Source organism: Phaethon aethereus (assembly GCF_964289735.1).
Source record: "Phaethon aethereus genome assembly, chromosome: 16".
In the NCBI taxonomy this organism is placed as follows: domain Eukaryota; kingdom Metazoa; phylum Chordata; class Aves; order Phaethontiformes; family Phaethontidae; genus Phaethon; species Phaethon aethereus.
In genome coordinates this window covers 11352110-11413057 of record NC_138592.1, presented here as the reverse complement: position 1 = coordinate 11413057, position 60948 = coordinate 11352110, and the positions used below count along the sequence as shown (strand labels likewise).

The window sequence follows — 60948 nt, the reverse complement described above, 5'->3', positions numbered from 1 at the left end:
TGGTTGTGCCATCAGCATCTATTTAGAAGGAGGCTGTAATCAATTTACTAAGTTGCCTAAAGGTGCCTTTTGGTGGCCTCATGTTTATTAATCAGGCCCTCAAACAGAATGATGACTTGGCAGAAATTTTGCTATGCTTTGTGATTTGAAAGCCTTAATTGTTAGACAGTATGTCCCCAGGATTACAAGTGTACTGGTCGTTTTAGTCTTTGTATGTAAAGCAGCCTGAGGTTAAACGACGGAGGGGTTTTTTTTTCTGATTCAATACATAGACCAGTATTTACACAGGGGAGTTAAATTCTGAAGTAAATTAAGTAGTGCATCAGAACTACATTCTTTTGAACAGATCTGAGGAGTGTATGCATCAGTTTCCAGCCGGTCACATCCGGGAATGTCTTCATTGCTGTGAAGGGCTTACTGTACAGTTAGATCCATGAGCTCTGAATTATTCTAGAGAGAAGCAGGACAAGAAAAGAATTATGAGAAAACCTTGTGAGCACACACAGATTTTTTTCATTCTTTGGAGGATTTTCCTGGCTGACCTTATTTGTGGAAAGGTAACCAAGTCAAGCATGGCAAGAGAGATGCTGAAATACCATGCTCTCCCAGCTGAATCCATAGGCATGATTTATGTGAAGTTCTGATCTCCCCCTGCCCCTTCCCAGGCTCTCTTTGTTTAGTATGCATGCAGGTCTCTCTATTATGCTATAGTGAGGGTTGGACAGGCTTAATTTCTATGAGACAGAGGGAGTAAAATGAGGTTGCTTCAAACAGGCCAGCTGGCTTTTGAACAAGTGAAGGTATTCCCAAGGATGGGCTGTTGCTGTCTGCTGGCTCTCAGTCCACCAGGGCTGGCAAGATATAGAGCATAATTCAAGATCCAGGTGACCACTTTCAGGAGCGAGGAGTACAGAAAACAGTAAGACTTCCTCTCTTATTCAGTACCACAGGGAAATCCTGAAATGTCCCAGGGATCTAGAGGCAGGTTCTGCTCCCGGGGGAGGACTTTTGTCTGCCTTTAGCCTAGCCTAGACACTCACATACACAGTCTCAGATAGGCTTGCAGCAACCAAAAGCAGTCTTATAAAGCTGTTCTCGAGACATCCACATGCAGCTTCACAACACTCATGGTCTCTTTGTTCAGACTAACAGGACTTTAGGTACTTGAGAAAATTGATGGGGAGTTTTTTCCCCTTAAATTGCAAGGACCCTTTTTCATGGACAGCAGTGGGAGTTGGCTTTGCTGAAGGAGAGCCTTCAAACCACTTGAGCAGTGCAGAAGCATTGTGTTATATATGGACTTGAGTGGGGAATAGTACTCACCAGAGCATGGCGAGGTGACAAAGGGAGAAATATTTACATGAGCTTAGCCAGGGTGCTGGGAAAGTCTTCTAACCGACTGCTGTTGATGTTCTGAGGCCTATGAAAGAAGAGAATAGGACAGTGATGGTATAATTGGGATTGAGAGAGAAATTCTTTTTTCCACTGCTATTTTACTGAATTATGAGGGTGAGAAGACAGCACAATGATGTGCTAGTGTGTGTGGTGCAGGCTGGCTCAGGACAGGCTGTTCCTTATCGGCACCCTACTTGCCCACGTAAGGGAAGGGCTGGGTTAAGGGGACAGGTGAGAGCTTTTTTCTTTCTCTGAGTGTGTATGAAAGATGAGACTTAATCCAGTAGCTTCACATCTGGAAGGCAGACAGCAATAAGGCCCTTGTCTTATTCCTGCGGTGAGCAGATAATGAACTGATTCCCACCTACCTTTGATTCTGCAGAATGGCTCCCAGGAAGTCCCGTAGTACCATCTGTTGGTGGTAGCGGCTGTCCATCAGGATACTGTCAGACTGGCGCCTTGTCAGAAATTCGTGCACCCCTTCTCCTGGGCTGCTCTCGCTGATTCTATTATGGCAAGATGAGAAACATCTTTGTCTCAAAGATGCTTTTTAGTCCCTCACTCAAAGTTTGGCTCAGGCTGAGCAGCACAGCAAGGGAACTTGCTGGGTCTGAGCCTGGGGCTGTTCTGCATCATTTCGGTAAGAAATTGGTCAGCTGTATTTGCTCCTGTGTTATGAGAGGGATGAGAGTTGGCTCCCATCTGGCTAATTGGTCTTACTTAGTAGCTATGGCTGGATAGGTCAGCAACTGCCATCTGACTGGTAGTGGAGAGGCTGTCTTCTGTGTTCAAACCAGGCCAGGGATGACTGTTTCCTAACAGTGAATGATCATTGCAACTATTATTTGCAAATACTATTGCTTTTTGATATTATGGTAGAGCTCTCAGCTGATGACACTTAGAGCCTTGGAAGAAAAGATTAATTAGGCTGCTTAATGATAGTTGTGATTAGGGGGATCTGAGACATAGGGATGTGGGATGCCCTTCGGGATGTGGAATAGCAGGAGAGATTGCTTCTGTTGTATGCATGCAAGAAACTGCCCAGTGTAATAAGCAAAACATTTGCCCTAGGACAGCAAAGGGCTGTGGCTTACCCGAGCCGCTTGCCAATGATGGTCTGTAAGAATTTGCGGGCAGAAATCTGCCTCAGGAATTTCCGGTAGTTGTCGGTGAATATGGCATCAGCATGGCGCTGCATCCTGGGGGTGAAAGACAAGCATAGGGTGTGCTCTCTGAGCTAGCAATGAACCTTTCAGGAAAGAAATGGGTGTTTCAGGTGTCAAAATACACCAGATGTAGCACTGCTGAGATCAGGGACAGGTAACCATAGCAAACTCCTTTTGGTATCGGGCTGCATTAGTGTTGGATGATAGGATTTGAGGGAGCTCAGTTCTGACAGGGAGGCAGCAGGCAAGACGAAATATCCGTTAATCAGTATCCACACTAAAACAAATAAGGAGAAGTGCCTGCAAACCAAAGATGAGGTCAGAGAACCAGTGGAAAGGGGGATGAGAACCACAGGCTGGCAGAGGGCAGAGCTGGGACATTCCTGTGCTCGGCAGTAACACTGTCACCTTCTGGGAGGGCTGTGGCTGGGACAGGGTGGCAGGAGCCTCGATCAGGTCTCTAGCTTGTGGTTAGACCCAGGCTCCTGAAAATCCACAGGTAAGGGGAGCACAAGCCACTTGGCTGGTCCCACTGTTGTAAGGATGAGTCCTCTGCGCTTCAGAAACCATCCTCCATCTCTGTGCAGGGGTGGAAAGGAGAGGCTCTAACAACCACGCAGATAGATTCCCACAGCTCGGTGCAAGATTACGTTCCCCGCAGGAGTGCGGGGCCTGTGACCCTGCCCCGTCAGTACATCCCTGCTGCGGGGGGATAGCAGGACATGGCTCTGGACATCGGTGATGGTGGGAGCTGGCACGGTCCCAGCCTTCTGCTCCTGTGCAGGGCTCAGCTGGGTTCTCCCCCTGGAGCCTGTACTTTGTGGTGCTGGTGGGACTGAGTGACCTGCTGGTCTGCTCCCAGAGCGTGGGAAGATCGTAACCAGCATACTCTTGCTGCAGTGGGGCTTAGAGGTGAGGTACGAACCTTCTCTCAGTGGGGTCTGTTAACAAACTCTCCTCATCCTGTTCCTCCGCTGAGGGGTTATGGCTCTGCAAAGGGCTGCTGTGCTGTAGCTGGAAGTTCACGGCCTTGCCAGCAACTGGCCCTGGACTGTACCTGCAAGACAAACCCAAGTCATACTGCAAGATGTGCTCAACTGCCAGTGGAGGATCAATCTTCTTGACCACTACTCCTCCTGTTTTTTCTTTCTCCTTTTGCCATCTGCGTCTCGTCAGTAACACAAGTGTTGTCCATCACTCTCTCCAGCTAGAAACTGCCCTGAAGCTATTTCAGCAGTGAAAAGATGGTTGATAGAGCTGCCTCAAACACACTTCCCCCTTGCTGAGCTCCCAGCATCCTCCAGCAAAATTCCAGCAATTATGGTATCGTTATGCCGTGGCTTTGGCACAAGGCTAAAGAATTTTCAGTGGGACATTGCAAATCCACATGACCCAGTGCTCAATTTCGTACTTCCATTGATTTGTAGAGGTAGGAAGTAATATCACAACTTATAACAGTCAGCAAGGAAATACTTGAAATATTAATAGGCAGCTGTTAAGTTCCTGTACTAAAATACCTGCAGTTCTGATTTCAATGTCGGTGGCCTGCAGGCACAAATTTTAATCAGTAATGGAGCTGGAGGTGCTGGCTGCTCTGCAGATTGCCAGAATTCCCTTTATATGACCCAGCATTCAATTCCAAAACCAGCTGCTTGGGCTGAAATATTCTGTCAGGTGCCTGCCTCCTTTGGAAACTGCCCCTAGGCTAGCAGTGTACCCGAAAAATTAAGCCAAGGTAAAGAAATAGACTTACCAACACACATACAGTTCATCTGGCTTTCGGAAGTGCTGGCAACTTTAATTTGGCATGTGCTTATTTTGCACAAGGTCAGAGACAAGGCAGGGAGTGACAGCATGGATAAAAGACTCAGCAGCTTACCTGAGAGCTGGGTAGAGAGGAGAGGAGATGGAACATGCAACTAAATGCAGGAACAGGAGCGGGGTGGCCCTATCCAGCATCTTCCACCCTTTGGGGTCACCTGAAATGCAGAGGGGTTGGAGTCAGCAGCAGTGAGATGCTTAGGGCCAAGAGGGGAGGCCAAGTGCCACTTTTGTGTTCTCGGTTCCCCTGCTCGGTCATCAGCACAAAGGGAAATGTGCCTCCGCATTTGTGGTCATGATGTTTCCCCAATGCAGAGATGTCTTGATGTGGCAAAGTCTTCCCCAGGGCGTGCTGTTCCGGAAGCAGTGGCTGTGTGTGAGCCCTCAGGGAGCTGGTGCCTCCCTTGGGTCGGGAGGTAGGGCTGCTGAGCAGGCTTTCACTCTGTGGGACCTCCTTACTGACCTGTCCTGCTGCTGTGGTTGAAGGAGAGCTCTCAGGCTGGGGTGAGCCCCAGGGACCACTGTAAAAACACTTGGATGCGGGAGGGCAGCAGTTAGCAAGGGCTGCCAAAAGCAACCTCGCTGCCTGCATGGGACCATCTGCGACCAGCCCCTGGGACCTCCCCTGCGCTCCGTTCTCCCAGGGGTCTGTGCCCGCTCACATGGCTGTACAGCACAGCTCCATGTGTAACAGCTGACTGGACTGCCTTGCTGGCTGTCCAGAGACTGGGGAGAAAACAGGGAAATCCAAATAAAATTCCTGCGCAGAGGGGTAATACTGGCCTAGAGGTAACCCTGGCAAACCCATTTATCGAAAGCAACAGTGCTGAGCTTGGTTAGCCAAACAAAACACTGTTCCTTCCGTCATTGTGCTTGGCGAGAGGTGGGCCTGGACTGAAATACGTCCCTTCGGGAGAGCTGAACTGCTGCTGTGTCGAGAGGAGCTCCCTCACACAGCCCTGAGCACCAGCTTCGGTGGAAGGCAAGACGGACTTGAGCCGTGTGTGTCTCAGACGGCTGCGGTGCTTCACATCCTGGGGCTGGCTGAAGTGCTGCTGTGGATGACTCAGGACAGAGTTGTCTGAGGTCACACACCCTCGGGAGCTGAATGCGATGCTTGTGTCATTGGAAGCGAGGGACAGTAGGAAGGTATTTCAGTGAAGGCTCTTCCTGAGTTTTGACTGAATGTGATTGATCTTTTGCTCAAAATAGATTCTTTAAGAATCTGGATACAAATCTTCAAAATAGGAGGTTTTCCTGTTCCCTGTCTTATTTAAGACAAGAAAATAGAAGAAAAATGTTTGATCTCCATAAGAGAAAAAAAAAAACCTTGAGAAGTTTTTAAAAAAACCTTTCAAATGTATAATACATTGCAAAAAAAGAGCAGTTTCCAAATGGAAGGGGTTTGGTTGGGCTTCTAATTTCCCAAGCGAACTTTCCAAGCAGTGGGTTTTACTGACCATGGTGGCAGGAGGTGGCCAGTCCTAATGGGAAACATCACCAGTGAGCTCTGTTTTTCTGCTCGGACATAGCTGTCCACTTGTCTGGAAGGGGGGAAGGCTAATTAAGGACCGGTGCTCATGCAAGTGGGTCTGATCTTGATACCGTGGAAATTATTAACACAATTAGTGGTAGTGTCAGAAGTGGATGGACAGACGGGGGCAAGATGATGCACTAAGAAATGGGGTTTCTTATCATAAACTTGTTCTCAGCCTGGTCCCTGTTTCTAGCTGCTTGCAGGCTGGGGGTCCAGCGGCTTCCCCATCTGTTCCCCTGGGAGCAGCGCCGTTGCTCTTGGCTCTGGCAGAGCTTCTTGCAAACACATGGGTGGCATCCTCTACCTCCTAAATGTGGTTTCTTATGGCACCTCTCTGGCACCTCAGAGAGCCATGGAATGCTTAGAAGCAGCAAAAAAGTGACTTTGAGAGAGACTTGCAGGGCTCCTGGTTTTAGGGCAAATTTCCTGACTTTTTTTTTTCTCCCTCCCCTCTTTTTCATTTGAACTTGAAAAAACATGCCTCTCTTGTGCTTCTCTTCCCTGAATATCTCCAAGACAAATCCCAAATCAGATTCTCTTTCTAGATAGAAGCAGTGATCTAAAGCATCTGTCGGGGGTTACCAAGAGACCGTGGCACCAGCATCTATAGAAAGTGACAACCGGGAGATTTAATCAGTTCCAGGAAAGCTATGTGAGCCGAGAAGTGAAGTATCAATGTAAATTAAAAGAAAACCTAGTCCAATGTTGTCTGCTTCCCTTTTTTCTTTCTAGGATACAGCCCTGATTACCATTTTCTTTCTGTATCTGTTTTCTCTTCTTTGAACGCTGGGTTTTCCTCCAGAATCACTTTTTGTCCCTTTGAGATTTTTTTTCTCTTCTCTACTCTTAGTTTCTTTGCAATAATTTTTTTTTTTTGTTTCTAGCTTTGCTTTTCTTCCCCTGTCTGGCTTTGTCTTCTCTCCCTTCACTACAGTCTGCTTCTCATCCCAGCTTTTTGGGTATTTCTGTATCCCTTTTTCCCTCAGGAAGGAGCCTGAAATGAAAGTCCTACACCCCTTCTCAGAAGTGTCTTCTGTTTCAGAGGAGAAACCAGGGAACTGAAGTGTCACCCTGCATACAGGCAGCTTGACAGTTCTGCAAAACGTTGTCACCTTCAAAATTCCTGTGAGGGAATTCTGGCAGCATGTGAAAAAATGGTTAATAAATAAATTTCCCTTAAGATGAAGATCTTTTAGCACCATTCCAGCAGATAAAGTGTAATAGCTTCATTCCATCCTGTGCAACGTGAACAGCAGCATTAGGACAGTGATGTTGGAGAGATGGGGTAACTGTCTCTTACTGTTTCCGAAACCTTAACCTGATCAGTCTTAAAAATACCGCTACGTAGATGAAACGAAGCTTTTACTGTGCCTGCGGTTTTATAAAGTTCAGACTTTTATACTATGAAATACTACATTAAAAAAGCAGAAATCCTTTTAAGTGCCTTACTCTGCCTCGTTGTAGCTGGCTTCGTGTTATCTGTAACATATCGTTGCCTTTCACCTCATGCTTTAGTTTGGCTCAAACACAGTTTTGTTGATGGGTGAGTAAAACAACGTTTATTTTGCAGGGTAAAAGGAACTCGCATCAGCATAGCAAAAAAAGCTACAGCTAGTAAACATCTAACATGTTTTTACAAGGCTCATCTGTATTACAATTCTATTGATTTGCATTTATCCTATAGTTCAATTATTGTTTCATTCCGTAACTTAGTAGAAAAAACTGTTGTATGGTACAAAGGATATTGTATCTGGCAAAGCTAATTACTGACACTAGCTTTGATTGCATTTCAATCAAATTGATTGAATCAAATTGTCTTCAATTTCCAAATAGACGTTATCTTGTTAAATGCACATACAGAGACTCACACTTACCGTTCCCTTGGAAAACAAGCTCTTCTTAAATCAGCTCCTGCTCAGGTGTTTCCTTCCCCTGTTGCGAATACAACCGCTTCTTCTCTAGAGCTGCTTCTGTGACCTGCTGGGTCTGTCTCCTCTGCGCGGTGCCTGGGCAGGACCTGGGACGCGTGCTGAGCAGGGAGGACTCTCTCGGATCTCCCCCCAGCTGTCCTCTGGCTGCCAGGGAGGTGCATCTCCTCTTTTTATACCTGTGCTCCCTCAGGAGTCCTGTGGGCTTCTACGCGTCAGAGAATCAATTATCCTCCTGAATTTCAAAGGCTGTGTTTAGCATCCTCTCTTTTTGTATGCGCGAGGATGCAGGCAGGGAGGTTGCGGGGCGAGGGTTATGCCTGTAGTTGACGGTCATTTGCATGCTTTCTCTTTATGGTTCAAAGAGTGAAGAGCAAATAATAACAATGATAATCTGGCAGAGTGAATGACCAATTTGCTTTGCAAGGTAAACTTCTCTTTCTCTTAGCAATTGCATTTTTTCCTCCTACTCCACAGTGAGAGTTAACCATTAATACTTTCTCACACTGCCTGCTCAGGAGGGTTTATCTTTTTGCTATTTTCTTTTTCTTTGATTATCAGCCTTTTCCTCCTTCTCCTTTGTTACTCACACCTGCTAGCGTTAGCGGGGCAGTTCATGCTTCAGTCCCTTGCAAACATCACAGCTTCACATCAAGCACACAGAGCAGCTGGAGAGCCCTGCTCTGTTCATGTGCTCTGGAAGAAGGCAAGGATCTTCCCTGGGGTGCTGCATGCGCTGGCAGCTGTTTTCATTCCTGGAACAAGGTTTATGAAAACCCCATTAAAAAGAACACAACACATAGTCTTGGTGCCAAGAAGACCAGGACAGTTCAGAGGAGTTAAAAATGAGGTGCCAGCATGAGCTCCACCTGCCAGATTTTTAGTATTGACTTTGTAATGCTGAGAATTGATGGGGACCTAGACCTTCCTGTCTCGAGGCTTGCATGACTCGATGCTGGGAAGAAGATTCAGCAGGTGACATGACTCATACCTGCCTGATGCACAATACCTTCACCTTGCACCAGCGCACTGGTGGCAGAGATGGATTGCAGGGAAAGACAGTGCATCTGGTGTGCAGGTGCATGCCTGCATGTGCAGGGGGTCAAAAGCATTCAGCGCTGGTCTAACTCTCTGCCGTCGCCCCTTTGCTTCTTGCCAAGGTGGGAAATCAGCACTGTGATTATGGCTCACATCTTAGTGAAGCAATATCCTCCTTCCAAACTGTGGGCCCTCAGTAAGCTGTAACCCAACAGTTGGAAAGGCTTTAGTGAGCTCAGCACACCAAATGACTCCATGGAGTTGAGTAACAGTTGCTCTGTACCTAGACAGATGTGCACCGACACCTTTGGGCTCTCCCTGCTTTGAGCTCCAAGGGCTTGCGTTCCCTTTGGCATCAAATCAGGGTTGGGACACTTCACAGAGGAATCATGAAAAAGGATGGAATGGACCAAAACGGGAGCTTAAGCTGACCCTGAACTGAGGAGATGACATGGGGCCTTCAAGTGTAATCCAGAAACAGAACAGCAACGTGAAGGAAGCAAGGACTACTGCCTTCCTCCAGCTGTAGAATGAAATGGCACCAGTCTGTTCATGGGGAGAGGAGCTGCTGTGCAAATCGGGCAGGTATATTATGTGTATCATCTACTCAACACCGGAGAAGGCGATTTCTGAGTAGCACAGAGCAGGTTTTCCAAAATCCCTGTACTGGTGCATGCAGCTGCACACTGTCTCTGCAAACTGGAAAGGGCTTTTTGTTTGCTTTTTTGAAACAATCTGTTTGCGTTCTCTCATGTGTGAGGCCAGTTGCACCAATTTTTCAGCATGACTTATTTTTCTTCCACTGTCTTGGTGCAACACTGGCTGAACAGATGAATCAGACCATGTTGTTAAACCAGCCGAGAGCCAATGCTCTTTCAAAGTATTACCATGTAGCATGGTTTTGAGCTAATTCTCTAGCCGCCTGGCCCATCTCCTTACACAGAGCTGCTGTAAAATACCATGCAATAGCTCTCAGATCAAGGAGAATCAGTCTATAATTGACTTGTTTATAGCTGCTTGCTGCCCAGCTTGAATTAGGAGGGCTGTGATCCGCATTCATGCGTCAAGTGAGCTGCTTTCAAAGAAGGCTATACAAAGCTCCGTCGTCCTAGGGGTTTCCTTGCACTGCCTGGGTTGGATTCCTGTCATGCACAACTGGACCCAGCAAGACTCACACAAGAACAAGCTCTCTTTATGACTTCAGATTAATTGCGGGAGGCAGCAGAAATTTCTAAAAACCCTCCAGCCTCTGTCAGGTGTATCCAGCTTAGGAGTTCTGAAATAGCATAAATAGAGCAGCTTTTCTGTCCCTGGGATTTCCTGTCTCGGCTTTAGTCAAAACCTTCATATCTTCCCAGGATCCAGAAGCGTCATTTGTGGAGTTCCTCCACCAGAATCCGTGAGCTCTCGCTCTGGCTAGTGAAGCTACTTCTGCTGCAGTAGAAATGGCTGTGATCCCCACTGCTGCCTCGGCTTGAGTACCATGATGGGTGCTCTGGCTGCTGCTGTCTCTGGATGAAGATGCTCAGACTGTGATACGATTCAGTGTTGTTCGGAGCCAGTTTTGTATCCACATGTGTTGCAGTATGTACTTGAGCAGGTGACTATGGTCTTTGTTCTCAGGATCATATTTTTCAGTGGGGTAGTCACGCAGGTAGAGCTGGTATGCCCCGCACGCGCAGGAAGGCGGTTCTGGCTGCAATTCTGCACTCCTCACAGCCTGAGAGCTGCTCTGTGCGTATCAGCGGTGTTCAAAGTCTAAACGTACTAGTTGTGTGACAGCACTCCTCATGGGAACTTCATTTTAAGGGTAGTATCAGTAATAATTTGGCACAGCAGATTACAAACTTGCTTCACAAAATGAACAATTTTTTTCCCTTTAATATCTTGATCTGGCCCTAGAATCTTCCCAGTTTCTCCCCACCTCTCCTCCCTACTGCAGCTAGTGTTGTCAGCATCCACTGGCTCCCAAAACATGAGGTATGTAACACTCAAATTACCCCCCACAGATCATTGCTTCAGGTTAGCAACACATGGTGGGTAACTGGCTATTTGGCCTCTAAACGCAGGCCTATACCAGTGCAAGCCCAATGGAGTCTACACCCAGGTACGAGCTGCCACATGTACCTTCTGCAGCTGGAACTGCTGGATTTCGGAGTCACATCCATGCAGACCTAATCTCCCTAGGGTCCTTGGATGAAGCACATGCCAGCTAGTTTTAATTCAGTGCCAGTCCTTCTCTGACAAAGGACACAGTGTTAGGATCCTGCAGCAATTTCCCAGATAGCGATTTCCTCTTAGCTTTACCTCCTCCAGTCTCCATGCCATGCCTTAAAAAATTGCCCCTGTCTATTCCAGGTGCACAACATATAGCTTCAGATAAGCTGAGCTGCATGTGAAATGGTCCTGCTCACCTTCTAAGGTTGAAACTAATGACAGAAACAAGTCAGTCATCAAATGGCAAAAAAAACATCCCGTGTTGTCAGCTATCAAAAGCTTTTCTGCACTTCTCCAAAATGGCACAGGTAGTGGCTGTTGGTCCCCAGCTTCTCCAATCCCCGTCACTCCTGAGAGCCCCACAGAACCGTTCTCTCTGGTTTTCTTTTACTTGAGAGACTTGGTAGTGACTAGCTTATCACAAATGCCCTAATGCTGAATAAAAGAACTGCCTACTATTAGAAATTCTATTTTTTGCCTAGGTTTGCCATCTTAGAGGTCACATGGGACGCATTTTGGTTCAAATGCTTTATCCCAAGTAGCAAAACTAAGGCACATTATAAATAAGTTGACCATCAATCATTTAATTACATTGTCCATTACTGGTGCGTACACAGTAACTTTTGTTCCTAAATTCTTTGCAAAAATGCAGTCATTTCTGTGGAAGGCAAGCAAACAAAAACGAGATAAGAAAGACAAGATTTGGCTCGTTGCCAGTTTCTTCTAAGGAAGAAAGAGGACCCAAAATTTAAACCCAGCAGGTATGGTGAGATTTGCCATTAGAAAATCATGAGACTTTATTTCTCCACTTTGGAAGGATAAAGTGCTGGGATTTGGATCTTCAGATCATTCAATCTTTTGAACATCAATAGATTTCCTGGGGAGAATTTTCCCTTGAGGAATTCAGATTGGTAGGAAGCTGAATACAAACATTTATCAAAATAATCTCAAGGAAGGAGTCCTTCTGGATGAGAGCATAGTTTGCACTATGAGTCTGAAGCAAGGGATCAGATTAAGAATAGACAAAATAAATCAGTAATTCAAAATGTGCAAGGAAGGGCTATCAGAAAGGACTGTCTCACAGAGTTAAAAGCCTGCTTGAAAAGCCTACTTAATCTTCAAACATTAACGTATCACTGAGACTACAATAGAACAAATGGCACCAGCCTGCAAGATGTGTATCTGTCAGGAGGCCTGATGAGCTCTGCGGGTGAGATCCATTTATAGAGCCCGTACCTGTCTGGCTCTGTTTATTTCCCAGCAGAGCTGCTGGAGCGTTTCAGCATCACCCAAGTGAGCTGCCAAGAGTTTCAGCTAGATGTCAGCATGTTACAGTCAGCTGTAGGCTTGAGAGTTACTGGTTCCTGAATTTCTGGCTCTCTAAATACCATCTCCTTCCTCTTCCAACCCTGGCAGACAGAGCTTGGATGCCAGCAGTGAATCTCAGTAATTAAGGAGTTCATCTTTGGTCTTGCCACTCTCATTTCAGTTTGGAAAGGCTAGTAGGTTACACAGCACGTTACAGCCAGAATCAATCAACGGGGAGAGCCGGCTTCAATCCTAACCCTGCCACCGACGCACAGCAAAGAGGCTCACAGGCATCCTTCAGCTGCTGATTTATGGGTGCTGGTGCCACACTTGAGGACCCTACTCCTGATTTTTGGAAGCACTGAGACCTTCGTACACTAGTATGAAGAAGCAGTGTAAGAGAGGTTCTGTGAATGCCCAGCCTCTGTGCAGAGGGCTCTAGTGACTACCTCAACACCCTCCTTCCCATCGGGGCAGGCTGGGTGTGTTGGTCCACATACTTTCTGTGACCTGGTTTCCCATCAGGATCCAAACGCTGCTATTACTGGTCACCTTGGGAAAGTGCTTTGAAATCTTCTGATAAAAAACAGAATTTGAGTGAGATGTGTTACTGGTATTGAGAGAGTAAAATGTAGTTTATGGATAGGGAGTGAGGAATGCCATGTTTCCAGTAAGGGCTGAAAAATGAAAGCAGTTGTTACTAATTTTTTCCTGGCTGAATAATAATATGCAACCTGAGGATGAAAAGACTATGGTGCACAAGGATATGGTGCACATACAATGAATGGCAATAAATAGGTCTCACTGCAAATACATGCAGGAAATACTGCAATGCAAACCAAAGAAGAAATATAGGAAGAACTAAAAAAGCTAAGGATGATTTGGATTTGGAGAAAGACTTCATGCCTGAGCTCTGTCTCTACTTAGAATTGAGTGCTGACAAAATCGTCATTTCCCCTTGTTGAATCGGTTTTAGCTTTGAAACCCACTCACACCTTGTAGACTTTGGAAAAATCTTCCCTTTTTTAAGAAAGAGCTTCCTTTTTTGTCATTTCACCATCAGCTGAAACGAATGGGTCCGTGTGGTGCTGGTGAAAGGCACGTGGCCGACACGGGCTAATGGCACCACCTGCTTGTGGATCAAAGGCTGAGTGTCTCCTGCGCAGAGCTTGGCATTGCTGCAGAGGTGTTTGGTGGTCTCAGGGGAGGGATGGCGGTAGAGGGAATGGGTGGGAGCTGTATAAAAGCTGCAAATTTCACCTGCTTGTTTCTACTTAGAAGAAGTAGCACCATTTCTGCTGGGGGAGAGGAAGAGAAAGGAAGAAAACAGTATTGGTTGCAAGCCAAGCATGTTATTTTCCCGTTTGCCTGCAAACTTCAAACTGCGAGGATCAGAGCCCGGGGGAAGGTGTGTGTGGACAGCAGCAGTACCACATTCAGTGTACTGCTAGTATTGGCAGGAATTTAATCCGGACGTTTAATCCGTACTGATAGGATCTCTCCTGGCATTCACAGAATTATTTCTCCCTCCCCAGTGTTTTTGTGTGCTAAATAGTTGGTGTTTGGGAGCTGCAAGAGCAGAATTTACTGCCTTTCCTGAGTTCTGGGTTTATTCCTGAGCCAGTAAAGCCACTCAACAGGGGCAGTGAAAGCTCTAATAATTATTTAAGAGCAATTTTTTTCTTAGGATTTTTATGCTAGAAGAATTTATTTGTATGAGTGTCTCTGGTCTCTGCAACTTACAGCTGTGTGCATTCTGCAGTTGTCTGTAAAGTCTTCTGCACTAAAAAAGATGAAAGGTTTTTAATCCAATCGCTCAAAACCTTTTAAATTGTTTTCATTAATACCCATTTAACTCAAATGCTTGGTAACAGTCTAGAAAATCCTTTTATTACAAATGCCATACCTTACTCCCTCAGTAGATAAGTAACCGATTAGGTTTTCCTCAAAGTATTTAGGCTCTCTGATAATAAACCGCTGCAGCAAAACTAACCTAGCACTGCTAATATTTTAGGGGTAGGAAAAGGCCAAAACAAATCAGATTCTTTGAATACCACAAAGGAACAGAACAGAGCACAAGCCATTTTTCCCTTTGTAGGTCATCTTATCGAGACATCTCCATTTCAGAGCTGGATACTGAATCTGGACATTTAAAATAAAAAAAAAAAAAGAAGTCCCCAGCAAGAGCAAAGCCAGAAGCATGAGTCTTAGTTGTTGCTGCCAGAGCACTTCAAGGGAGCAGATCAAAATCTTGCAGATGAAGAGAAACCCGCCGGCACTGAAAGGCCGCGCTATTGACAGCGAGGATTAAAATGCTCGCACTGATTTAGGGGGCGAGGACATTAACCCTGAGGCGTACAGGCCCGGGCTGCTTCGCTGCCAGAGGGGCCGACCCGGGCCTGGCTGTGGGGACCCGTCGCGGGGTCGGCGCCCGCAGCCGGGGCGGCGCCCGCAGCAGCGTGAAGCCGAGCGGCCTCAGGGCCTTTCGGGAGGAACCCGGCGGCGAAGCCCTCCCGCCCTCCGGGCCGCCCGTCCGGCCCCACGGGCCCCTGAGCCTCCTGCAGGCCGCCCTTAGCAACGCGGCGCCCCAGGCGGTTGCGAGGGGCGGGGTGGGTCGCGCTTCCTGTCGGGCGGGAATCACTTCCGGGGCGGCGAGGCCTGGCCGAGTGGGGCGGTGAGCGGTTGTGGGGGCGAGGCCGGGGGGTCTGGGGGTGTTGGGGGCTGTAAGAGGGGACTCTGTTGGGAAGGCTGGGGCCGTGGCTTTGCCACGGTTCCCCGGGAAGCGGGTGGGAGAGCCACGGGTGCAGGGGAGCCTCGCTGGCTCCGTGGCGGCCTGCTCCTCCTGCCGAGGCCAGGGCTGGCCACCGCGCCTTGCAGGAAGAGACGGCACAGAGCTGTTCTTTCGGGAAGCGAAGGGGAACACTGGGTGTCCCCTGCTCAGAGGCTGCACAGTCTCTTCTCCTTACACCTCCAGGGCGCGTCTGGCAAACCTGGCTGCCTGGCACAGGGCCCGTCAGCCCACAGACTCTTCGGCCTCACTAACGGTCATGTTTTCGGCGGTAACAAGCACACACAAATCCCTCTGAAGAAAATATGAATTGGTCAGTCTCCATCCCACCACCTACTAAGTCATGCCAGAAACCCAGTGCCAGCTTTTTTTGCCTCATCTTTTGTCAGAAGGTTTCACGTTCTGCACCAGTACTGTTGCTTTTTATTTCCACCCCAAAAACGAAGCTAATATATATTACTCGAAGTGCTCCTGTGGCTTTGTCCTAGGCTAGTTATTTATATAGTGCTAGGTCTTGAATATGCCAGCCGGGAAACACAGGAGAGCAAAAAGAAAGGTTTGAGCCTGTCCTAGCTTTATTGAGGTAGCTAGTTGATGGCCCTGATCCTGGAAACACATGGTTATTGATCACAGGCCCCTAATGGCCCCCCACTGGTTCTGGGGGCCACAGCTCTGGCTTTTTTACAGGACCAAGTCCTTTTGCGTGGGGGTAGCTAGCTTGCTGTAAAACCCTAACAGAGGCAAGACTCAGTATTTTTAAACAGTCAGAATCATTTTCTGTAGTGCAGTGCAACTGTTTGTGAGCTATTTCTGCTGTTAGTTCCAGTGAGATGGCCAGGCTTGTGGTAGCTGCTGTTAGACCAAATGAGTAAGTAGGAGGGGTCCAGGGGAAGCTTCCTTGCAGAGTCTGAAACAGAGTACCAATCTTTAAATGTAATTTAAGAACAAGTACCTTAAGTGTAGACATGTTAATAGGTGAGGTGGTCTGAGGAAAAAGGTGGTTGACACCTGTGGAGAATAAGAGCTATTAGCCAAGGAAGACAGTGAAACTGTTAGCTTCTCAGGAACAGGGAGGAAGACTCCATTATCCTCCAGGGACCTGCTGGATTAGCTGCAAGGCGAAGTGTAAAGAGGTAGTGCTCTCGGTGCAAAAACTCACTTTGCAAGTTTTGCGTTCCGTGCGGAAGGCTGCGTGCCTGATGCTGAGCCCTGGTTCCCCAGTTTCAACTTTGGCCTGATCATTTGCATAAGGTTTAGCCTCCCTGCATGTGCAGGTTTGGGCATTTTGTTAACCATGGGAGTTTTTTAAAATGGGGAAGAATTTTGCTAATGCTAGTTCAGCTCCAGTGAAAGCAGGAAGACTAACAGTCTGAATGTGGGTTGCCTGCTCTCGCTACTGTGCAACAACGACACTCTACTATGACTAGTTGGAGCAAGATGTCAGGTTTTCTCTGAGCATATTTCATGGAGTAATGCTTAAAATGGTAGTGGCAGCTGCTACCAGCTTGCATGAGAGCTCTTGATGCTGGTCATGTCACCTGGGGTTTGTTAGAAAATTACTAATACACTCAAGGGAGTTGAAATGGGGTGGGAGGGGAGACTTGAAGAAGATGAGAATAGAGATTTTTTGCTTTCATTGTATTGGTTTCCTTTTCTGGTTTATTTTTGTGTGTTGTGTTTCAGGTGTATGAATCAGGGTTATCAGTAGGAGTTTTTCCTGAGAAAATTCCGGGTGAGGCATGGAGCAACATCCCTTCCTGCTCTGTTTGAAGAAGGGGGTAGGCAAGAATAACATTTTCAAAAGTCAAGATGAAATGCAATTCAGGGATGAATTTTCACATGATTCTGTTTCTTGCTTAGGATCTGCTGCCTTAGTGGATTGGGGGAGAGAACATTTTAAAAGTTAAGAGCAGTTAGGGATGAGCCACTTTTATGTATGCTTTGTTGACACCGTTGTATGTCCGGTGCAGCCTTTGGGTCTGTATTGGGCCTTGCTGGGCCTGAGTGGCCCAGTGTGTGTTCTGGCTTGATGTACAGGTCCCATGCAATCCTTGCTTATTGAATTTTAATCAGAATTTGAAAAGTTTTCTTTCACTGAGGTACAGACCTGGAAGGGACTGCAGGAGGTCACCTATTCTTGTCTTCTGATTCAAAGGCAGGATTATGTATACTCACACCCCATCCCAAGGGAATGCTTATCTGATGTGGTTTTCTGAATCACCAGTATTCGGCTGGCTGGCAGTCAGTCCATGCAGTTGGAATTTTTTCCTGTCTTTTAAAATTCAAAATAATATCCTGTACTTTAGCTGAATTAAAACAAAACAGTTATTTCTTGTGATTTATATACCACTCCTTTTAGTATGTCTCCAAATGACATCTACCTCTTATGCAACAGCATTGAGTTGTTGACTGATTCGCAGATTTATCAACTATAACTTTACTCAAATTATACTCTTAAGTTTACCATCTTTCTGAACTGGGTCATGTCTGCAGATTGTAGAAGTCTCTTCCTAGCCTAAGAAGTACAGAGCCTGCTTTGGAGATAATTTCTAGGAGGCAGGTTACTACCATTCAACTGAAATGTGCATGCAGCACAATCTCACACCCAAGCTTTAGTAATGTAGAGAATTGTAAGTATCAGTAGGTAGTGCTGATTCAATAAGTACGCACCAGGATCATCATACAGGTCAGGGAAACTGAGTAAGACAGTAATCACAACTGAGTTCTGATGGCATCTCAGACTAATTGAATTTCTCTTTGGGGACTTTCTGTGGCGTACTCCAGCAATTCTGGCAGGAGAGTTCTCCGTTATTGTAGAAAGCCATTAGTCATTCATAGAATGAATTGACAGCTCTATTAGCAAAAGATAAAGGAAGGAAGAAAGGATGGTCTTGTGGCTGAGAAACCAGCTTGGGACCCAGGAGATGAATATTTAACTGGTCCACAAACTACCTGTGTGACTGTTGCAAGGTATATGGGGCTTAGTGTAACTGGCTACTAAAGCCATGCTTGACTTTAAACACAAAACTCATTCCTCTGTCTTCAACAGGTCTGCCTTCTTTATTTAAGTTTAGTGGTTTATTTAAGTAGTAGTTGGTTTTGTACACCATCTAAAACAATAGGGCTTTGACCACATATACAATGTAAGTGAAAATGACTAACAGTCGTCTTGCATGCATGATCGACTTCAGGGAGAAGTATGTCCTTGCTTATTAAGCTTTTCCCTTATTGTTTCATGAATATTGTTCATATTTTGTTTGTCTTCCCCTCACCTGCAAATGGACTAATACTAGCATTTGAGGACTATTTTTGTAGGCAGATGGTAAAAGACAAGCATCCAAATAAAATGCAACTTTCATTTCCCTCTTCGTTATTGGTTCTGTAGGCCAACGGTATCTTCCAAAAACTTGCATGAGGTAGTCTGTCATTTTTTGAAAGTGAATACCAGAAAGCATGATGCAAATAATTGCCTTTTTTTTCCCTCCCCCGTCTTGTAGTAACCAGTCTTCTTGAGAGCATTAGAGGAGAAGAAGGGTGCACTCACGATGGCTGCTGAGTTGGATTTCTCCCCACCGGAAATCCCTGAGCCCACATTCATGGAGAATGTGCTACGCTACGGACTCTTCTTTGGAGCCATTTTCCAGCTTATCTGTGTGCTAGCCATAATCCTCCCAGTTTCAAAGGCCCATAAGACAGTAAGCAGTGCTCTTTAATATTGATATAGATGGGCAGAGTCAGAGAAAGTAGGGTGGGAGGGAACTTTGAGTAGCTAATGGAGGCACAGTGGTCTGCCCTTGGGATTGATGACAGTTTCATTGTTCATTCTCTTTCCTTGCCTCTAGCTTTCCCACCTCCAGCTTTTGCCTTGTGATTTACCCCCAGATTAGAAAGTCAGGAACAAGTACCTGAGCCAGGGTCTCTCTGAATATCAGTGAAAAAAGTGACCTGAAGCACTGGCAAGGTGTGCTAAATGTACATGCTGTTCCCCACTGCACACAAGAAGGCTTTAGTCCCGACCCCATATTGTCACCCTACGGCTGATTTGCTTTATTAATTGCCAGGCAAGGCATCCCCCTTGCAGGACCTGCCTCTCAGGAAATGACTCTGAGCTCTAGTTTGTGTGCAATTTTTGTAAATAAGATACAGGTAAAATTTCCAGTATATTCTAACGTGAGGAAGGCACTTTTTCGTACTGACACCCAATCCTGTGCTGGCAAGTGGAGGGTCCTTTGATGCAGTAAGTACAGGAGAAGGTTAAAGTGGAAGGTTGGGGTGAGCTACAGGACTCTGATTCCTCTAGACTGGGCCACAGTGGGATGACCTGCATCTACCTGGCTTTTCTGGTAAAATTGCTTGGTAATGCCCGTGGTGCTGAGGACGGATATTTCAGTGCTCGTGATCACATTGCAAGTTTGATGGTTGATGTAGATTTTGTCTGAATGTGTGTGGTATTTTTTCAGTAACAACTCATCATGGGAAGTTTTTTTTTCAGGCTATCTTTATTGCCATGTTTGCTCCCTCTTGTGCAGAGGAAGCACGGAAATTTTCAGCCTGTCTGGGGAAGGGAATGCCTGAGGGTGAGGTACAGTGTGAAGGATACAGTTCATGACCCAACTCTCTCACCTTTAACTGTTGGTGTGATGTGAAGTTGCGTTGCTGTACTGGATTAGTGACGCTGCCCTGGCATGCAGCTCCCAGCAGGGAGATGAAGCAGGTGGCTGCTGGTCACCATTATTCGGCAGCCACCAGCTCCTGTCTGTCAGAATCCCTGGTTTCCCCTGATAAATTTTTGAGAAATACTGAGTAGCCTAATTCTTGAAAACTGAAAAGAGTGAGAGCGTTAATGTGAAGTGGGAAACTGAAGACAAGGCCCCCAACTAAACCGATAAAGCTCAAGGACCTGTTACTGTTTAAGTTTGCAAGCATGCTTTGATGTTTGCATGCTCTACTTTTTATTTGTGCCATATGTATACTGTCCTCTTGATTTCCTGTCCATATGACTAATTTACAAGACCATAAACACTTGAGGCTACCCCTCCAGATCTTGGGAATGATACTTGAGTCTGGGTAGGATACCGAGGAGCTTCTCTGTCTTGGAGGCTTCAGGCTTTGAAGTCTACCTTGGTTTGAACATTAGAAGGCAGCAGTGTTCACTTTACGGCGGCAGCAGCACAGTGCATCCCTGAGTAAGAACTGCATGTTGCTCCATTTCTCCCGAGCCTGCCAGCTCCCCGTGTGCCGATTACAGCCTTTGGAAAGCTAGCCAAGTCTCCTTCCTTGGAAAGCCACACAGATGTGAACTGTAATAGCCCGGTAACTTGAGAGACTTTTGAACCAAGCTCCTTGATTAAAAGGATACTGTCAGATGTTCGCCTCCCCCTCCATTATCTGGAGTGCTGTCTTGGAAGCTTGAAACTAGCACATCTTGCTCAGCCATTTTTTGTGTGTCCTTTTCCAGTTGGCATGCTCTAACTGATAGAAACCAAGATGCTAAAGCAATATTTATACTCAAATGCATTTAATGAAAGGAGGCAATCTGCATGTGTGCGCTTTCTCAGATGAGACTGGCGCTGTTCCCTTGTGTTTTTACAAGATAACTAGACTTTATTTCCCATGGCTGAAATATTATCTGTCATCTCCCCTGAAGGAAACAAGCAGCATATCTAAGCATTCCTTGTTAGTCCAGGTGAAGAAGCTTTGCCTGCAGTTCCCTCCCTGGATTTTGAGCTTGGTTTAGAGCCTCTGAACTTTACATTCTTTCTGCTGTTTTGGGGAATATTTTTTGTCTTGCACATGATAATTATTAACATTTTGCAGAAACACCTGCTGAATGTTTCCACGCACACTGGTGATTATATGGTATCTTCTTTTCCTAATTTGAATAGTTTTCATTTAGTGTTGATTTTCTTCTTGCCTTTAAAGTTGGGTTTGTTTTTCTTCTCCAAAGCCTGTTTTAGACACTTAAGCTTTAACGGCTTCTCTGGTAACAAGCTGTTTCTGTGCATAAACTCACACTCATCAAAAAGCACATGCAGAAGAAGCAGCGATGGTGCTGCTCAAGTCTCATTAAATGTGGACTCAGTTTGATATAGATGTGTTCCAACAGAGATACCCAGCACTCGCTTCCTTTCGCTTATACTCAAATTCCCAAAGTGAGCTGTCAGCAAATTGTAAAAAAAAGTTACTGACTGTTTCTTAATTGATTCTTATAGGACTCGGACAGTTTTGAGCCTAAGAATTTAGAGACAGTGAAGAAGCCAAAGGCAACTGCTCCACAGATAAGCAAGAAACCCAAGAAGGAAACCAAAAAGAAACGATAAAGGCATGACCGATGATCCTCAAAAGACAAAATAGTCACCTGTAATCATGCTTCCTTGGAGATGACATCAAAGGCAACTAACTATATTAAATGGTTTTCTGGCATTGCCATGCTTCACCTTTTGGGGACAAGGGAGAAGGAACTTGTAAGAGTGGAAGGGGTGGGGTTCTGCCATGGATTTCTTACAAGTAAAGAGGACTTCACATGTCCAGGACTTCGTTTGACATGATTAATGTGTCAGTCACCATTAAAGTGACTTCTGTCATTTCTGATGGGTATAGAGGCCTGTTGTCCTAGCTCCTCCATGCTAGCTAGGGTTTGTAGTAAAGTCCCTGTGGAAGGTGGAGCATGCGTTTGCTACTTTGGATACCGGTTTGTGTTGTGTTTTTTGAAGATGGAGGGATCAAATGGATCAAGGTTACCACACTACATAGCTTTGTATTCATCTCTGTTGTCATCTAGTCTGAAATACATAGCTGCATTTTATGGCTTAATAATAATGTCTTTGTCATATTCTTTAGTTCTTTAGGTAATAACTCGTCACATTCCAGACTGCTGGAGATGAAAGCTTTCATTTCCCCAGCGTCGCTACCTCTTTCTTATTCCCCACCCATGCACTTTTCCTTTCTATTCCCACCCTTGAAAGCAGGTACATTTCTGGGAATTGAGGCTGTGGTGGGGACTGCAATGACTACAAGAATCAGGGAACAATTTGATTCTGGAAAGTGCAGAATTTAATGCCTGTGCTAATAGAGTGTTCTTGGAAACTTGGGAAGACCAGGTACTGCATGTTGGGGAAAATCTGCTCTGAGACGGGAGTCTCGGAGTGCTGCATTGGTTATGTATCAAACAGCACTGCCTCTCTGTACTGTTGATAAACCCTCCTGTCAGCTAGCTGAGTCCTAACCATGTGCTCTATTTCAACACAGCTGGGGTTTGTTGCATTTGCAAACTCCCTCCCAGCCTTACCTGCTAGAGTCTGCTGCATCTCCTCTCGCTGAATTCTTCCTGAAGTTAAATGTGATCTCAGCCTGAGGACAAGTGGTATTTTAAGATCCAAGGGGTGGCAAGCTGGCTGTGTAGCATGACTATATGGCAAGAGGCATATACACTATGTTCCTTCAGGCTCTGGCTCTCCAGGCCCAGGGACAATCTAGTATTAGATTTAAATATGGCTAGACAGGACTGGAAAGAGATAGGTGGTGACATAGCCACAGAGTCTCTGTAGGGCAGCTCGAGTTTCCTGATGCCAGCTCACATCTTGGTTTGTTTGATCACGAATGAGTCAATGGGAGGAGAACCTGCTCTTTTAGGCGCACCCAGAGTTCAGAGCGGCTTTGAAGGAAAGGGTTCTCTGGCAGGGCTGCGAGTCTGCGATCCTTTTTGCATACATAGACTCCCATCCTCAGTTCACAAACGCCTTGTGAGCCCAGATACGGTAGCAGTGTTGTGCTGCGTGTTCTCCAGCAGGAGTTGAACAGCACACTTACAGGAACCACTGGTGTGGAGAACGGCCACGATCTCTGCTCGCTTGTGCTTTTGGTGGGTGAGACAGAGGGATCCCAGTACCAGTTTGGTTCTAACCTCTCACTGCTTCCCTGCTCCAGGCTCTCTGCTTCTCTTAACCAGAATGCTGACACCAAGTTGCACTGCTTAAAATCCAGCTTAGAGTTCTGCTTTAAATTCAGCATTTACTTTTTCTTCTTTTTTTTTTTTGAGCTACATAAAGGCAACACTAGGAGGACAGAACAAAGCATGGGAGACACAGGCACTCTAAAGTTGCTTTGAGTTCTCAATACAAAGAAACATTACAAAAATTTCCCATGCAAATAACAACAATATTGTGCTATGAGTTTCCATTACAGACCTGTGTTCCAGTCTGTGATCCGCAGGGGAAAGAAGAGTACTGCCCTGGATAAGTGCTGCAGATCAGTTCGTTCTTTTTAGTAAATGAGGATGGTGGTTGTTTTATCTAACAACTCTGGCTTTCTGCAGGTTACCTAAAGAAGGGGATTAATGCTTTCATGGAATTGCAACTATTGAAAGAGTATCACACACATTACCCGAAATATAGAAGTGCTTCTACAGCTAAGAACCAGGTAGCAATGAGCACTGTGTGGTTGTTACCTGAAATAGCAGGCTACTACATCAACATCTACATGCAGCTATTTGCAGGCTGGCTTACTCATTGCTAAGTAGAAATCATTGATATTGGTGTTTGTTTTTGTTGGAGGGAAGAGAGATTAAGATAAATTTCCCAGTCTGTTCCTAACAGCTTGTTGCCTATTTGAATGCTCTTGTTAGCTGAACTTACAGTATGTTTTTAGAGATTACCAATATCCCATGTATTTTAGTTCTCTTGAAATGTGTAATAAATACAATCAGAATCTCTGTTAAAAAAAAATCCCTTTTTAAAGTTGTGCTGCCTCTTTCCATGCATTCATTGTGACAGCTGCCAGAACCCTCAGACTATTAGAACACAGGGACATAAATAACCTATTCATAAAAATGATCCATTAAGGGAGAGCCTTTCACATCCTTTAATCTGTGAGAAATTGGTTGATTAGTACTGTCAGGCATGTGTGTATCTGTGTTGGACTTGGAATAGCAAACTATCTCCCAGTACAGCTTCATCTTCCTGGAATGAAGGAAAAAACGATGCAATGACTAAAATAATTTGCCTGTCCTGAGAGATTTTGGCTTCAAGAGCGCCCATCAAGGTAGCAATAATAAAGACATAATTTGCTACGAGCAAAATTTGTGTTACGAGCAGGGGATTAAATGGGGATTCAGTAAAGTCCTAACAGGGATTTTCAGTAGCCCTTTGGTGTGTGATTGTAGCTCAGGTTTACATGGCTGGAGCATGGAGCTGGCTGGTGGCTTTTCTGGGCTGTGGTAAGACCGGTGTGGTAGCCAAGCTCTGGCAAGCATCTGTTTGGTTCCCTCACCAGAAAACCAAAACGAGAGGACTAGTGTGGTGACTCCTTTAATTCCCAAGCGCTTTTCTCCAGGCTGTTTTGTAATTAACATCCCAAAGGCAGCTGAAGACCTCATTAAGTCGCTTTTATTGAAGGGGAGGTTTTCAAAGGTCTGCCTCCAGATACCAGCCAGTAGGCAGCACATCGTGAACAGCACCTTGCTCTGCCACCCAAAGCCCAGGAGCTGGGCTGAGAGCTGGGTTTCCTCTGCTAACATTTGTTACGAAGCTCCTTTCCCTCAAAAGGCCAAGCCTCAGCTCCGAAGAAACATGGCTGGGACTTGAGAATTCCTTGCTTCCGTTTTTGATCCATGTTTAAGCAGCTCTGCCCCTCTGGCTGTGCTCATCTGGAGAGCTGTGGCCATCGCCATCCCCTCGAGCTGTCCCACGCTCACAATGCATCCTTGTGCTCCTCCAGTGCAAGCAGCACAATCCCTTGAGACCATATAATAAGTAGCTCGTGACTGGAGTTCCAGTTCACATAGTTCAATTAAATCCCTGTTAATCTTGTTCAGACCTAATTTACTTTCATTCTCATACACACGCTTCTGTGCTTCAGAGGGATTCTGGTGAGGTTCCCTACTGAGAGGAACTGAAGAGCCCGAGGCCATCTTTGAAGAGGACTGATGTTTGCAGAGCAGCCCCCTCGTCGAGTCAATAAGCTAAGATTGTTTCCCAGCCTGTCATGAAGAATGTGAAAATACTCCTTCAGTGCCTGCATTTCAAGGAGGGTCAAGGCTAGATCTGATGATGCTTGAGGAAAAAATAAGGAAGCTGTAGGAGGGGAGGACCTGCTCAATATCTCTGTTTCCCAGGGCACTGCTGAACTGTTCTCCTGTGTGCATGTGTTAATTTTTGGACAGCTGAGAGCTGGGGTGCTGGACTGCTCTCTTGGGAGCCTCTCTTACAAGCTGATACTTCTTTCAGGCAGAAGTTAGGTTGTTCACAGCCTGTGGCCTGCAGGGATCCAGATAACTGTATTGTTTTAGTTGGGTTTTTATTAATCTCATGAGGCATCTGAGACTGACTGCAGCAAGAAAATGGGATGATGAATGGAGAGCGGTGGAGTACAGAGCATGGCTGCTGGTTTGGTGATTAGGTTGATTGCCAGCTTTGGCACTGCGAAGGGATCTGACTCTCCTCCTCTTCCTCATCCAACCAGAAAGGATGATTTGGTTGAGGAGCATTCCTTTCTCTCTGGCAAGGGACATGGGTGGTAATCAATGTTTGCATTTCTTCTTAAATTGGCAGTTACTGCAGATCCAAGGTCCTGCTCTTCTCCACTGGTAGTTGGTGGCTTTTGAGTGATTGTTTGTGGGCGTGTTTTCTGGCCTTTGGTACCTGGGCCAGTGTGTAGTAGCTGATCTAAATGTCTCTTGCTTGGGCTGGCAATTGCAGGGCGATGAACTCAGCTTCCTGCCTCCCCGTTGAAATTCAGATGATTTTCCCATTTCATGTCGATTCTTCCCAATTTGTGGCTTTTCTGTCACCATAATTCACTCCCGTGCCCCCTCTTGTTGCTTCCACCCTGTAGACTCATGTCCTTTGCAATTCTTCTGTCCTTGCAGCCAAATTTTACCTGCCAGTGACAGACTGTGGGTATCGCCTGCTGTGACAAGGTGGTATCTTTTTCTGCAAAGAAAGGACACATGGAGAAGCATCCAGGATGGAGAAGGGTGTCCCTGTGTAAACAGCCCCATCAGCATGTTTCCCTTCCCTGATGATTTTTTCAACCAGCGGACATAACTGCTGGGGAAGGACTCCCGCCTTGGGAGCCCCAGGTATACCCAGGAAGCTGTGCCTTGCACATCAGCCTACCCCTGAGCCATGAGGAGTTAAAACGATCAAATACTACGCTTCCAAGCTCTGGTAATGAGTGCTGTGGTGCTGTGCGTGCTTCGCACCACCCATTCCGATCCCGCTCCTCGCCAGCACACACAGATTTGTCTTGTGCAATCCCAAACCTCTCGCGGTGCTCATTTCGCTCCTCCCAGCTTCCCTGGTTTCATTTAGTGCCTGGAGGCTCCGGTGTGGCTTTGATGCTCCTTGCACCCTGCTTTGCTGGAGGCGGGAGCAGCCATGCAGCAGGAAACTGCAGTCCCGCCAAGGACCGCAGCGACACAGAGCAGGTGGTTGGAGCAGAGAGGCTGACAGGTTCCTCCGGGGCTTGAGTCCAGCCTTTTTGGCTGGCAGTACAAGGCAAACCTGCTTTGGATCACATCTTTGCTTTTTTAAAAACATCTCCTGCCTGGCCGATGTCTCTTGTCGCACTTGAAGAGCTTGGCTCCCAAATGGGGGTGCTGTGGGTGGAGGGGGTTGAAGGGCTCCCACTTCTTCCTATCTTCAGTTCTAGGCAAGCAGCTGTGTCCCTAGTGCCGTGCAGCCCTGTTTACATGCTAAATGCAGCATTCCTTATTTGTGAAGCCTGCACTCCAGACAGTCCCCTTGTTTCTTGCCAGAAGGCTGTCAGAGCCTCTCATGTGCCGCCCCCGTAAGTGTCAAGTTCAGCCAGCCCCAGTTCACGGGCTGGGGCTGCAGAAGGCATCGGCACTGGCCTGAGACCTCTCCTATTTTGCCCAAGCTGAGGCTACAGCCCAGGTGTCCCTGGCTCCGAGGCTAGTTCCTACTGCCTTCCCTTTGCCCGCTGCTTCTGCAAAAGCCATCCCAAGCTTGCAAATTCACCTCGCCAAAAGCCAAAGTCCAGAGTACGACAGGCACCGGCGAGTACTCGCAGGGCAAAGCTGCTCCCTCTGCTCAGGGAACCAGCTCCAAACGCTTCTTGCTGTTATTTGTGCCTCTGCTCCGGCAGCACGGGCAGGAGCCGGGCAGGAGCTGTGCTGCCGGCGCGGGGCTTGTGGGATCTCGTCCCTCCGGAACCCCCGAGGGCAACTCTTGCACAGCGGCACATGCCTGGTGGGCCCACGCTGTAGCTGAACAGCCAGACTGTGGCTGCTGGGGTCTGCACAGGAGAGGGTCCTTGTGGTTGTGGTCTCTGCGGAGCGGCCACTTCTGGTGCTGCGGCAGCTCCTTTGGGTGGCTGAAGCCAATGTCCCCGAGCATCAGCCTCCGCGGTGAAGGGAATCACAGGGGGACCGGTTTTTGAGAGAAGGGAGGAAGCTGCAAACATTTCTGCTCCCCACCTCCCCCCTTATTTAGCTCACTTCAAACTGAGCACGAATCCAAATATCATATGGTTTACATTTTTCAGATTCAGACTTTGGCCTCCTTAGCCCATCCCTTGCTCAAAGGACCAAGACTGGATGATTAAGGGGAAACACCCTCGTGTCTGCTCCGGCTCCGCTTGGCGCAGACCGCAGCCGCTTGCGGGCCGGTGAGCAGCCGGGTGCCGGCGGGGAGGCTGCCTGGGACTCCTCTGCCGCTGAGGGAACACCGCAGCCCCGGGGGCAGGGTCACCTGGACATGGCTACCAGAGCTTTGCACTAGCCAGCCATCCCTCTGCTGCTCTGCTAGCAAAGCAAGCCGGAACGAGGGCTACAAATCTTATCTGGACGAGTTTCCATGGGCTTTTCTGAACCGCTCTTTTCTATTGGTACTAAGACTGGCCAAAAAGTAGAATTTCCACCGCTGGGAAATGCTAACATTTTGTGTGTGGCTTTTCTGCTGGGCTGAGGCAAGAAGCAGAAAGTGTTGAATTTTTGCCCAAACGAGCTATTCCAAGATACCTAATTCAGATTGTATCGAAACGTTGTATTTTATCAGTCAGAAACCTGACAGGAAATATTGTGCCTCTATTGAACATGCAGATAATTTGCTCCCACAGCTGTTGAACTCGGTGCCTCCTTATCAAACATTTGCACATCACCGAGTTGGTGGTTTCCCCTCGGTCCTTTCCGCCAGGGAATTTTGCAGTGACACTTCCTGGCCGGGGCCGCCTCGGTGCTGCGGTTGAGAGCCCCTTTTGCACGGCAGATTGTCACCATGCTGAGGGACACGAGGGGTCCTCTGAGCTGTCCTGAGCCCTCCTGGTGACTTCCTCTCGGCTGCCCATTTTTATCCTACAACCTGTGGGACGCTGGCGTTTGCCGCTCGGCTCCTGCAGCCCTGATGCTCAGTGTGGGAGAGAATGGCCAGAATTAGCATTTCTACCACAAAATATTGCCAAATGGCTTGTACTGCAGGAGTTATTCTGGCCAATCCCCCTTAGTAAATCAGCTCCTGAGCTCGTAACTGCAGCTTCCCCAACAGGGCTGGTGGTGCCGATCCTTTGCCATCACACGCTCAGCGTTTGCAGGGCTGTAAAGCTTAATGATCATAAAATCTTCAGGGCAAGAGCCGGGACTGCTTCTGCGTCTGTCCAGCATCTCAGACACAACCATTATATTATTAATAGTAATAATTCGTGCAAATATATTTGGAATTTGCCGTGAACAAAATGCAGCTAGCCTCAGGAACAGAAGACATTAGACAAAACTTATTCACGCTTGCCAAGGGGATGCTTAAAAATAAATCTGGCTGGAGATGAATAGATGTTTTGTTGTAAATCCACAGCTACGTTGGAGAGGTCAGGACTCAGATCGATTACTGGACCCAAAAAACACCCTCTTACTTCGCAGGAGGATTTCAGGAGCCCCACGGAGCAGTTTGATCCGCACACCTGGAGCGGGAAGGAGCCACGTACCTACTTGTGAGCGTGACAGTGCTCTGCCCGTACTAACTCTCACTCTTCTTTTTCCTGATGGAGCTTGTGTAAAGGTCAACGAGAAAGCACAGAAATACCTGAGCACATCTTGATTTCTTGTTAGAATATAATTTCAAGACGTGCTGTAGTAACTGAGCCACTAGAAACATTCAGCGCTACTTTTTTTTTTTAATTTGAAAGTACCTGGTTTTCAGTTTCTCTAACCCCTTCCCCGGGGCAGGTTTTATCAGCGCTATTTAGAAGCGAGGAGAAAGAATCATCTGAAGAAAATAAATTTCTGGGCACAGACTGAAATCCTTGGTTGGGTAAAAAAAAAAAATATATAATCGTGGATTAGACTGTTTAAAGATAAATACTTGGAGGGGGGCAGGAGGGTAGGGAAAGCAGACGCTGGGGGGTGTCCGTCAGGCCCGGGGCTTCACAGCTGATTCGGGGAGGCACTTGAGGTGTGCTGGGTTGCTTAAACTTAAATGGTTTTAAATCGCATTATCGCCAGCGCTGCATGTTTAATGTCAGAGTCCTGTGAGGGCACATTCTTGAATCCGAGCCCAAGAGATAAGAGGCTGGTTTTAGAAAGTATCTATATGCCATTTTAAATTTGCACGTTGGCATCTTCTTCGAAGAAGAGATTATGTTGTGGACTTGGTCTGGCATGTCAAAAGGCACAGCACCTTTGCTGTTTGCCTTCCAGCAACAGGCCGGCACCGCCGGAGATGAAAACTACGCTTGTAGGACAGCCTGTAGAAGAGGAGTTGATTGCAAAAGAGGAAAACAACATTCAAATATTTATAAGTCATAATTGCATCTTAGATTTGGGTCTGGATCCAGTAGAGGCTGAGTCACCCTAACCAGCTCACCCGGGGCTGGGGCCGGGTCCCTGCTCCCCCAGGGCGCTCTCCCCTCCGGCAGCGGCACTTCACGCCTGCTCCGGGACTGCGGAGCGGGTGTTCCTGGGATCAGGAGGGAGAGGGGAGCGTCCCTGTGTCCCTGTGCAGGCACAGTGGGGAGAAGGTGTGGGGCACACCAGGCATCGGCGTGCCCCCCCTTTGCCCTATGGTATGAGCTAAGTATTAACGTATGAGCGAGAGGAGCGGTACCCCTGGGCTGCCCCACACCGCGTGGTTAATTCCTTAATCCCATGTCGGACATTAGGTCGAGGAATCCCTCCCTACACATCCCCACGCCAGCTGGATGGCGGCGGGGCTGGTTATGAATTAACACCCCCAAAAAACCTCAGTACAAGCCGGGCTGCAGTTTGATGCTCTGGTAAGGAGCAGGTAGGGCAGTTACCCCCAACCCAGCAGCTCTCCAGCACCAGCCGCCCCACAGGCGTGTGCGGAGCCCGGCCGCCCTCTCCCAGCCCTGGGAGGGAGCCGAGAGGCAGGAGGAAAAGCTTCGGCTCTGCCCGGCTGTAGGGACCTTATCAGTGGCTCCTCCCAGGGAAGGGCCCCTCCGCCATGCGCTGGCCAGGGGTGATGGATCGGTGTGTGCGTGACTCCTTGTTCCTGGTGACTCATGGATTCGCTGGCCTTCGCCAGTGTCATGGGAAATATTTTTTTAATAACTCAAAAGAACAAGGCAGGGGGGAACAAAAAGAAAAATTCTACCACATAGTTCTCTGAAACTTTTTAACTTCCCAAATTGTTTCTGAAGTGTCAGGTCTTGCTCACACTAATGGGGTTTTCGGAAATCCCTGCTGAGCGGCTGCAAGGGCTGGTCGGAGGGGTGGGCAGGGGGTGACAGCGGCAGTGCTGGCTGTGGAAATACAGCCCACGGGTCACCGGAGCTGGCCAGCAGCCGAGCGCGGCTCATAAACCAGCTAAATGGGGGCTTAAGGAGCGGATGGCTTCCCCCCATTTCTTCCTGGAGGATAAAGTGACAGGGAACACCTTAGTGGATCGCTAATGGGGGAGGTGGAGGGCTGCCAGCGCCGCTGAGCTGGTCGGGCAGCCCCGACGGGCTCGGTGCAGGTGTCGTTGGGGTGCACAGCTGAGCCTTGAGCCCGTCTGTGCGCCCCGGCACCGCTCGGTGCCGGGGAAAGCTGGGTGTTTTCCACCTCCTCCCCATGCTGGGAGGGATGGCTGGAACTGTCCCCGTCTGCCCACTTGCTCCAGCAAGAAGACCCAGGGGGAACCACACCTCACCCGGTCCTGCACAGGGTGATGCTGCCAGCCGGGGACCAGGCACCCCAAGAACACCCACAGCTCCCTTCTGCCTCATTTCGGAAGCTGGCACCGACTGCAGGGGTGACCTGGGGGTCTATTAACCCCCCGGGTGTTTGTCACAGCACAGGTGAGTGAGGGACACAGCAAAAACGGGGCAGATGCCCCAGTGGGGCACGGCCACTGCTGCCCCCCAGCGCTGCCTCTGAAGGGCCTCGCAGCCCCCCGGGGCTCCCCAGGGAGGCCCAGGACCTGGTTTAGCTTTCCCTGCTTTTCCTCCACACTTAAGTTTTGCCTCCTTCTGACTTCAGGGAGGGGGGAACGCGGGTTGCAGCCCCCCTGGGACGGCCAGGTGTCCCTCCTGGGGAGGGAGATGCACAGGTTCAAGTGCAGAATCTGACAAAACAGCGCTTCTCCCTGCCACTCGCCGTGCGTTACAGCTGCTTAAGAAAGCGAACCCCAAACCAGCCGGGCTTGAACCTCCCGAAAATCGCTTCTCTTTTCTGCGACCGGCTTCCCGGTAAGCACCACACGGCAGCGCGCCGGGCTCGGGTGGGAGCGCCCCACGGCCGCGGGGAGCCCGGAGCCCCCTCGGCCCCTCACCCGCGCAGGACGACGCGCACAGAGGACCGAAGCCGACGCTCCCACGCGTGTCCCCGGCGCGACCAGGCGGTTCCCTCCGCCGCGGGCCGGGGCGCGCCGGCAGCACCCGCGGCGGGGGCGGCCCTTCTCCCGCTGCGCGACCCGCGCAGCCCGGCTGCCCGGAGCCTTCTCCCTTAAAAAAAAAAAATACCCACGGAGGGGAGGGGCTGCTGCTTTTTCCCCCATCCGCCGTTTCCGGTTTGCTGCCATATTCCTCTTTTTTATTTTTTTTTTTCCCCCCTTTTTTCCCCTCCCTGTGGGTTGCCCCCCCCGCCCCGGAGAAGGGGTGCGCGGGGGCGGGCGAGGCGGCAGCGCGGCGGATCCGCGGCGCTGCGCGATGCTGCTGCCGGCGGCGCAGCCCTGAGCGCCCGACCCAGCCCGGCTCAGCTCGGCTCGGCTCAGCCCGGCCCGGCCCGGTGCGGGCACCCAGCGCGGCGGCAGCGGCGGGGGGCGGCGGCCGCGCCCCCGGCGCGGAGACAAAGCCGGAGCCGAGCGCCGGAGGCGAGCGGTGGGGCCGGCCCCACTGCGCGCACAGGCGGGAGGTGAGCGGGGAGCGGCGGCTGTGGGGCGGGCGGGCGGGCAGGCGGGGGCTGTCCCGCTATGGGGCCGCTGGGCGCTGCCCGGGGTCCGCCCGTGGGGTCCGGCAGGGCGGCGGGGAGGATGCCCCCAGGCGGGTGAGCTGGTTGTGGGTCCGGTCGGGGATGCTGGCACTTTGGCAAGGAGGCTATGGGTCCAGGCGAGGATGTTCAGGCTCCCGTGGGGCAGCTGTGGGTCCGGCAGCAGGGGATGCCCGCAGTCCTGTGGGCTGGCTATGGGTCCCGGTAAGGATGCTCGCGGTCTGGCTATGGGTTTCGGTGGGGCAGCTATGGGTCCAGCGGCAGATGCACATGGTCTGGTGGGTCAGCTGTGGGTCTGGCTGGGGATGCCGCTGTCTAGCGGGGCAGATGTGGGTCCAGCCGGGGATGCTGAGGGTCCGGCGGGGCGGCACCGCCTGCCTGCAACTCCCCTTTGTTGTGATCGGGGGCTGTGGGGGACCCCCGGGAGCGCGGGGCGGGGAGAGCCGGGCCCTATGTAGGCCAGGACATGAAATATTCATCGCCCCCTGCTTTGATGTCTCCTGATCCGCTTCCCTCCTCCTGGTTGCTCACCCCCAATTCTGGGGCTCCTGTCCAGCCCCGGTGGGCCTGGAGAGCAGCGTCTGGCCAGGCCCCTCGCCGGGGCCGGCTGGCTCCAGGCTGCTGGGGGGCTGCAGGGCCCCCGCTTGCCTGACCAAAGGCTTTATCCAGCCGGGAAATTCCTCATCGCAGCCTGGGCCATCCAACCCCCATGTGCGGCTGGGAGCGGTGGCACCGGCGTGTCCTCACCATCCCTGTCATGGTGGGACATCCCCATGGCCCCGGTGCTGCGGAAGAGCATTGTGCGTTTTGCCGTGAGCCACACGGATGGGCTTTTACCCCTGCTCACTGCCCGGGGCCCGGGCAGGAGCTTGGGCAGGCTGTGCCGCGTCCTGGTGGCGTTTGGGACGGGCACGGGGGGCAGCGTGTGGGGACGGGGCCCACCGCACAGGGCTGCGTGTGCTGGGGACCGGGGCCGGAGGGGAGCGGCGTCTCGTGGTGCTGAGCCTGGCGTGGAGCTGTCTGGGGCCAAGCGCCGTCTCGGGGAGCTGCACAGCCTCCTGCGAGACCCTCTGCAAACATGAGTGGGAGTCTGCCGTGTCTCCCCGCGTTTTGCTGGCCCTGCGCACCGCGCTCCTGCCCCGGCCGTTCCTCGCCCCTGTGGTGTGCCAGGGCTCAGCCCCCTGCACGTGGGGCCAGGAGGTGACTGTGGTCCTGGTTCTGCTCCTGGTCCCAGTCCTACTCCCAGTCCCAAGGCCGTTGAGCAGCAGTAAAGGTCGTAGGTGGTGGGGAGTGGGTTGTGCGACCCTGTGTGTGCCACTGGCTCGCCCGTCCTCCTGGCTCCGCGGGAGCCACGCAAAGGAAGGGACATGATGTGGCTGCTCATTGCAGCCGGGGGGTCCCCCAAGACGGGTCCCACTGCCCCGTGGTTTTAGGAGGTGTGGGCAGTGGAGGGTGCAGCGGGGCGAGCTCCTGCCTGGGGCCGGTGCTGCCAGTGCAGCAGGGACGGGGACAGGACGACACGCACCCAGCGGTGCTGTACGCAGACTGAGCTGCGGGAAGGTGGCAACGAAAGACTCGGTTTTTCTCCCTCCTGCCCGGCTGGTGCTCCCCAGAGGAGGAGGCGTGCGGCAGGGGCGAGCTGGAGGGCTTCGTCGCTCTCCTCTCAGCGAGGAGACGCCCACTGCCAGCAGTGACCGGGGGGAGAACCGAGTCGTGACAAACCCACCCAAGGTCCGGCCGTTAATGGTGGGAAGCCGTTCGTCCCTGCCAGACTTGGAGACCCCCCCTCAGCACCCGGCGGCTCAACACACACCTGGGCCCCCCGTGCAGCCCGTGTTGGTCGGCAGGGCGAGGCGTGAGGATGGGGACGTTTTTTGCACTTTAAAGCAATATCCTTTTTGTTATTTCCACTGTGGGGCCGCTCCCGACGCCTTTGCAGCCGGAGAGGCTGATCCTGGGCTGCCCTGTGCTCAGCCAGCCGTTCTGCGCCACTTCGCGCTGGCTCAGGATCCGGCCCATAGCCAAACCTTGGCCGTTCGGTGTCTCTGAGACGCGGCTCTCGGGCTGGCTCCTGGGGAGCTGCGTCTCTGTAATCATTAGCCAGTTAATGCTCGTTTGTCAGAGAAGGGCACCTTTGCTTGAAAGATCGAGGGTCGGTTCCTGGTTCCAAGCTTTGACCTGGGAGCAGCGGGGCAGAGGCTCCTCCAAACACCTCGCCCCAGTGGCTTTGCCAAAACACAGACTGATGATTTTTTTTTTTTTTTTTTTTTTTTTTTTGGAGACGGGGTTATTTATGGGCTAGCGCAGCAGCAGCTAAGGCAAGTCCAATGTTCCCTGTCTCGATCGTTAGTGGCCTTGCAGCGTTCCCTGTGTGATGGAGATGCCCTAACGATAGCTCTGCCCTTTAATGACTTTGTGCCGGAGTGATGGAAAATCATGGAGGTACCGTGGGGAGGCAGAAAGGGCCGTGCCAGCCCCCGTCCGGGGACATGGGGGACGAGGCGAGGAGAGAGCTGCGGTTCATGGTGACCGACCTGCGTGGGGGCTCTGCTGCGGAGGGAAGAGGCTCCTTTGCCGCCTTGGTGGCACGGAGGGGATGCCAGCGGTCCCGAGGTGGGGATGGCCTTCAGCAGCGTGGGCAGCTCCCGGGGAGCAGCGTCGTTTCGCGGGGCTCACCGAGGCGAGGAGGGGGTGGACCGTGGGGCTCCCGTGCCTCCGAAATCCCGTCTGCCTCTTCCTGCTACTGGTGCCAGGATCGCGCCTGGCCTTTGAAGTCGTCACAGAGCTAAAACTCTTATCTAATGAGACCTGAAGGACTCGGTCGGTAACCTCTCATTTTAATGAGCGGCAAACGCCTGTAACATCTTGAAAGAGAAAAGGTAGGAGCGAGGGAACAGTCTGCGCCTCCTCCCAGCGTGTCTGAGGAGGGGAGGAACCCTGAGCATCACTGGGACAGGCGCTGTACTCTGGCCTCGCTGGGGGAAATTTGAAAGCCTATCTGAAGCGCTATTGTTTCCTGTACTGTCTATTTTGCAGCTCGGTTTCCAACTTGTTCCTTTATCTCTCGGCACAATTTCCCATCTGAGCTCACTTCCGCAGCGCTCCGCGTCTCGCCCCGCAGCCCGCCTGGAGACGCGTCCAGCGTGCGTCGCGTCGGCCGCACGCAGCGGCCTCGGCAGACAGCAGCATGTCCCCGCGCTGCTCCGTGCGGGGGAGATCCCTTTGATCCGATGCCTGGAGAGCAGCTCGGACCTCTGGATGGAAATAACCACCCTCGCGTGGCTGTTCCTGGGACAGGAGCGCGGATTGTCCCTGTTTCCAGTCCAAACTCCTCTTTTCGGCCGCCCGTAGCTGCGGGTGGTGCGGACTGACTCCCCGGGGCTCGCGTCTTTGCTGAAGTTGCCGCCCATCAGCAAAAAATGTGCAATGTGTCGCGGGGCTATTTTAAAGCCGGCCTCGGGAAAATAGTAATGCCTTTGGTCCTTCATCTTTTAAATGGGCAGCAAGCTGTGAGACAGCCCAGTATATTGTGTGCTTAGGAGGGAAAAAAATAATACAGTTAATTGGCTGAGCATGGCTACATCAGCGTGGGCTGCAGTCGGTGCTCGGGTGCACCCAGGCCCCTGACTTGGCCCCACGTTGGCACCGGCGACCTCGGCGCTGGCTGCGGCGCGAACCGGTGCTGCTTTGCACATGCCTCTGCACATGCACGCTTTGAAAATAAAGCCCTGAAACAGATTTCGGGAACAAATGTGGTTTGAACCTGGGCCAGGAACCAGGACCTGCAAATCTGCGTCTTGCACTGACTTCCCTTCGGGCTACGGATCTGCTGGCTGCCCTCGCCGCGGCGCGGGGAGGTGTTTGGGAGGGCTGGGGGCTGGCAGGGCTGCCGCGGGGCATCGGCCGCGGGGAGCGGGGGCCCGGTCGTTGATTTTAATTCAGACCTTAAAGAAATTCGCCAGAGCCCCTTGGCTCCAGGTGGTCTCGGTGGAGATGCAGCATCCGAAATACCTGTAGGCTGGCGTGCAGGGTCGGTGGGCTCGTCTGGAGGAATTTGGGGAACAGAGCCGCCTGGGTGCAGAGGTTTGGGCAAGGCGTGCAGCCTGGCACGCCTGGGCCCCCACACCAGGAGGGCAGCGGGATGGCTTTGGGGTCCGCAGCGGAGGGCAAGCGGGCTTTGCTGGGTCAGCGCCTCGGCCCACGCGTGACGCGGGGACACGTGTGACGGGCTGTGCTGCGCTTCCTTCCCTGCGCTGCAAGTCTCGGAGGCCGGCCCCGAGTTTCCCAGCCCCGTCCCATGCTTGACCTGTTGTGGTCTCACTCCCGTGACTGTGAGGTTTCGGCTGGCCCCGAGCCCGCCGTGTTGGGGCTGGCTGGATGGAGGAAAACCTGACTGCGTGCTGCAGAAATAGCTTCCACGCGGCGTGGCTGCTCCCATCCTGCCCGACTGCGTTTGGCAATCTCGGGCACCCCAAACCTGGGCAATGAGGGCAGCGGCTCGCCGCTGCGTTGCCCCGTCCACCGTGGGTGAAGTTACCAAGTCCAGCCTGTCCCGAGCCACCTGCCCCCTTCCCACGCAGCATCCCCCTTCCCACGCCGTGCCCCGGTTCGGGGGCAGCGTGGCGGGGTCGGGTCTGTGCTAAATCGATCCTAAAAATGTCTCGCCTTGGGGCACCCTTTAGCAGGAATTTGGGGTTGCAGGTGCAGCGCTGTGTCTGGGTTTCACTGCTCCACCTTGCTTCCCTGCCTGGTAAGGAGCAGCGCGTGCCTCAGTTTCCCCCGGCAGCGCGTGGGAAGCTGCCCGGACAGAGAGGGTGTCCACAGCGGTGTCGGAGGCTGGTGAGGCTTTACACCGAGTGCGTGCCTTGGTTTCCCCCTCTCCCGCTCCTCCCTCAGCAGCCGCAGCTGCGCTGCCCTACACCATGCACGCACCGCGGGCAAAGCTCTTCCTTAGGCGGGGCAAATACAGCTTGATCTCCATGGAGCACCACCGCCTTCCTCAGCCCCTCGGCCACAGCCGTTTTCGAGGGCTTCCTCCCCAGACCGAGGCCCAACTGGGCACCGACTTCCCCGGCTGAAACCAGCCCTCGCGGCTTGGTGGTTTCGCGGAGCCACCGGGCTGCAGCCGGTGCCGGCGGCCGCGGGGTCGGGCGGTGCCACGCTGGGCTCTGGACGCTCCCGGGGCGGAAGCCTGCGCTTGGTGACTTCTGCAAAAAAAGACCACGGAAAGGCTGCCGGAGTCGCTCCCCGCTCGGCCGGGCCCTTTCCTTCCCCGGCCCATCGGGCAGGCGTTGGCGGGGCCCCGCTGTGCCGGGGAAGGGATTGGGAAGCCTCAGCACGGCTGAGGGGGAGCGGCCGGTGAGCGCCCTGCTCAGGGTGGCTGTCGTGGGACAAGGAAGGGCGCGTACGTAGCTGCAAAAGTCGCTGCCACCGGGATGAGTTTCGTGCTCCAACTTCACAGACAGTTGAGTTTGGAAGCGTGTGGGGTGGAAAGGCTCAGGGTGCTGAGACCGGTGTGCGCGGCTGGGGAGCTGCCTGCACAGCCCGGCTGCCTGCACAGCCCGGCTGCCTGCACACCCGCACAGCCGTGTGTGGATGTGCTGCGCGTGCGCGTACATACGCTAATCTGAGCCCTTCTTGGTGCTTTGGGGACGGGTAGCTCTTTTGGGGGTAGCTCTCGTGTGCCGTGGGCTGGGTGGGCTGTGCTGAAGCCACCATGAGCCACAGGTGATGGAAAGCAGAGGAGATGCCCTTCGTCCCTTCATCCTGTCCCCGCAGGCTCTGCCCGAGGGCAGGGAGGGGGCAGCTCCAGCTCGCGGTGGTTATTTTGGGTAGGAAGAGCGGCGTGAGCGGGGGCTGGAGGGATGCCATGGGAGGGTGCGAGGTCCACGTGCAGCTGGTCCCACGCCGCTGGCTGGTGTCGGCAGCTCAGGGCTGGTCCCATCCGCCTCGCCCACAGCCCGTCTCCGCTCCCCACCACCGCACAGCGAGCGGTGCAGGGCTGGGAGGTGTGCGGAGCCCGGCTCGCCTCTCCAGGAGCGACAGGGATAAAAGACACCAGCTCAGCGTTTTTCTTTGTTTTTCATCTGCTCAGGCTGTTTATAGCGAGCACCGTCTGGAGCTGCACCTCCCGGCCGGCTCCTCTCCCGGCAGCTCCGGCAGAGCTGCTGAGCATCCCGCTCATCCCAGGCATGGCTGAGGAATCGGACGCAGGTTTTTGGGTATGGAAGTGCTGTCCTGGGCTGGCTGATCTTTGTTTGCCCCTCAAGACCCTCCCTGGTTGCTTCCTCTGACGCATCCTGAGCGAGTTGCTTTGTTTTGGTGGTGCAGATGGGAGTGGCTGTGGGGACCAGCATCTCTCGGGACCAGTGAAGTCCCGGCTCCGCGGGCATGTCTCGCCGTGGGGTGTGACGCTGCCGAGACCAGAGCCACGGTCCCGGGCTGTGCCCACTGCTGCGGGAGCTGCTCCCGGTCCCATCCATGCCCTCAGAGGTGAACGCGGGAGTCAGGCATGCGTTGCTGATCCTGCTCACCCAGCTGTGACCCGCAGCCACCCGCTGCCCCCAGAGCATCTGTGCATTAGGGCTGGTGGCCCCACGGTTTGCCAGAGCACGTGGCTTCTGCCGGGCAGATGCCCCAGAATCCCAGTACCCGGGAAAATAAGCCGATAATCAGCATAAATTTGCTGCGTGGGATCCTGCTTTTTTGTTTGAAACTGTTCAGGGGTCTGCAAAGTGGGAAGTGTTGGAAAGTGATGGAAGACCCTTGGCTTTTGCTTGGCTTCTCCTTCATACCCTCCCGTTGCAGTGAACCCCGGCGCGTGTCCTGCCAAGTCCCCGTGGCTCCCAGCCAGGAGTGGGGTGATGCCCGGCCCCACAGGGTTAGTGTTGAGGGTGCAGATACCCTCCCTTGCATTTTCCCTTTTTTACCAGCGAGTGTTTCAGTTCCTGTTCCGTGTCAGGAGGCTTGCTGGGAGGTTGCCTGCTGTGGGGGTCCTGCAGGACCCCTTTGCAGGGCCGGTGGGGCTGCAGCTCCAGCCCCAGAGGGCTGCTGGAGCCCCGGGGAGCTCCTCTTCCTCGCTGGACTGGATGGGCTGGTTCCTCTGAAAGTGGAAATGTTTTAGCAGTGACGCCAGCGTGGCCAGGGGTGGTTGTAACTTGCTCAGATCCGGAGTTTTTCTGCCTCCTGCATGTTCCTTGCCCCCTTTCTCTCCCTGCCCTGGAGATTTGCCACCTGCCTGCGCTGCCGTCCTCGCCCGGGGGTGGAATCGCTGCGGCGCTGTCGGGCGCTGTTGGGTGCGGCAGCCCTCGAGCCGAGGCACGCGCAGGTGGCAGCAGCATTTTGGCCGGATCTGAGCCACCCGTGAGTCACGTCGGCCTCTCGCTGCCGCCTGCCCCTTCTCCAGGAGCCGGGCACGGGGTGGGCTGGGTGCTGCGCCACAGCCATCCCTGGCGAGCAGCCGGGGCAGATGTCCCCTTCCAGAAAGCAGAAGCAAACTCCGTTTCCTGGAGCCCGAGGCTGGCCACGCCGGGAAAGGGAACAGAAATCCTCCTTCCTCCTCAAGAGGCCGGCTCACGTCACCGCGTCTCCCTCAGCCCCTCCAGCAGGGCCGGTCCCTCATCCTGGGGCTTCGCCTGGAGCAGGATGGGAACAGCATTGATGTGACAGGGCCGTGGGAAACTGGAGAATTAGGTGGCAGGGGGTGGGAGCTCATGGATGCCAGCATGCCCGGTGACTAGTATTAAAAAGATGCATTTTGAGGGGCACTGAACCCCCAGTGCTGAGCTAGAGGTCTGTTTTGGGGAAGCATTGTCCCATGGTTCCAGACAGTCTTGGTGGCCAGGAGCTGTGGCTCCTAGTGCCGACCCGGCTTGACATCGGTGCTTCCCAGCCCCGCAGGCACTCCCGCACTTGGAAGCATTTTCTTTCTGTTTCCTTCTCCTGGACTTGGCAGGAGGAGAGCGGTGCCCTCGTCACCCGTCTGGGAGAAGCCAGCTTCAGGTTAACGCAGGCCAAAGGCTTTGTGTGCCTTTGGAAAGCGTTTGCTGGAGCGGGTTGGGCAATTCCTGGCTTTGGCTGGTGTCCTGGTGGGAATGCTGGCAGCGCAGGCTGAGTCAGGCTGAGAGGCACCGGTAGGCATCCCTGCTCCGACCCGGAGCAGCGCCAGCGAGGTCAGGCTGCGCAGCACCCAGCCAGCTCTGGGCATCTCCTGCTGGAGATCCCACCACTTCTCCAGCCCCGGTTCCTGTGCTGGACCACCCTCGTGGTGAAAAAGCTTATTTTTTCATCTCTGCCAGGATGCCCTTGCAGTGCAGAAAGGGACAGGGCACGCGTGCTGGCCGGGGAGCGAGGTGCGCGCCTTTCCCCTGTGTGTGCAAGCAGCGGCCTCGGGCTGGGTTCGCAGGACCCATGTGCGTGTTCTCCACCTGCCCCAAAGCCCCTGTGCGTCCTGCTGAGCACAGGCACGCTCAGCTCACTGGTGCTGGCGGGGAGGGGGCTGTGCCAGTGCCCCAAGCCCCCAGCTGTGCCCCGCTTTACTTCCCCCCAGATCTGTGGGGTGCGTTTGTGCAAGGCTGGGTTAGGCGGCCAGTGCTTCGTGTGTCTGCGATGAGGCACATCAGGTGGTGACGCACGGCTCCGTGCGTGATGCCAGGGAGCAGCGTGCCGGGAGCTCCCGCAAGCTTCGCTCCGTGGCATGTCGGTCAGGAAGGGCGGCTGCCAGCTGCCTCCGGAGCCGTCCGTGCCGCTCGGCAACATACATTAAAACTCCCCCGCCTCGGTGTGTGGGGCCGCAGGTGAGCATCGCCGTGGGTCAGCCCCAGGGGATCTGAAGACGTGGCCTCGTCAGTACCCGGGTCTGCTGCAGTTGAGTGATGGGGATGTGACGCGGCGCGGCAATGGCCACCTTCCCTTCGCCCATCCCCTGGGGGAGAAAAAGCCTTAAAACCAAGCGCACGGCGGCTCGGCACCAGCGAGCGCAACTTGCCGCACATCCCGCTCGCTCCAGGCAGCTGGTTGTGTTATTTCGAGGAGATAAGGCTTGCAACTTCTCTCCAGCCTTACGCGAGAGGGTGCAAGCCCGGGCGCCTGCGCTCGCGCTTCCCCGGCTTCGGGGTGCTGCGGGGGCACTGCCTGCAGCTGGGTGCAGCGCGGGTGCTGGCAGAGCCGCTGCCCATCGCCCCGGCATCCGAAAAACTGCCTGTCGAGGGTCTGGCCCCGCGGTGGTGGGGAGAGCTCGAGCTCCCTGCACGGCTCCCTGTGCGTATTTGGTATTTCCTAGTTTCTTGGCCAGATAAATACCCAGAACCTGCTTTTGTGCTTCTCAGCGATTTGCTTTGGTCTTTTAAACTCCCTGTTTTGACATGTCTTTTTGGAGGCATTTTGCATTGCTCCCAACCATGACTCTCCCCCATGCTTGGGGGAGAGGAGTTTGGATGGTTGATTTAATTATCCTTTCCCCTTCCGTGACCCACTGGCCCCTGCTAGCTTGGGCTGTGGAGCTTTAATTAGGATGGTTTTAAATTTAACGGGAGTTGACAGGGTCGGACGGGAGGGGCTGGGACTTACATATGTGGGGAGCGTGTAGCTGGGCCCCCACGCAGCAGCCATGCCGCCCTCCCCTCTCCTCCGCCAGCGATTCCTTTCATCTGGGAGAGTTTTCCATCAGCCGGGGAGAGCCGAGGCCAGGCTGGGGTGCCTTGGCTCAGGTGCCTTCGACAGCAAAGCCGGGGTGGGCATCGGGGGCACCTGCCCGTGGCTTCCCTGGTCCCCGAATTGGAGCCCAGAGATGAAGCGAGCATCTCCGCATCTCTCCTTGTTTTAGGAATGGGTGCAGGTGAGAAGCGAGTGTCCTTGCAGAGGAGAGGGCTGGAGGCACGACCCAGACGTGCCTTTGTGGCGTCAGCCAAGCGGGGAGAGGATCTGCAGCATCAGACCCTGGTTTGTGGGGCTGGGGGAGCAGCTCCCCTCTTTCACCGGCACCTGGGACTCATTGCAGCGGGGCTGGTCCCAGCCCGGCGGAGACGCACCTCTGTGCTCCCTCCCTGTACCGAGCAAAGCCCGACGGCACGGGACAGGGAACGGGAATTGCTTTTTCCGTGGGGGACATGGTGACCTGGTGTATTCAGGTGGCAGGAGGGGATGGTGGGCTGAGCCGGGGCAGTGAGGCTTTCCCCGCAGCACCGGGGGCCGTGCTGCCGTTCGCTGGCCCCCAGCCGCACGGTTTTCCATGGGAAAAGGCAAAACTTCAGTAGCATCTCCTGGGACCGAGGGGGAAATTGCTGCGCGAGTGTGTCCGGGGCTGCATTTCCTACCAAAACGCGGGGAGGGAGCAGGGCGTGATGCAGGGAGGGGTGCCGGCTCTTGGGCTACCACCCTCGCAGTGGTCACGGCAGCGCCGACCGAGCAGCAGTTCCTCGCTCCTGTGATGGGATTTTTAATGGCACACCTTGTCGGCGGCTTTTCTGTGTCCGGCTGGACCCCGGTCCTGCGGGGAGGGGGTCGGCTGTGTGCAAAGGGGGGTGGAGCAGGTCGAGGTGGGTTTGGGATCGCCGCTGTCTGCTCCTTCCCGTCCCCGGTGCCTGCTGCCATGGGCTGGGCGCCGCGAGGCTGCTTTGTCTCGCCCGCCGTCCCGCACGCTTCATTTTTCAGTCTGGCATGAGACAGTTGCCGTTATTAATCTCGCCGCGGCTTTGCGAGCCGGGGACGCGGCTCGGCTGCCTCCGGCAGCGGGTGGGAGCTGGTGCCCTCAGCCCCTCGCCCACCTCTCCCCCAGCACCCACCCCATCCCGCCGGCCGGCAGTGCCGCTCGGCGCCCTCCCGGCTCCTTAGCAGCCCCAAGGACGGAGCCTGTTTTGCCGGAGGTGTCTCCCTCCCCAAGGCTCAGTGTCTGGTGTCGGGCCCCAGCCTGTCGCGGCATTTCCCAAGGTTTCTGCTTCTGCCTTGCAGAAGCCGTACTGCTGTGTTATGTCTGCTCCCAATCAGTGTCTTTTGTTAGTGTCTTTGAAAAGATGATAAGATCGCTTCCCCCTCCGCCGCCAGCCCCGCTATCAGCCTGGCGTTACCACAGCCATTGTATCCTTGAGCAATCCGGGCACAGTGGAAAACAGCCGGAGCGGGACCTGCCGGAGAGCAGCGGTTCCCCTCGCTGTTGTCTTTCTGGGAGCATCTCTGCCGTGGGGAGGTAGGGCGGAGGACTGAACCTTTTTCCCGCATCCCAATTTGCCAGTTAATTTGGGGGGGGAGAATCCCGGGGGACGCGGGTGCCCGAGGAGCGGGGGTGCCAGGCAGGTCAGGCGGCATTTCCAGCGTCGGCGGGGGAGGACGCCGCTGTCTTGCGTGCCATGATCTGATCTGAGCTGAGTTGTGCAGCTGAGTGTGCTTCATTTTTAATTGCTTTCGGAGAGGGGAGGGCGGCGGTGGCCTCTTGCTGTGGCTCCCTCCTTGCTGCAGCCTCTGCCCCGGGCAGGGTGTGCACATGGGCTCAGCCCTGGCACCCTCCCCTCCGGCTGCAGCTCAACCAGCCGCTGCCTGGCGGGGCCTGGGGGGCCGGAAAGACCCCGAATGCAGAGCCCAGCAGCACATGGCAGCGCAGCAGGGCGTCCGAGCCCAGCTGTGGCCGCGCCGGGGATGCGCCGGCCGGGATCGCAGTCCCGCTCCAGAGCGGACAGCAGGGCTGCGCTGGGCTGCGGCCGCTTGCAGCCACCAAACACCCAAACCCGGCAGCGTGAGGGATGCGAGTGCACCCATCCGCGCGGCAGCCGCGCGGGGTCCTGTCCCTTCCCCTTCGGGGGACGTTGCACCTCGCCGCCCGACGCGTGGCTGACTCCAGGCTGGGCTGTGTCTGGGTTTCCCCGGTGGGTTTTTTGGTCCTATTTTGTCCAAAGAGGGCCGTGGCCTCAGCAGCGCGTGCCCGGGAGCTCAGGCGCGGACGGGCGGCGGGGACGCGGGCGCCACGCGCGGACGCGGCGCGGCCTTGTTTGTGTGCGCTGCAGCCTGGAGTTGAGGCTGCAGCTTCCCCCACCTTCCATCCCGCTGCGCAATTACTGCCAGCGAGTCTTAGTCAAGTACGAATTACAAACCGTTCAAAGTCTTAAAGAGCTGTCAATCAGCTGCTGCTTATTATCCTAATCAAACGCACTAAAAATAGTGACAAAACTATTCAATTATTATCAAAATAAACCTGCGGTGCAGCGCATCCTCCAAGGTTTGCTCGGCGGCTTCCACCATCACGCCGCGGCGTTTGCGACGTAACGAGCCCGGGGCGCGTGCCGTGGGGCGGCGTGCCGCGATCCGGGGAACGCGCAGGCCGAGGGGGTCGGCGCAGCTGGGGCAGGGGAGGCCGTCATGGCAGCCGCTGGTGCTGGCGGAGCCGCAGCTCCTTCTCCCGCACCGCTGTCTCTGTGCGAGCCCTCCCCTCGCTACACCTTGGTGGCGGCGGGCATGAAGGCAGGAGGCTGCGGCTGGTCTCGCCTCCAGGCTTGCTCCCAGCAGGGTTAGACGGCAGTGCAGCAAAAACCTGCCCACCCTGTCCCCATCCGTCTGGGATGTTCCCCCGGATGAGACGTGCAGCCTGGGCTCCAGGAGCCCGTTGGGATGCTGCTCGGGGCCGTGAAGCTGGGGGTGCCCGGGGGGCTGAATCCCCTCCGTGCCGGGCAAGCAGGAGCCCCTCGGGACAGCTGGAGCCTCTGCCCAGCACTGGGAGGGGGGCTGGCTGGAGAGAGATTTGGCTTTCGGTAGGAGAGCGGGGAGAAGGGGCAGCTCCTGGAGGATCTGGGGGCTGGGAGGGTGGCAGAGCCAGGCGAGTGGCCGCCGCGGCTCTGCGGGGCCCTGCCCTGCTCCTCCTTCCACCTGAAGCTCTGCCCCGAGACACTGCTGCTGAGAAGTGTCCCCCCATTGCGCACACTTGCAGCAGGAAACTGTCCCTTTTGAAGAATTTGGCTAAAACATGCTTTTCTGGCTGAGTCAGGGCTTGAGCAGCACGAGGTGCTCCCAGACCCTGTGCGTGGTTCATGCCGTAGCACATCCGTGCTGTTGGGGATGGAGAAGGCAACTGGCGTCCCTGGGGACAAGGGCCCCAGTTGGTGGCCGACGTTCCCTGCCACTGGTCCCAGCTGTCTGGAGACGGAGCAGCAGGGCTGGAAACACTGGTGTGTCTGGAGGAACTGGCTCCGCTTCTCCCCCCTCAAAATCCCTTGGTGGGCTGGGGGGGTTCCTGCGCTCCCCTCTCGCTCCGGGACATCGCTCAGGGTGGCTCCAGCCGCCTCCTCTCCCATCCCTGGGTGGGTTTGATGAAGTGGAGCAGAGAATCGTCCTCTCTTCACACATGAGAGATCAGAGCGAGCGGTTGTGAGCTGCTGGCCCCGCACTGGAGGGATGGTGAGGAGGAGGAGGAGGGCAGCGGCAGCCCTGGGCACCAGACCGTGGTGCGGGGACGAGAGGGTGGCGGGGCGCGGGGCCGGTGGCGGCTGCCGCGGGTGCTGACGTCCCCTCTGTCTCGCAGGCTGCGGCGGGAGCTGAGCTGACTTCGCCGGCGGCCCCTCCCCACCCCGTGGCGAGGCTGTAGCTGGAAGGCGCTGGTAAGGCATCTCCGACGGCCTGGGGAGGGGGGACCTGGCTGCTTTGCTGAATGAACCCCCCGGGAAAAGGGAAACCCTCCTGACCCCCCAGGGGGGATTCAGATCTGGGGTACCGGGTGCTCCGCAACAGCCGGATTTGGCCCTTGCACGTCCGTGGGTGGGCAGGGTACTGGATGCAGGAGCGAAAGGCAGAACCCTCCCTTCGTCCTTCCCATCCCCCGGTGCTCCCCACGGCGTGGCTGGCCCGTGGGGGCAGAGCTGAGGCCTCGCAACTCAGCACCGCGGTGGTTTGCGGTTTGCCACCGGCGCTGACCCCCCGGAGCGGAAAGCAGGGGAGTTCCTGCCGCCTGCGACGTGCCCGGGGTGCTAATCCCCGCCGCAGGAAAGCTGCCTCCGCACGCCGCCTCGCACCGGTTGGCGGCGAGCGCCGGGAACGCTGGCCATGCTCCAGCCCACCGCCGCGCTGCAAACCCCGGGAGGGGAAGCCCTGCCGAAAGCTGCGGCACCGGCTGGAATGGGGAGCGACGCTGAGCCCCCCGTCCCAGCGCTGTCAGGGGTGACAGGCACGGGAGCAGCGGGGTGTCCCGCCGGGCATCGGCTGAGCTGCCCTGGCTGGACGCTGGCGGCTGCGAGCGTGCCTGCAGCCTGTTACACGTAGCAATGCTGTACGTTAGACGTAAGTACGGCATCGCTGCTGGTGGTGGGGATTTTTTGCCATCTGGCCGCTGTGCTGCTGTCCCACAGCTCCCAGTGATGCTGCTGGGGTGTGCTGGGAGCCGCTGCGGTCGGGCTGTGGGTTCACCCGCTTCCTTCTCTGCCCTCAGCTCCGGGGGGATTCGTTGCCGGCTCTGCTGGAGGCAGGGAGGTCTCTCCCCGGGGCTGGTGCGTGGCGCACAGCACATTCCTGCCGTCATTAATAACCCCTCTGCCGGGCTCTCGCACAACCCCCTGCGTCCTCCCGGAGGAATTCGCACCCTTTCCTCACTGGCTGCCAGGGCAGCGATGTGGGGTGCCAGGGGATTTCTTGGGCCCCCCTCTCATTCCTGGGATGGCTGCAGGGCTGACGCCGCGCGGTTGCTTTGGCCGAGTTTCTCAGGACTCGGAGTGGGGATGGTGCGAGGCTGACAGTGCCTCTGGGCACGTTTTGGGGTCGCACAAGACAAATCGAAGCAAGTGTGTGCAGGCGTTTTCCCTGGAAGATGCATGTCCTGTGCCTGCAGGCTAACGGGTGCGAAGGCGAGGACCCCCCCTGCTTTGGGGATCCCGGGGAAGTGCCTGGGGAGACCCAGTCTCCCCTTTCTGTGCTCTGCTCCTGGCTAACCTCGATGCATTTTCTCTATCTTATACTTTGATTTTTCTCAGCACGTTGCCGACCCAGGCTGGCAGCCCCAGGGGGTGAGCTTGGGGGACACTCGTGTCCCCAAACCGCTGCTAAACCCGCCGCCCCGGCTGGGGTGTTTTCCTGCCTGGGGAAGTGCTGCTTCCAGGGGAAACTCTGAGCGGCTGCGCCCCTTGCTCACAGTCGCGTGGGCAGTCACAAGCCGCGCGGTCACAGCCCCACCGTGCCCCCGCTTTCCTCCTGGCGCCGCCGCTGCCATCCCGGGCGCGCCAGCGGGTGCCGGAGCCCGGGCAGAGGTGAGCGAAGGGCTGGCCAGGGGACGGGGAGGTTCGCTTTCCTTAGCGGCGGGGGCTTTTTCTCATCGTTCCTAAGGTCCTGCTTTCTCCCACAGTCCTGCTTGAGCACCTTCTGCAGCAGGCTTTTAAAAGCACATTTATTCACAGGACAGACCCCCTCGCCTTTTCTGCAGGCTCTGCCTCTGGATTGTTGTCGGTGACGATTTGCAAGCGCAAAGCCTAAATTTGACCTTCCTTTGCTCCAAGGCCCCAAAAGCCCGGCACAGATACGCGTGGGCCAAGTCCCGCGGCAGATAGAGGTGTCGGTTCCTCCTCATGGCCCGTGCGCGTAGGAGGAAGAATGGCTCTGCTTCCCACCGGAGCGGCTGCTGTAGCCCTACCCAGCCTGAAAAATCCATTTATTCCAATTCCCAAACCTTGCAGCGTCTGATCCCGCTGGCATGGTTGCAGCTGAAGCAAACCTGCGTGGAATCGGGACAGGGGATGCTGCCGGTCATCAGTGCAGTTTGGGAGCTGGAAAACGGTAGATAGAAGTTGGGTCTTTTGGAAAATAAGCCCTAATCATCAGGAAAAGCCCTTGTCATCGAGAGGGGAGCTGGGAGGGGAGCAGAGCTTGTGCCTGGCACCCCTAAGCTTCCCCGTGGCTGGAGCTGGGGGGCTCTGCCCCGCAGACACCAGGGCTGTGCAGGCTGCTGGAGCCGCCCTGTGTCTCTGGACCCACTCGTGGGAGCTCAGCCTGGGCTTCTTTCGAAAGCTGGGTTAGAAAAACCACCTGTGGGGTGAGGCTGAGCCCTTGGCAAAGCCTCGCAGGTGGCTGCATCCATGTCCGCACCACACGGGCAGCGGCTGCCTCCTCTGCTCCTTTCCTGCTTGTTTTTACTTATCAGAGATATTCTCCTCCCTGGTTGTCTCCACCTCCCTTTTGCCTCCTGCCATGCGTGATGTAGCCTAAATATTTTCTTCCATAGCTTCAGGACACTGCTGGGTGTCCTGCCATCTTTGGAGACTGCGAATAATTCCCTTTCTTCATTTATATCATTACCTTGAAGGTATTTATAGAGCCTGATCTTGAGTGGAAAGGAAGACATGACTATATATAAAGCTTGGATCCCTTGGTCTTTAGCTGCTAACTGCCTGAAACTGCTCCTGACTGAAACTTTTCTTCTGTTTGCTGCACATTTTTGGCTTCACAGGAACATCCTCAGCATTTAAATCCCCATCCTGAGCAAACCGAGTGATGCAGCTATGGGTTCTCCAAATTCCTGCTGCCAGAGTAATCCAAACTCGTGAATGTTTCTCCGGGTCTCGTCTTCCCGTGCCCTAGTAGAAAACCCTGTGTAGGAGCAAACGTGGCCGTATGGAGTGCTGAGCTACATCCCACGGCGGGTACCTGGCCCTGGGGCATCTGCAGCCGTGCTCCCGAGCACCGGTCCAGGCTCCGCGCTCAGCATCCTCGCCCCGCAGTGCCGTGACTAAGCGTGCTTCCCTCTGCTCCCGGCGTCTCGCTGGCTGCTGCGGCGAGGCGGGATGTGGCTCGGTGTTACGGAGGAGCGATGCTGTCCCAGGGCAAGGGCAGGGTGGCCAGACTTTCCGGCAGCTGATGCTTGAACAGACTCTGGAGGTTGTTTCGTTTCCTAGTGGGCAGGCGTCTGTCGCGCAAGCCCTTGGAAACAGCTTAATAATAATAATACAGAAGAAGCCCTGTGCATCTGTGTCTGTCTCCTGCAGCCCGGGACCATGGGGAGCAGCAAGAGCAAGCCCAAAGACCCCAGCCAGCGCCGGCGCAGCCTGGAGCCCACCGACAACACCCACCACGGGGGCTACCCAGCCTCGCAGACACCCAGCAAAGTGGCTGCTCCCGACGCCCATCGCACCCCCAGCCGCTCTTTCGGGACCATGGCTGCTGAGTCCAAGCTCTTCGGAGGCTTCAACACCTCTGACACGGTCACCTCGCCGCAGCGTGCCGGGGCGCTGGCTGGTTGGTGTGGGCTGGGGCTCGGCGGGGCAGGGAGGGGCTCGGTTGGGTCTTTGTGGGTTTGGTTCCAACTTCTTCTCGTGATGATGGGGTCCCCTGCTTTTGAAGGACTCTGAGGTGGAGGGGGAGCAGATCTGTGTCTTATCGGCTGGTGGGAAGATGGTGGGAGAGGAGGGTCCCCAGCGAGGGTCACCCAGCACCACGCTGTGGCAGCGTCCTGACTGCTTTCTGTCGCAGGTGGAGTCACCACCTTCGTGGCCCTCTACGACTACGAGTCCCGGACCGAAACGGACTTGTCCTTCAAGAAAGGAGAGCGCCTGCAAATCGTCAACAACACGTGAGTGTCCCTGCCCTCCAGCCAAGCCTGTGTAGGTGGGCTGTCACCTTCGCCCCTCCCGTGGAGCCCCCGAGCCCAGCTCTCCCCCAGGGATGGGTGCTCAAAGAGGGATGCACCGAGGTGCGCACGGATGCGGTGACTCCGAGGACACCAGTGCTGGAGGCGATCGCACACCTGCCCCCGTGTCCTCCCAGCCCTGCTGCTGGTCACCGTTGCCTTGCAGCCTTGTCACCAAGCCACCTTCTCTGCTCGCTGGCCAGTCCATGCCGTCCAGCGCGGGGCTGCGTCCCCAACGGTCCCCCGTCCCCATCAGCACTCGGTTCCCTCTCGTTTGCCTGGACACACGTCCTCAACTTCACGGGTGCTTTCCCTTGTGCTTGCACGGTATCTCTGATCTCAGCTTCTCTCTCGACTGTTTTTTCTCTCCTTTTTGCCATGCTGTCGCTTAGGAGAAAAGTGGACGTCAGGTGTGTATCGCAGATTATTACTATTATTGTTGTTAACGATCTTAAATGATAAAAGCCGTCTGCTGCCTGCATTAGGGTGAGGTTGGCTGGAGTGGGCTGGGAGGAGATGGTTGCCTGATGGTTTTGTGGTTGGTTGGGTTTGTCCTCCCTGAGCAACCAGGGCAGAGCGGGGAGCCCCTTCCCGTGCCTGGGAACAGCTCCATCCAGAGCTGTGCCTGCACCCCGGAGCTCTGAGCCTGGCCCGCTCTCCTTGCCTGCACCTGGCACCCCTCTGCAGTCCCTTTTCTGTTTGTTCTCTGCTCCCTCCTGGACTTTGTTGCGTTTATTTTTGCATTTTTTAAGTTTATTTTTATTTTTTCCGAGTGGCTCAGGGGACTCGAGTGCTTTCTTAGGGGTCTGGCTCCTGCTTGTTTGCTCTCCATCCTGGTCGTAGCAGCGCACCCACCGCTTGCTGCCTAGAGCAAGGCAAGGCGACGAGCTGGAAGAGGCTCCTAAACGTGATCCTGTATTAACCCCGCGCGTGGTCTGTCTGGCATGCGTGGTCTGTCTGGCATGCGTGCTCTGCAGCATCCTTCGGCGGTGCTGCTGCGGGGCTGGCTGGCAGAGCCGCTGTCCCCAGCGCTGCCATGGGGTCCCTGGAGTCTGCGGCTCCCGCCTCCACTGCTGCCTTCCAATCTGGGCACCCTAAACAGCTTTGCAAAATCAAAGGGTGGAAAGACGAGGGAATATCCCGGGGCTGGTATTTCTCCTGCAACGGTCGAGCAGTGTTGCACAAACACGTTTTCAATTTGATCCTTGTTCTCCTTCTTCCAACGCTGTTTATTAATGGTGATTCATTTAATCCATGAAGTTCAGGTCGTGCAGGGCTTCAAAGCTGTAGGAAAAGCCTGAATTTGGGGAGTTTGGTGCCTTTTGCTTTCACAGCCTCAGCAATGTACTAGCCCCAAGCTTGGGCTTTTACAAAGTGATCCCTGCCCATTGGGGGTCTGGATTGGGCCCATATATGTGGGTTTTTTCTTTGTACCTTATGTCACTTCTGGGGTTTCCATACTTTTTTTCCTGTGCTGCTGTTTGTCAAAGGCTCAGCCAGAGGGAAGGGTTGAGGTGTGGTGGGCTCTACAGCATCCTGGGGAGCAAAAAGACTTTTGGTGGTGCAGCCCATCTGTGGAGGGTGCAGGATCTAGCTGCTGACCTTCCTGGTGCCTGCTGCGGCGGCGTGGGTGGGATGTCCACAGGGAGAGAAGCGATGGAGACAGCTGTGCAGCTTGTGCAGTGCTCGGTGGGGTAAATCTCTTCTCGCTGAGTGCCCAGAGATGCTCGGACGGTCCGGGAGCCGCTCGGGCTGCCGCGCTTTGGGGACAGCAAAAGGCAGGCATGCGACGTCCCCTTCCCCTGGGCTGCCTGGGAGGGCACACTCGGTGCCCTGCGGCTGTGGGGAGGGTGTTCGGGGTCGGCCCGGGAAAGGGCTGACGACCGGCCACCAGCCGCTTCGCAGGGTGGCTGCGGGTTTCGGCTGCTGTCACGGGGCTGGGGTCGCGCAGGCTGAGAGGAGAAGCCTCCACGTCGCTCACCTCCCTGCTCCTGCGTCCCAGCAAAGCCCCGGCCGTCTGCGGTGAGCCTCGGCCCCCCGGACGGGCCCAGTCCCTCCACCCCAGCGCAGAAAGGTGGTACTCTCATGGTACCATTTGCAGTGGGAGGAGGTCTCCTCCCAGCCAGCCGGCAGCCAGCAGGGATGTGGTGGAGCATTTTGGCTAAGATTGTGCAGGGAATTGTTGCAATGCTTTGTTTTGATGATGATGATGATTATTTTTTTTTTTTTTCCCCGCTGAGACATTTTTGGAATAGTTTGGTTTTGCTGAATTCCCAGCTTGCAGCCCAAGCTGGAATAAAGCCATAAGTCAAAAGCTGGGCATTTCTCAAGCAGATGTTTTCTCCAGTCCCGTGGGAAAGGAGCCCAACCAGCCTCCTGTCCCCTTTGGAGCCACCCCAGTAAAAGTGACTGGGGCAGCATCTCCAGCTGGGGAGCCCAAGCTACCTGCCACAAGATGCACTGGGGCTGGGAGAAGCTAAAATACTGTCCAGGGCTGCTGCGAGGCTGGGGATGGGCACCGGGCCAGCGGCAAAAGCCCAGCTCTCTGGGTGGAAGGAGATGGCCCAGGGGGTCCCCACTTTCCCCAGCCCCACTGACACCATTGCGGGAGGCATCGCTGTTTTAGCTGGGATGAGCAAAAGTCACAAGCTGCTGGTGTGTCTGGAGTGAGGATGGAGGTTTACACGTCTGCAGGGCTCGGGGATGGGTCTGGATGTGTCTCATGGGTCTTGCAGTGGTGACTGAGGCTATTAAGGCTTTTCTGTAAAGCATTTGTGGAGGTCGTCCTGCCAAGTTCTTGCATCCTTGCGGTGCCGTTCCCACAGATCTGCATTTTTCCTGTAGCCTTGTCTCCTTCATGGTCAGGATAAACCAGTTGACTCTGTCTTCGATGGGCAAGAAGATGCAGGTGGTGGGAGGAAGCCCTGCTGTCTGTGGGGAAGGGGAAGCCACCTCCCGCCGTCCTGTTGTTCTTCTCTATTTATTGTCCTTTCCTGCCCCGTCCCGTGCAGGAGCCTGCGGGGACAAGGACAGAGCAGTGAGAAGCTCCCGCGCCCTGCCAGCTCCTGGGGACGTGCCCGGGGCCACCATGCCCAGGGCAGGAAGGATGATGGGTCGACCCAGGTTTCTGGGGACGGTGCGGGGGCTCCCGCAGGGCAGAGCCATGCTCGGGGCCGTGGGCCAGCACAGTGGGTGTGTGTGGCTCCGTGTGAGCCCCTTGCTGGGGCTGTGAGGAAGCTCATGGTCAGGGGCTGCGGCCATGCAGGGTGCCCGTCCTGGGGCTGTGGGTGATGTGCCCGGGCTGGACGGAGCCCGCTGCATCCAAGCTGGGCATCAGTGCAGGGCAGGTCTCATCCTCCTTGCCCAAACATCAGCCTCGTCCTGTTGCTTTTCTGCAGCCTGCGTTTAACAAACGCTGTCTCTTGGGTTTTCCTGGTGCTTTTTTTAATCACTGCCATCATTCTGTCGCTTTTCCCCGTTTCCCCTCCCTCCCCCTCGCCTGCCGCTCCCCGCTGCCCTGCTGCCTGGGATCCCCAATGCCCCTCAGCCTCCAGCCAGACCCCGTTCGCATGCAGGTGGCTCCGAAGGCGTTTTGGCTCGCTTGGCTGCCCTGCCCCATTTAAGTTTAAAGCATCCTGTATGCGGATGGGGGTGCCCCAGTACCAAGAGCTTGCCCAAACGGAGCCACGGGCAAGGGCTGGCAGCAGGAGCCCTCCTGGCCGGGGTCATGCTGTGGGGCTGGGGGCTGCGAGGGATGCACCCCTTCCCGGCGGGGCTCTGCGGGCGGGAGAGGGGCTGGCCGGGGGGCTCCTGGCTTCACACTGAGTGTGTTTTGGTTCTCTTGCAGGGAAGGTGACTGGTGGCTGGCTCATTCCCTCACTACAGGACAGACGGGCTACATCCCCAGTAACTATGTCGCGCCCTCAGACTCCATCCAGGCTGAAGAGTAATTGCCATCTTTGAGACAGTTTAAAGACGAGCGATAGCGAACGCGCCCCGCGCGCTCCTCCCTCCCCCTGCCCCCCTCCTGGGCAAAACCTGCACGGGTTCTGGGTTCTTCCTTTTTGTTATTTTTCCCCTTTGAATTTGCAGGCGCCTTAAACATTTTCCAGCCTCTCTTTAAGGCCCATCACGGTGCGGCGTGCTTGCGCGGTGGAGGGATGAGCGGTGGCGTAGCAGGGGCCGTGGTGGACCTGGTGCTGTTGGTCCGGTTCTTACTCTCCTGCACGGGCACCCATCCGTGCCTGAGGATGCTGCCGGCTCCGCTGGCACGGACCAGGCTGAGTGCGGAGGCGACCGTCACACGGGGCGAGCAGGCGGGGGAAAGCCGTAACTGCAAGAGCAAGAGGTGGCAGCCACATCCCCACAGCCCCACCCCAGCCAGCAGCAGGGCATCCCCCCCAGCAAGAGCTCAGGGGGCTTCAGGGGTCCCCGGAGCCCCTCATCTGGGCAGACTTTTGGAGTGAAGGCATTTCGTGGGGTGTGGTGCAGCGTTGCTCCTCGCGCGACACCCAGCCCGGGCAGTACGGGGGCATGGTGCACCCCGGGGTGCCCGAGCCCAGGGACGCAGCCCATGGTCTCCGAAGTCTGCAGCGGGGGTGGCCAGGGCTGAGCCCGCTGCTTGGAAAGGCAATGGAGGGGGCGGGTGAGTGCCGGGTGCTGAGCTGCTGCCTTGCTCTTGCAGGTGGTATTTTGGGAAGATCACTCGCCGGGAGTCTGAGCGGCTGCTGCTCAACCCCGAAAACCCCCGAGGGACCTTCCTGGTCCGGGAGAGCGAGACCACGAAAGGTGAGTGGGGCCGGGGGGAGCCAGCCTGGGGGACCCCAGTTCCCCCAGCTTAGGCGCACGGGGAGGGAGAAGTAGAAGGAGTCGTACCTTGGAGACAGGAGCCAATATTTGGGGTCCCCACCAATGTCCCTCAGCACGGGCAGCCTCTTGGGGTCTCCCCTGCCGGTGCTGGTCCCCAGGGAGCAGGTGCTGACACACCCGTTAGATCGCCGGTGACGTCTCCATGCCGAGCGTGCCGTTACGCCACCGAGCCCGCAGGGATGCGGCCGCTTCTCTCCCACCGCTGCCCGCCCAGTGGTCGCCCTTCAGAGAGGTGGTTCAGCTCGTGGCGGGGGGGAGCCGGGTGCCCCGCCAGCTCCGGCCGGACCACCAGGCAGGATGCTCTGTTTTCCCGTTTTGGTTTTTTTTTTACCCCACCAAGCACATGATTCATTTTTTTCCCGGTCCCTATATAGTGGCAGAATCTTGAACATGTGCTTCCTGGGCAACCAGGCAGAGGCAGTGATGAATCTTCAGGTCCTTCTTTCAAGTCTGGCAACTTTACGCTTGTTTTGTGCCTCCCCAAAGTGCGAGTTTTGATCCTCATGGTTTGGCTGCTTGAGGATGCTCCTTCTTAGCTGGAAACATGGTTTAGTTTGGCTCCAAATGCACCTTTGGGAAAAGCACCTTGATGTTCCTCTCTGTTTTGATGCCTTGAACTCGCCACTATTTATTTTATTCCAGTGGAAACATTTCACTCAAGCCGCGGCATAAATATTCCCTTGTGTTGTTTGTGGCCCCAGCAGCACGGTGTTGCTCTCGAGTGGGCAGAGCAGAGACGGGCACCCGAAGCGATGCCCACGGTGGGATTTGTGGAGGGGGGAATCGGGCCCACCAGCCCATTGGCTCCCCTCTGAGATGCCAAGATGTTGGGGTTGTGGGTCAGCAGCTCACCCCAGCCTGCCTCCCGTCCGGTCCTTGCCCCTGCTTCAGGGGGGCTTTGCTGCTGGAGCCGGGATTGTCCCTGTGTCCCGGAGGGCTGCTCGCCCTCCTGCCCGCTGGGCCCCCCAAATGCAGCAGGGTCTCTTCCTCGGTGCCAGCCTGGGGGGCACGGACTGTCCCGGTGGTGCCGGCTCCTCTGAGCCGCGGTGGACCCTGCTCATCCCAGCCAAGAGCAGCGTTGGTTACAGGGGAAGCGGCAACGGTGCTACACGCCGCGTGTTGCCAGCAAGAAGGACCCGGCGGGTCTTGGGGGCTGGAGGGGGCATCAGCCCCTTGTTAGCACTTCCCCGGTCCCGTGGGGATGCTGACCTGGCTCTTGGCTGCCCCAGTCCTGCTCCCCAGGGCCCACCCCGCAGCGGGACCTCGTGGGGAGCACCTGCCTGCGGCACGTCTCCCCCCAACCCCTCGGTCCTGCCCGCAGGTGCCTACTGCCTCTCTGTCTCCGACTTCGACAACGCCAAGGGGCTCAACGTGAAGCACTACAAGATCCGCAAGCTGGACAGCGGCGGCTTCTACATCACCTCCCGCACCCAGTTCAACAGCCTGCAGCAGCTGGTGGCTTATTACTCCAGTGGGTAGCCATTTGGGGCCCCTTGGGGTCTGGGTGACACCCTGGGTGCCGTGCGTGCCCGTGCTGCTGGGAAGCCAGTGCGGGGCTAGGGGACCCCAAAAAGCTGCTTGGGTTTTAGGGAGGAGGGTGAGGGCTTGGGCACGGGTCCCCGAGGTGTTTTGCGGGGAAGATGCGGGGTAAAGACATCACATGCCTAAATGCCCAAGTGTCACCCTGGTGTTGACCCCTCTTGTGCTAGAGCACGCCGACGGCTTGTGCCACCGTCTCACCAACGTCTGCCCCACGTCCAAGCCCCAGACCCAAGGCCTCGCCAAGGATGCCTGGGAGATCCCTCGGGAATCGCTGCGGCTGGAGGTCAAGCTGGGACAGGGCTGCTTTGGAGAGGTGTGGATGGGTAAGGACCCTTCCCACCCCGCTGTCCCCCCTGTGTCACCATCCGTGTCCTCTCCCCAGCCCCTGCCCCGTAACTGGGTGCTGAGCGGCGTGTCCTGTGCCGCAGGGACCTGGAACGGCACCACCCGGGTGGCGATCAAGACGCTGAAGCCCGGCACCATGTCCCCGGAGGCCTTCCTGCAGGAAGCCCAGGTCATGAAGAAGCTCCGGCATGAGAAGCTGGTTCAGCTCTATGCCGTGGTTTCGGAGGAGCCCATTTACATCGTCACCGAGTACATGAGCAAGGGTGAGCGCGGGAGGGATGCCGGTGGGCAGCTGAGGGGCTCTGCTCCTCTGGATTGCTGTGACCATCGTCTTCCTCACAGGGAGCCTCCTAGACTTCCTGAAGGGTGAGATGGGCAAGTACCTGCGGCTGCCCCAGCTCGTGGATATGGCGGCTCAGGTGGGTTTGTGCATCCCCAGGCCTCCCACATGCCCTTCCGAGGGTGCTGGCTGCCCGAGCGCCTGGCCAGGCTGTCGTGGCTGTAGCCTGTCGGGTGGTGGGATGCTCCGCAGCCTCATTCGGGTGGGTGCCACCGTCCCCACAGAGTTCTCAGCCCAGAGCTGGGTTGCAGTCAGGGACCATCATTTTGCCCGTTCCTGGTGCTGCTGGCTCTCCCTGGCCAGCAAACCTGCATCTGTGTTGGGTTTTCCTGAGCAACTGGCCGCTTCCGCACCCCGGCTTGGGTCCTGCTGCAGAGCCGTTCCCACGGCAGTGCTGGGCGCTCCCCGGGGACCCTCGTGTCACCCCGCCAGCGTCGGTGCCCCATGTTCTGGTTGCCACAGATTGCATCCGGCATGGCGTACGTGGAGAGGATGAACTACGTCCACCGGGACCTCCGGGCGGCCAACATCCTCGTGGGGGAGAACCTGGTGTGCAAAGTGGCTGACTTCGGCTTGGCACGCCTCATCGAGGACAACGAGTACACCGCTCGGCAAGGTGCGTGCCCGGCGCTCCCTGGGGCTGCCGGCACCATGGCCAGGCAGGCGGCACTGGAGCAACAGCCACTGGTCCCTGGTCCCCAGGGGTGTTCGTTGCATCTCAAGCCACCACATGGCCCTGGCTGCGCAGGGGTCCTGGAGGCACTCGCAGCCCGTGAGCACTCGGGCGTCGCGGGGCCGGGAGCAGCCCCTCACCCTGCCTCTCCTTCCAGGCGCGAAGTTCCCCATCAAGTGGACGGCCCCCGAAGCTGCTCTCTACGGCAGGTTCACCATCAAGTCGGACGTCTGGTCCTTTGGCATCCTCTTGACCGAGCTGACCACCAAGGGCAGAGTGCCGTACCCAGGTGAGGGCTGGCATCCGCCAGCAGAAAACGCGTCACTGTCATGGGGCCCCGATGCCAGCCACCCTCGCCCAGCACTTGCCCCCAGCGCTGCATGGCCCCCAGAGCCATCTTTGCGGAGGAGCAAACTGGTGCAAGTTTCTTCTGCCATTTGGGCAGGGAGGGTGGGCTCGCAGGTGAGCTGCCCCTGCCCGGGTCTGATCCTGCCCTGCTGGGGCAGGGTGAGCAGAGCCCGGCTGGGATGCAGGGCCACGGCCGCCCCGTCCCGCTCTGGTGTTCGAGCAAGGTGACAGGCTGGCGGGGACGAGCACTGTTGGGCTGGGGGTCCCTCTTTGCCTGGGTCAAGTCACTGGGGTTGCCTGTAAGGCTCGTTCCAGCGCGATACCCTCCGTGTCCCCTCCGGGAAAGGCAGGGTGCGGGATCTGGCCCATCTCTCACTCAGCACCGTATCTCTGGCCACACGCAGGGATGGTGAACCGGGAGGTGCTGGACCAGGTGGAGCGGGGCTACCGCATGCCCTGCCCGCCCGAGTGCCCCGAGTCCCTGCACGACCTCATGTGCCAGTGCTGGCGGAAGGACCCGGAGGAGCGACCCACCTTCGAGTACCTGCAGGCTTTCCTGGAGGACTATTTCACCTCGACAGAGCCCCAGTACCAGCCTGGCGAGAACCTATAGACCCGGAGCTCCTCCTGGCACCAGGGACGCTGCCGTCCTCGCCGCAGGGCGCCGAGGGCTGGCCTCCCCACTGAGGGGCCGGTTTTTGTGGAGCAGCCCCGGAGCAGGATGGGGCATCGCCTCCGGATGCAGCCAGGGGAGGTGCTGGGTGTCCCTGTCGCTCATTAAGACTTCTGGCCTGTGTTTAATGAAGCGGTGCCGTCCCGCTGGCAAGAGGAGCCTGCGGGCACCGGCAGAGCGGGCTTGGAAGGGCGAGTGGAGCATCTGAGACTTGGCTTTTGGGAGATCTTTTCCCCCCCAGCAGCTCTGGGGTGAGCCCAGAGTAATTGGGGGGTAGCACCCACCACCTTGGACATGTGGCCCTGGCCTCCTGCACCCCCTTTCTAAATCAGCACAAATTTCCCTGCCCCGGCGCCCTCCCCGCCATCCCCCCTTGGCTCCGGTTCTCCCGAGGGCGCTGGCAGAGACGTTTCGCCCCGGGGAAGGCACAAGCCCTGGCTGGTTCGGATGGGGTGATGTGCTGGGGTGGTGGTGCCTGCATGGGGTGGCAGCGGGATGCTGGCGGTCCCCTTTCCTCGAGCGTCCCCCCGGTCTTGCCGCGGCAGGGCTCTGCGGCTGAGCCGCACTAGCCGGCCCCGGGAGCGTGAAATGTGGCTGCTCGCAGCTCCGGTGGCCGTCACCATCCCATGGGAGCACTTGGGTGCACGTCTGAGTCTTCCAGCTGCGTCTGTCCCCACAAGGGATCAGTCTCCTCTCTCCTGGGAGCGGCACCAGGGGGGCTGCCGGCAGAGCCCTTGCCCTGCGGCCAGCCCTGCCGCCTCGGCTGCGCCTTCGCGCACTGAGCACTCCTGGTCTTCCAGCCGGCCCCCTGCGAAGTGCACCACAGCCCCCAGCCGCCCCTCCCCGCTCCGCCGCCAGCTCTCCCACCGGCAGAGTCCCCCAGGCTGGCCCTGCCACGGTGCTGCCGTGGGGCTCGGGTGCATGGCACGGGTGGTTGTTCTTCATGTGGGAGTGTTTTGGGGGAAATACTCGTCTTTCACGGATCCTTTTGTCCACCGGGTACATTTTTAGCTGCCTTCCCCCCCGAGCCCTCGTGTCTCACTGCCGGGCTGTGATGCCCACGTGGTGGGAGCATGCCCTGCCACGGGCTGTCATCCTGAAGGAGAATCCTGGGAAGCACTGTGCCAAATGGGAGACGTTTGCATTCTCCTCTCCCTCCTGCTCTCTCCCAAAATCCTCAGCCACGTTTCGGCGGTGGGTGGCGTATCTGTGCCCGTGGGGCTGAACCCCGGGGTCAGTGGGGCGGCACCCAGCCCCAGCGCTTTCCCACCTGGCGCCCGCCTTGTACATAGCCCTCAAGCAGCCCCCGCGTCCTCCCAAATGTTGACTTAGTTGCATGTGTCGGATTTTTCCCCCTCTGCGGCTGCACCCAACTGGAAACCCTTTGCCATGGTGGCTTGTGAGGCTTCGCTCCCTCACCTCTTGGGTCCCGGGCACCCTCGGTGCCCCTTGCTCAGAAAGACCTGGGGGCTCTTTGGATGCTTTCCTGGACCAGGGGTGGGATGGGGGCTGGAGAGGGTGCTGCAGGGCAGGGGTGCTGCGGGGCAGGGGTGCTGGCACAGCATGCACCGTCAGGAAAGACCTGGAGAAGAAGAGCCAGCGGCTTTGCCCACCTCTCGGTCTTCGGGCGGTGGGTTTTCTTTGCCTCCCTATGGCTTGTGGGATAGGGTTTCCCTCCGGCACAGCCTCCTTGCAGGCAGCAGCCCCAAACCGCCTCTTGCCAGCCCCTGCTGCGGTGCCGGCGTCCCATGAAAGCCAGGTGGGAGCTGAGCATGGGCAGGGGGTTGGCCGAAACCCCCTTCCCTCCCCAAACCCAACCCTCTGCCAGAGCAGGGCCCGGGCATGCCGCTGCCTCCCGCTCGCTCCCGCAGCCCGCTGGTCACTTACTTATGAACCAAGTGCTCACTTGGTTGGTTGGTGGCTCCTTTTTAACGAGTAAAACCTTCAAAATCAGCTTGAATGGGCTCTTCAGTGATACAGAAGGATCCTGCCTTTGCTGGCT

At 55.1% G+C, this 60948-nt stretch overlaps 3 protein-coding genes across 3 annotated transcripts; 2 read left to right on the top strand and 1 right to left on the bottom strand.

Annotated features, from left to right (window-relative positions):
• Positions 1-425: 425 nt before the first annotated feature.
• On the bottom strand, positions 426-4520 carry GHRH (growth hormone releasing hormone; the record flags this gene model as incomplete). The annotated part of the gene is made up of 6 exons (XM_082007055.1): positions 426-450; positions 1361-1420; positions 1764-1901; positions 2490-2594; positions 3487-3618; positions 4441-4520. The coding sequence occupies 6 exons, from the start codon at positions 4518-4520 to the stop codon at positions 426-428; spliced, it is 540 nt and encodes a 179-aa protein (XP_081863181.1).
• Positions 4521-18713: 14193 nt separating this feature from the next.
• MANBAL (mannosidase beta like) lies at positions 18714-21518 on the top strand (the record flags this gene model as incomplete). The annotated part of the gene is made up of 2 exons (XM_082007463.1): positions 18714-18893; positions 21411-21518. Exons 1-2 carry the CDS (start codon positions 18744-18746, stop codon positions 21516-21518), a joined length of 258 nt encoding a protein of 85 aa, XP_081863589.1. The 5' UTR covers positions 18714-18743.
• A 27617-nt stretch (positions 21519-49135) lies between these two features.
• On the top strand, positions 49136-58886 carry SRC (SRC proto-oncogene, non-receptor tyrosine kinase; the record flags this gene model as incomplete). Its single annotated transcript, XM_082007054.1, has 11 exons — positions 49136-49765; positions 50000-50099; positions 54004-54102; positions 54841-54944; positions 56347-56496; positions 56735-56890; positions 56996-57175; positions 57255-57331; positions 57715-57868; positions 58083-58214; positions 58678-58886. The coding sequence occupies exons 1-11, from the start codon at positions 49525-49527 to the stop codon at positions 58884-58886; spliced, it is 1602 nt and encodes a 533-aa protein (XP_081863180.1). The 5' UTR covers positions 49136-49524.
• Between the last annotated feature and the right edge of the window lie 2062 nt (positions 58887-60948).